The sequence below is a fragment of the Myodes glareolus genome, chromosome 20, assembly GCF_982192425.1.
Source record: "Myodes glareolus chromosome 20, mMyoGla1.1, whole genome shotgun sequence".
NCBI lineage: Eukaryota > Metazoa > Chordata > Mammalia > Rodentia > Cricetidae > Myodes > Myodes glareolus.
Window position 1 is genome coordinate 8,699,783 of NC_142045.1, and position 72,089 is coordinate 8,771,871.

At 41.1% G+C, this 72,089-nt stretch overlaps 2 protein-coding genes and 1 long non-coding RNA gene across 3 annotated transcripts; 2 read left to right on the forward strand and 1 right to left on the reverse strand.

Annotated features, from left to right (window-relative positions):
* Positions 1-283: 283 nt before the first annotated feature.
* On the forward strand, positions 284-16,252 carry Tdo2 (tryptophan 2,3-dioxygenase). Its single transcript, XM_048424508.3, has 12 exons — positions 284-437; positions 643-748; positions 1,477-1,567; positions 4,287-4,357; positions 5,357-5,484; positions 6,819-7,005; positions 8,630-8,737; positions 10,615-10,726; positions 11,879-11,936; positions 13,187-13,266; positions 14,111-14,201; positions 15,699-16,252. Exons 1-12 carry the CDS (start codon positions 403-405, stop codon positions 15,850-15,852), a joined length of 1,221 nt encoding a protein of 406 aa, XP_048280465.1. The 5' UTR covers positions 284-402; the 3' UTR covers positions 15,853-16,252.
* A 2,883-nt stretch (positions 16,253-19,135) lies between these two features.
* Ctso (cathepsin O) lies at positions 19,136-38,357 on the reverse strand. Its single transcript, XM_048424563.3, has 8 exons — positions 38,202-38,357; positions 31,145-31,250; positions 30,452-30,591; positions 28,321-28,488; positions 27,291-27,412; positions 23,153-23,316; positions 22,408-22,500; positions 19,136-20,477 (listed from the first exon to the last, which is right to left on the reverse strand). The coding sequence occupies exons 1-8, from the start codon at positions 38,307-38,309 to the stop codon at positions 20,443-20,445; spliced, it is 936 nt and encodes a 311-aa protein (XP_048280520.3). The 5' UTR covers positions 38,310-38,357; the 3' UTR covers positions 19,136-20,442.
* Positions 38,358-38,373: 16 nt separating this feature from the next.
* On the forward strand, positions 38,374-48,869 carry LOC125393900 (uncharacterized). The gene is made up of 3 exons (XR_007230002.3): positions 38,374-38,907; positions 39,057-39,253; positions 48,736-48,869. It is a non-coding gene; the product is annotated as an uncharacterized LOC125393900 (long non-coding RNA).
* The last annotated feature ends 23,220 nt before the right edge of the window (positions 48,870-72,089 follow it).

Consider the following 72,089-nt stretch of genomic DNA (forward strand, 5'->3'; position numbering starts at 1 on the left):
AAAGTAAACTTGTTTATAATCTCGTTGTCTTTAGGGATCCTTAGCCTAATAGAAAAGCTTTATTGGAATTAAGTAGTTAAATGCAAACGTCTATGAACTTGTCCTCTATTGATTTATTTGATACCTTCTGTGTTGAATATAAAAGCACAACTTGGCAAGTCAAAGGGTTTGATTTGGCTCACTCTTCTAGCAAACAAGCTGTGCCCAACATGGTCCACCCTCAAGTTACAGATGTTCAGCTCTGAGCTAGTTAAAAGGATTGCCTGGCTAAGAGTGGAAGCTGAGTGCTGATTGGCTGGAGCTAGTAATCAGGACACATAAAAGGCAGCACAAAGATATCTGGGAAAGTAGATACTGTCACCGTCCTAGCAAACCTGTGTGCTCCTAAGACACCTCAGTACCATGAGTGGGTGCCCGTTTTTAGGAAACAGTGTGAGGTAAGTGTTTATCTCTGTTCCAGTGGAGAGGGCCTCCCAAAACCGAGTCTATAAGCAGCAAAATTTCTAGACTTAAAGATTTCTTACTTATTATTATCTTCACTTATTAATAAACCAGAAAGAAAATAGTAATAGAATCATAATGGCTTATATTGTGGTCACTGTGTTTTCCAAGCTCCTCTTGTATCATTTGCTCCAACTTCAGGTATTCTTTGAAAAACTTATCTATAGAAAACAGTGAAGAAGACAAAGCTCAAAATGGCGTAAACAGAGCCAGCAGAGGTGGGCTTATCTACGGGAGCTACTTGCAGGTAGGTGGCAAGGACTCACTGGAGTCAGCTGCTATTGTTAGCCACCAACTTCAGCCCTGTGCCTTTCCTTGCCTGTCTTTCCTCAATCCTCAACAGTTTCCTGAACCTTAGGGCTCAACTACTCACGACTTAGCGATGCCTTTTCAAATCTGTTGTAGCAAATTAAGGGGTGAAGTGCACCTCCCTAGAAAAGGCATGGCCAGAGTTGAAAGTTCTATGTCTAGGCAGAAGGTTGTGACAGACAAACCACAGTGCTAATGGTAGACGGGCATTGTTCAGCATGTATGCAGAGATGTGGTCAGAATCCCAGACGACCATAAAGTCTTGAAATTCCTCATCACAAAGTAGAAACATTGAAGGTACACAGAACTTTCTTGAAATCACCGGTAAATAAAAGAGTGCTTCCAGTGAGGAATTCGGAGGTTATTATGGTTGGCGTTTGGTTTAAAAATTTCAGAAGAAAAATGGTTAGAGTCCTGGGTGCCTCTTTTGATGGCTTTGTAAGGACGATCACTAAGGAACACAATGCCTTCCAGGAGCCTTTTGGAGGGAGGAGAGGAGAGTGTTGCAGACTTGCAGCTGGCACACAACAGGTCCACCCACCGCACTCACTTCAGGACCGTGGCGTTTGACAACCAGCGTGGCAATCTGCTCCTTATTAATGTGTCTTTCTAAAGCTCCAGATCTGAAATCTCATAATCAATCTTCTCATCTTTTCTTCTTTAAAGTTGGAAAAAATTTTGGATGCACAAGAACTTCAAAGTGAAATTAAAGGAAATAAAATCCACGATGAACACCTTTTTATCATTACTCACCAAGGTAAGCAGCAAAGGTTGGGGAAGAGAGCTAGTGTTGTGATGACGTCACAATTAGGGGACACACTTCATCTGCAAGGTATTAGAAGACATTAGACACCTGAGAAATCTCCTTTTCATTTAAAATCTCAAAGGGGCCTCTCTGAGCATCTGGCAGTCCTCTCCATGGTCCTTCCCCGCCAGTTAGATTGCATGGGACTCCTGTTTTAGTCTGAATTTGGGAGAGACATTTTGGCTCTTGAAATTTCACAAAGGATTTACAAGCTAAGAGGCTATTATATTTTGCTTTTATGGAGCATTAAAAACCTTACTTTCCAGAAATAAGTCCTTTTAATTTACTACAAATTTAATTTGATTTAATTATATATTTTTGCATTGATATTTTTAAAATTTTTTTATTAAGTTCATTCATTTATTTTACTTCCCAACTGAAGTTTTCTTCCTCCTCTCCTCCCATTCCTTCACCCCACCTTCTCTTTGCCCACCACACCTTCTCTGCTTCTACAAACACTAGTAATTTTATAAAAATGCAGCATTAAACAAAACCACATAGTTTTTATATTTAGTAATAATTTCCGGAACTCTTATTTCTGGATATAGTAGTATTCAGGCTATCTCTGTATCTTCAGAAGGACCTTGCACACTGAGATTACACATACATTTCCACAACTGTGTATATTAATAGGCCCATGACCCTCAAAGATTAAGAATACTTGCTGTGTGGTGGTCAGTCCTGTGTTCCGTTGTGTGTCTGTCCAGGAACTTTGCTCTGCTGTGTGGTGGTCAGTCCTGTGTTCCGTTGTGTGTCTGTCCAGGAGCTTTGCTCTGCTGTGTGGTGGTCAGTCCTGTGTTCCGTTGTGTGTCTGTCCAAGAGCTTTTCTCTGCTCTACACACTCAGACTTTGCCTTTTCAATGAGTTCTTATCCTTTGTTCAAATGGTTTCTTACTTCCCTGGGTAGCTAATATCAGAAAACCCTTTTAATGAAGAAATTAATGACAGAAAGAGTTGGCTCATTGTATTATGTCTGTTTTGTATTTAATTTTTTACTTACATTTTTGTTGGTGGCCCATACTAAGGTAAAATCAGTAAGTAAGGAATCCGGGCTAGTCAGCATGAGTGAAATTTAATGATAATTTTGAATCCCATCTCTACTGTTGTGAAAGACACAGTCTTAGAGGACCTAGATTTCATACCTCCAACATCGAATGAAGACAATTATTTTGTGTTCCTACTTGTCTCCATGATGAGGAGATGAAATAATGCACAGCAAAGTTAAGAGTATAACACAAAGTAAGCTTGTAAGAGAAGGTGGGCATTGTAATTTGTTATCTTCCACACTTTAGTTCCAGCATGCTGGCAGTGACTCATAGGACTATCCACACAAGGTTAAACCTGGGAAGAACCTGGGAAGAGATATAGAAGAAGATCAGCAAACATTTGATTTCCTCATTATCTAAATATAAACATTTGACTTTGCCAAATCTTAAGCATTATTTAAAAATTATATATCACAACAAAGCCTTTATCTGTAGAATGGTACCACAGGTGATATAGCAGGGACACCAGATTATTAACCTTCTGTGCTCATCGAATTATTACACTGTTGACTTAATTCACTTATTCATTAAGTAAACACCCAATGACAAGCATTGTGCTGGTTACTGAAAGAAAGCATAGAATGACCATGATGAAAATCCTGCTGCTGTGAGGTTGATACACTATGTGAAGGACAGCTAATGGGAAAGAATTACTTTGCTTGCCCAAAATAATCTGGAAACACAAGACACACTGTCTTCCATACCTGTCACGTTCTTACTATAAATATTGGGAGTCTGAAGCACAAGCTCCCATTTAAAGGAAGATAACTGTTTGATCACCGTACAAATGTATTGACAGGCTGAAGTTGAGGAAAGGTCTCCATGCCAAATGATGTTTTTATGAACCAAATGTTTTAGGTTCTAATTACGCATCTTCTACTCAGCTAGGCAGTAGTAACTTTGATTACTAGTTGTATTATTTGGTTACTTTCATGGAAAGAAAAGGCAAGCTCTCACAGACAAATCCTTAATGGAAATGTTCTGGCAGAGTTCAGGCTTAAGGAAGTGATCTAGAATGGAAGTGGAAACTAGAGGATGTGCTGCCTGAGGCTAATTCCCTTAGAAGTCAAGGGGCCTCTCAGTTTGCAGTGTGATGAGCCTGGGACCTCCCTGTTGCTGTTTGACCAGTCAGCTGTCTGCTGCCTCATCTGTCTTGAGCCCATAAATCCCTAGAATTGTGCAAATAATAAACAGCCAAAGCCCAAGAACCCCCAAGCAAGCAACAATAAAACCTAGATTCACAAATATAAGACCGTAGAGTCCTTCATCTAAGCTTGTGGTTGCTAATTTCTCAATGGAGGGACAGAATAGAGGACCAGGCGTCTTTGCAGGCAGTGAGAATGGGTTGTGTGTACTATCATTAAAGACCTAGACAAATAGCCTGTTGGGAGGAGCCTCTGCAACAATAATGAAAATACAGAATAAAGGAAAGTATCCAGTGTATTAGAAAAGTAAGAAATAGAGATGATTAAAATTAACTGCTTCTTTCTAGCAAAGAAATGGATCCATGACCACATTTTATTAATTTTGAAGTTGCATTCTTCAACCTCTAATAGGTATTTGTCATCTAATGATAGTCAAAAAGGCACCTGTACCTTTCTAACTGACTTTTTTAAAAATTACAGCTTATGAACTCTGGTTTAAGCAAATCCTCTGGGAACTAGATTCTGTTCGCGAGATTTTTCAAAATGGCCATGTAAGTTTCAGTGTCATTAAACTGCATCTGTGTATCCTTTACAAGCATGCAGAAAGTGTGAAGTGGGCATTTTATCTCATATTTAGCGAAATACTGAATGACTAGCGATTATTTGGAGATTCCTTCTGGGAAGCTGTTTCCTAATATTCCAAGCCCGAAAGTGTTTTCAAATGACTCGCCGCTCTCTTAAGATGTTTTTATAAATGGAGTAGATTGTCAGGCTAACTCATAATGATCCTATACGAGGTAACAGAATTCTACTTCTACTTAGCTTTACCTATGGCAAGATAGGATAGATGAGGGAAATGAAAAAGAAAGAGTGGGAAGAGGAAGAGATGGAAAGGGTCGTAAGACAAAAGGTGAGAGAAGACAGAACAGCACCCAGCAGCTGAGAGAAGAGCAGCTGCACCCACCCATCTCCTATTTCCTTCCATCCCTGAGGCTCGGATACTATCCTTTGCTCCATGACTCCATGAGCTCCAGTTAATTCTATGTCTCTCCCTCTCCCTCTCCCCGTCTCTCTCTGTCTCTCTCTGTGTGTCTCTCCCTCCCTCCCTCCCCCCCCCCCTCCTTCCACCCTTTCATGTGACTACATCATCATGACTTGTCAGTAGCTACTTGGACATTCAATGAAGAATAGATTAATAGAGCTAGCCATTTACTGAATCCTTTCCAAGAAGTTCCTCCGATATGTTGAACTTTCGTCTCTGCAATAAAACGCAAGCAGAAACATGCTTCGAAATTATAAAGAGTCATTCTCCTGGATAGCTTCTAGCTTGCCTCTGCGGTAAGAATAAGGAAAAAAATATTCCGACTTGTAGAAATCTCTTGCATGCCCCCCAGAATTGCATTATGTTCACAAATACTTAGGGTAAACCTTAGTTCCAGCTGTCTGTTAATATTTGCAGAAATCTGCTAGCAATGCATTGGCATTCACAATGTATCCTGTAGCTTCTCACAATCCCACTGCTGACTGGGGGTTCCTTCCTTCCACACCAGGTCAGGGATGAGAGGAACATGCTCAAGGTGATGACTCGGATGCACCGCGTGGTGGTCATCTTCAAGCTCCTGGTGCAGCAGTTCTCTGTGCTGGAAACCATGACGGCCTTGGACTTCAACGACTTCAGGTGTGCACTTCCCAGTTGAGAAAGCAATGGGCTGCACTCTCATTCCAGTTCTGTAGAAGGAGGGCATGTGGAATAAAGGAGAGGCCTGTTTCATTAGCACTTGAAGGACACTGATGATTCTGATCACAAAATATTTGGGAAGAGGTTAAAAACATTCTATGTCTCATTTCGGTATAAAAGTAGACAATCAACTAGTTTCCGCGTATCATCATGTGCCTTGTTTCTCTCCATAAAGGATAGTAGACATGGAAGTGGCTTAAATAGCTCACAATATGAAAATACAAGAAATAGTAGTGATGTATAAATAGATATGCCAACCAAAATGTCAGTATTCATTATAGGCTCTCAGTTTTAGCTCTGACCTTCCGAACACACACAGCCATCTGTACACGTGTGTGCATTCATATCTGCATCTGAATGTGAACTTAAGTCTCACATTCATTAAAAAGCACACATGCAAGATTTTTTTTCTAAAATTAGAGGAGAAATTTTCTCAAGAAATTTACGAGTCCATCATATGGTGTAATAGGCGATGTTCCAAACAAGTTTCAGAGAGAGAGAGAGAGAGAGAGAGAGAGAGAGAAGAAGAAGAAGAAGGAGGAGGAGGAGGAGGAGGAGGAGGAGGAGGAGGAGGAGGACGAGGACGAGGACGAGGACGAGGACGAGGACGAGGACGAGGAAGAAAAAGAAATATTTGTTTTAGCATTTAAGAAACAAAACTCTCAGCAGTTACTTAGGGGAGTGGGAAGATGGAAGGGTTGATGGTTTAATCACATCTTAGATCACCTTTGTCTGTGTTAGGCAGGATCTCATTGTTTGTACTTGCTTTCTCTAACTGATGCTCCTCCAGAGAGGAAGATGGATGACCCTATCCATGATTAGCACTGATAGGAGGGAGGGATTAAATAATACTTGTATACAATCTTTTGCCACTGTAGAAAACACAGCTTCCTAATGTCCACCTGTCATTTTTCTTAGAAAAGTACGACAAACATGTACACTATTATTTATGTGTATATTTATTCAATATATTCTTATGGAAAATGTATATAATTTACAATGTTTATAAATTATACTAAAATATGCATTACACGTTTTTAAGTATATGACATTTCATAACTATGGAAACCAACTTCAAAGTAGTCCAAAGTGATAATAATGCTTAAGTACCTCGCGTGTTATTCAAGTAAGAGGCTTTTTAGGTAGAATTCCAGGCAGCTCTCTGCTCCTGATAGCTATTCTGACAAGCCCTCTCTTTAGAAGGAACCTTACAGGGGTATATAGTCTCATCTCTCCCTTGCTCCCCGCCCCTCGCTTCTCCTGTTTATTCTCAGAGAGTACCTATCTCCGGCATCTGGATTCCAGAGTTTACAGTTCCGCCTGCTAGAGAATAAGATCGGTGTTCTTCAGAGTTTGAGAGTCCCTTACAACAGGAGACACTATCGCGATAACTTCGAAGGCGAAGCCAATGAGCTGCTGTTGAAATCGGAGCAGGAGCAGACGCTGCTGCAGCTGGTGGAGGTAGGAGCTCCTGCGTGACCTCCCGTACAACTTCAACTTCGTGTTAACTTCCGTTCTGCGGCATCAGAATTCAAACACTCTTATCAAAATAAGGTTACATTCATGATAAACAAAGACAGAGAAAAACCCTACTAAACTTGTAATTAAGCTTTCAAAAATATTAGAATATTTAAAATATTAAGAATCTTATTGAGAATTTCAACAAAATTTATGTAATTGTATGTCAATATCCAAGAGTTTCATCATCTCATTAAATCATCCCATCAAATATTCCTACTGAGCAATATGCAATTAGTTGATTTTTTTGCCTGGATTTATTTATTTAATCAACTTTGTTTCTCTGAAATATAGCATAATTAAAAATTATGCTGAGAATTTTTACTAATTAAATTACTAAGACTGTTCTCATCATGAAAATTCTCTTCTTATTTAGATTCCATGGGAATTTATAAATAGTGGTCTGGGATGATTAATTGAATTTTTATGATACAAGGTTTGACTTGGTTTTTGTCATTAAGCTTTTCTCATTGCAAATTAATATTTTTATTTAGTGAATTGCATTCTGTCCTTAATCTCCGGGGTGTTGAAAGTGCAGACAATTAAGTTACTAATGCCTACACTCTGTTGGAAAACTTAAGACCCGGTGAAGCGAATAAAAAGCTCATCTCAAAACTAAGTGCAGGACCAGTAGGAAAACATAGGTGTTTATACAGCCAGATTGATTTCTAGACCATGAGGTCATCCACAGCCTTTAAATGATTATAGGAGGGGCTGCAGAGCTGGCTCAGAGGTCAAGTACAGTTACTGCTCTTCCAAAGAACGGCAGTTTGGTTCCATGGTCCCTGATCAATCTAAACACTTGGAACACCAGTGGCACTGTTCACTTCCTTCTGGGCAGCCTCTTTTGCTTGGTGGGCTTGTAGTACAGCTACAACTTCATCAACCTTTGAGCGGAGAGACTCTAGAGCCTCAAGCATGTGAATTAATTCTGAGTTATCAATCTCCAACAGCATGCCAGTGATTGCTTCACCAAAGAAAAAATATCCAAACATCGAAAAGTTTAAATATTTTGAAAAAAATTGCAAAATATAAAATAAATACAAAAGAAGGAAAGGAAATTTTGAACCTTATGTCCTGAGCAAATGCCCGGTCTAGCAAACAGTGCTAGTCCTAGATTACTTGATCTAAAACAACAAAATATACCAAAAAAATAGTAAAATATAAAAACAAATTAATGTTTTATAGACCCTGGGAAAAGAATTTTCAGCCAAGTATGAAAATTTAAAGCACTCCTGTCTTTAATTTTGTAATTCTTTACTGTGGAATAGCTTGGGACGTCAGTTCTCTTTTAAGTAAAACTGATAACTAAGCAAGGAAACGTAATTTGGATTATAAAACTCTTGCTTTAATAAAAATTCCTTAAACAGTGGGGAAAAAAGAACAGCAGCTTGTTCTCCAGCACCCACATAGAGTAGCTCGCAACCCTGTGGACAGCCCCAGCGGATTTAGTGCGTTCTTCTGTTCTCAGTTGCTACTGCACCAAGTTTTATAACTTTCTGAAAATTATGAAGCTATTAAATGTTTATGCCTGCCAGGTACTCATCTAAACAATTATTTGCTTAAGGCATGGCTGGAGAGAACACCTGGATTAGAGCCACATGGATTTAATTTCTGGGGAAAGCTTGAAGAAAACATCCTGAAAGGCCTGGAAGAAGAATTCCTAAGGATACAGGTGATTGTGAAAAGAATTATCTGTTCTTTTCAATCTATCTGAATAAATTGTCTGTTATGTTCATAATTTTTTATAATCTGTCTTTTATAAATGTATCTTTTTGAGTTATATATTAGATGGTTGACTTAACTTTGCTCAGAGTAATAAACATGATGCCAAATCAAGATCTACATTATAAAGAACGATTTTTACCTGTACTGAACAGTTAGTATTGATACAATGTTTATCCTTCTTGAAAACTGTATATTGTGATCAATTCAAGGCACAACTGGCATAGGAGAGAGAAACTAGACAAATATATTTAACCGTGTAACTTTTGCTAATGTTTCTGGTAGATCCTTTCCATTGGCCACAGGCAATACCAATTTGTTCTTTTTTCTTTTAAACGAGATTGTTTCCAAGTTTTCTTCCGAGTAGAGGTCTTTCACCATCTTCATGACTCAGCATCTCTAGTCTTTCAACTCTACCACTGTGAGCAGGGATTTTGCAAGCATGGACTTTGAAGTCGTGTGATAGAGGCTCCACTTTCATCCTCACCATGGACCTCTGGGACAGTAAATCAATTACCTAACTTCTTGCATAACTTTCCTGCAGGCAAAATAGAAAGTAAGGGTATCTATCTCAAAGGGTTATCATGATACATTCATGTTTTAAAGCATTTCAAAAGCAGTCGAACCTTGGATCGTTTAAAAGGCCAAGTGCTTTTAACCACTGAGCGTCTCTCTGGTCCCCTCAGCACTGTTTTGGAGGGATCTCTGAACACTGCCAACTTTTTATCTTCCAGTAGCTTGCTCATCTTTTTCTCCTACCGCCATGACTTGGGTGCAGATTTCCACTAAAGTGGAGGTCTCTTCAATGTCCCATGCCTTCCCCGTTGAAAACCTTTTAGTTCCTCCTCCACGCTACCGTCTTAGTTGTCCTTCTAAAATGAAAACCTGATGACCTCCCCCTCCTGCCTAAAACCCCTCATGTATAGTTTCTGTTTTCAAAAAAAAGATAAACATCTATGACAGGGAGCCTAAGGCTTTTCATATATCAATTGGTCAAACTGAGTGGGGAGGACCCACTAGCTGAGCTCAGTGCTCTGAATCCTCTTGGCTTACAGTGTTTGCCACCAGGCAGACCGTTTCATCCTGCCCAATCTTCTGACTGCCGTCATTGCCTATGGTGATGCTTCTGTTCCCGGACAGTGTTATCCCTGGTCACAATGCCATGCTTGGGTGACTAATTGCATCACATCCTATTCCTACAAGATAATGTGTTTGAGGTGAGGTGACGCAATTTTATGCCAGTCACTTTCCTGTGAATTTAGTAAATGAATAACCATGGCAATAATGTTACATGCAGGCCCCCTCCCACACGGTGCTTGCTCTGACAGATCGAGGATGGGTCATCGGGCTGAGTGCTCTACTACAGCCAAATCAACCAATTGCAAGTGGAACTGTAGGATGTGCAGATAAAGCAGACCTGCTTTAGCCAATCAAAAGATAATAGCTAAATAAAAACAGAATGTAAGCCATATTTAAGAAACTGGACTTATAGACTACAAGAGGCAATATAGAATTTAAATGGAATTTATAGCTTTTCTGATTAAGAAGTAACATTTTCTAAGACTTTGAATGAAGAGTATTGGATATAATTAAATTATTTAAACATAAGTACAACGAGAGAACAGCAAGTATATGGCTGGATGTTTCCTTCTTGATGACGTCCTCTTCCACATTGTAATGTTTTTAGTACAGATAAATACTCGCTGTAAAGATAAATAGTCAAGGTACACCCTCTCTACAAACTGAGAATCTGCTTCTCCTAAGCAAGCATTCTTAAAGAGTAGTCTGTTCTCTGCTTGGGAAGATTAAAGCAGTATTTCCCCTTAGGCTTTGGAAGATTCAGAAGAGAAAGAGGAACAGATGGCTGAGTTCCGCAAACAGAAAGAGGGTCTCCTGTGCTTGTTTGACGAGAAGCGCCATGAGCACCTGCTAAGCAAAGGTAGCTGCGTTGTTCTCAGAGTCTTACACCGCAGGGGCGTATGAGCAAGAATGAAAAATGCACTTCTAGGCTGTCTATTGAGCCTAACTTGGGGGAAATCTGATGGAAATTGTTTTCCTACTTGGAGAAGTAAGAAGTGGTAAATACTGTGCCTGACAGCTTCATTAACAAGTTTGCTAATTAGATATACTTATAAGATACTAGGAGACATTTCCATACTACAGACTACATGTAAGGGTGTCAAGGGAAGGTTTTATTGTAAAGTACTCAAAAAGTTTTTAGAAATAAGCAAGACAGACATAATAATTATTTCTTTTCTATAAAAACAGTCTGTAGCACTGACATGAGGTCAGCCTCGAACAGGTGCAAGGCTCCACTGTCTATAAACCCTCAGTGAGACACAGCTAACATTTGGCTCTTGCAATGAGGGATGAAGCATTCTTTTTTTTTCTTTTTCTTTTGTTTTTACATTACATGCCACACTCTTGTATAATCATAGCACCCACTGAAACCAAGGAGACTAATTTTATGTGGATTAGAAAATAGTAGATTTTTGTTTGGTTTCAGGTAGGATATTATTATGAAGCCCAAGTTGGCGTAAAGTTCCTGATCCTAACTCAGCTCTTGAGTACAAGGAGTACAGATAGGAACGACCACATCCAACATAAACAAACAAGCAAGCAGCAAAACAATTTCTAGAATGGAATAAAGTGAATCTGTTTAGCTTTTGATTAGTGAATCACTGCATTGCTTCAACTGGAAAATACTATATCATGAGAGTTACCTATTAATTATATAATGCTGTCCTAGGATATCACTGAACATATTCGAGAGTTTAACACACACACATATATATAATATTAAATATATAGATAATATATTAATCTGGTTTAGAACAATAGATCACTAAATTCAATCTAAGGAACAAAAACTTAAACGAAACATTATTTTTTCTTTGAAAACACACAAAACATTTAAGTATTTAAGATGGTAATTCAAGTGAATATGACTGTCTTAAATCACCTGTTGAGCTGAGACTTGATGTGAATGCTAGCTCAGTGGTAACGTCTAGGGCATGCTAGGCCGTTTGCTCATCCCATAGCACCAAAATGAGAGATTTTGAATGCTGAGACCTTGCTGCTTATCTTACAGGTGAGAGACGACTGTCATACCGGGCACTCCAGGGAGCACTGATGATCTATTTTTACAGGTAAAAAGAAAATTTAAAAATAGAATCTGGTATGAAACTGCAGAGTTGTTTGAGAGGCTATGCTAAAGATAAAGGCTAAAGAGTGCAGTCCAAATTCAATACAGTAATTCAGCTTTAGAAGCAAATACAGAAAGCAACTCTGGTGAATGGCAAGTCTGACTGGACTCATGCAGTTGGCTGTTGATGCCCCATGTCCACACAACCAAATATATGTTGTCTGTTAATTATAGGAAACATTGTGTGTCAGTCGTTAAGTAACCCCAAGGGCCAAAGCTGATCTTTTCTTGGAAGTTCAATGATGAAATAATTGTTTCATTAAAAAAATAGTTTCAGAAATTTGTCTGTTTTATCAAATGAAAATTTGAGGGCAGTGAGCTGAGCAAGTGGGTAAAGGCACTTGCCACCGAGCTGGAAAGAGACAGCTGACTACCTCCAACTGTCTCCTGGTCTCTAAGGATGCTCCAGTCAAGGTGTGCACACCCTGGCCCACCCCTACATAAAGAAAATGCAATTAAGATTAAAATGAAAAGAGAAGTGGGCAATTGAGAGTGTCTCATAACTGGTTGTCTGCTTGGTCAATGGTTTCATATAAAATTTCCTTCATAGTCTAAAAGGTTTTCAGGGTCCCCTGGGTGTTCTTCTCCATGGGGACCATGAACGTGTGTTCAGCCAGTGAGGATTACATATTCTAACAAGCCTCAAGGGACTGTTTAAAGAATTTTTTTTAGTTGCAAATTTTAATTTGACAAATTCTCTCAGATCTGTTCCTTCAGAATCAGAAGAAACAAAATCTTTAACTTTGCTTTCTCGTCTTGCAATAAACAGATGTCCTAAGTCAAATATGTGTCAAGAATGTTGATGACTTAGATAAAAGAAATTCAAGCATAATAAGGGATATAAAAATTATCTGTTTTCATGTCTTAGTATCTGCTTAGAAGCTTTTGATTGTTGTTAGGATTCTATTTAAGATAAACACATCTCCCTTCCAGTAAGATAGTAGTAGGCAGGACTCTTCTAACTGGTTACTTCATACATATTACGTGGACCTTTCTAGACTTCACACTAATACTGGGCACTGACTGGTGTTTTTCCCATGTTTTGAGGTAAGGAAACAAAGACAGAGAGGGCAGTCCGAAGGTAGTATATCTCCGAAATACTAAGTTGCCTGGGACCACGCACAGTTGCTCTGGCTTGTCTTGGTGGCCCTGCATCTTCTCAATCATACGACTTCCGACTGTTGTTTCCTGTAGGGAGGAGCCACGGTTCCAGGTCCCTTTCCAGTTGCTGACCTCGCTGATGGATATAGACACGCTCATGACCAAGTGGAGATGTAAGTACTCTCCCGCCAGGTCCCCTCACTTCCCCTTGTGCCTCTACCGCATTGCAGGGGTCGAGGAAGTGTTTTATTTCCTTTTAGAATGAAAAGGAAAAGTGAAGTTTATGTCATGACTAGTATATAACATCTCCATCCCTATGCCAATGTGCTAAAAATAAAATAAAGTTATTTGCTTTACTTTATTTCATAAGTTTTTTGTTAATTTTGACATTGGTGTTTGAAATAACGGGTTTCATTATATTTACTTTACTCACACATCATTGGCCCCTGTATTTAACCTGCCACCAACCTCCCCTCTCCCTTCCCTTCCTATCTGGTACCTTCTTCCCTGTGCATGGCCACCTTTCCATGTTCATGAATGTGCTACTAAGATTACACCCAAATGAGAGAAAGCCTGCAGTATTTTCTTTTTCATTCTTACCTCTCCCCCTTAGGACTCCCCCATCCTCCAGTTTTCCCATTCCTCCATATAACTTTACACAATAACCTCTGGTCCATAATTTCAATTGCTTAAATTTTTTTTCCTGGAGGTAGGATCCCACAGAGAAAGAAACGGGAAGGACTTATCAAAGCCATTACATGGCCCCGCCTCCCCGTTTCTGTAATCTAAGGCTAAAAGCAATGAAAAATGAAGTGAAACTGTATGTCGCCTAAGTCACAGGGTTGCTAGGCAACCTGATGGTCTCCTCAGGTGCCCGTATTTGACGTTTCCATCTGGCTAAGTGATAAGGTGTCAGCCTTTACTGAAGCAATAATCATTACCAACCCTTTGGCTTTAGAACACTGCGGAGCTAATGGCAGAACAATATTCATGCGGTAAATTTGTGTGTTTGCCTAGATAACCATGTGTGCATGGTGCACAGGATGCTGGGCACCAAGGGTGGCACTGGAGGATCCTCAGGCTATCAGTACTTACGCTCAACAGTGAGGTAAGTTGGGGCTTCTCACCACAGTGGAAGTCAGCAGATCTTGGCATTTACAGGTCTGTGGATGTCATGTACACTTACCTCTTAACTGAAAGCAGCACATTTAGTTAAATACCAATATTCCTATGGAAACTCAAGGTAATTGTATAAAATTCTCAGTTACAGAACTTCATCATTTCATCTTCTAAAAAAAAAAAGGTGTTCTAGTACCAATGGCTGCCAAACTGGCACCAGCAGAGAGTAGTTGTTCTCACTCTGTGGGTCCTAACCCCTCAGAGGTTCAATGACCCTTTCACAGGGGTCACCTAAGACATAGGAAGCCACAGGTGTTTCCGTTGACATATTTACATGGGCACACGTTACCTGGAGAATGTGTGTAGTGCATCATCTCATTTAATACGCACAACGTCCTGGCCAGAGGAAGTATTGTAGATTTTATTCCAGAGTTAGATTCTTCAGTTTCGTATTCACGGCCCCTTGTGTGACACGTGACAGAAGTGGGATTGCAAACCAGATTTAGTTGATTTAGCAAGTTTTCTTCCTCTCATAAAACTCTGCCAGATTTTGCTATTTTAATTCTATCATTTAAAATGGCTGGTTATCACACAGAAAAGCAATTTTTATACAAAACCACTCTGTAAATGTGTGTAACAAAGCCAAGATGATATTTAAATTTATCAATCCTTCATAGAAGTCACATGACAGATACTTTGCAGTTAGGAAATATTTTTCAATGAGCAACAACAAAATCCATATTTTAAGTATATTACTTTACAGACCAACCCTTTAAAATGAAAAAGTAAGGGGACTAAAACAGTATCTCAGTCATTAGAAATATCTGCTGTTCATCAAGAATTTGATCCCGACACCCATGTAAATCAGCTTACAACTGCCTGTAATTTCAGGTCCAGGAAGGGATGCCTCTGACCTCACCAGTACCCACACTCACATGCACTTAACCCCCCCCCACATACACATATACATAAATACACATACACACACACACACACACACACACACTTCCCACACATACAAACGCACACATACAAGCACACACCCCACACACATACAAACACACATACACACACTACACACACAAACACAAACACCCCCCACATACACCCCACATACACACACATACACACAAATATTATTTAAAAATTAATAAAAACAAATCTTCCAACGAAAAAGGAATAATGTTACAACATTAACTACGGGAAAAAATATCACCACAATGACTCTAGGTTTAATTTGGATCACTCTGGTCTGAATCTAACACATTACTGTCGATAAACATTAATTTGGGATGTGATGAAAAGTTACATAATTTTCGTACCAATACTACCTACAAAGCAACCTATCTATGCTATCTAGGACACGTAAGATGTAAGGCTCACCACTTAATTGTTGATGGGAAATGTTTTAGAAAAACTATAAAGCAGAATGTTGTCAATTTTTCATATTAACAATCTAACATGTAGATTGCATGTATACGTCCAGCGACAGGTACAAGGTGTTTGTGGATTTGTTTAACCTCTCAACATACCTGGTTCCTCGACACTGGATACCAAAGATGAATCCGATCATTCACAAATTCCTCTACACAGCCGAATACTGCGACAGCTCTTACTTCAGCAGTGATGACTCGGATTAAAGGCTTCTGAATGTCTGGGGAAGCTGCAGTCTCCTTAGTCCATCTTTTATAAGTTTTTATGAGTACATGTTTGGAGTAATGTATTTATATATGTAGCTCAGTAACATGGTATTCTGGCCCAATCTTGGAAATAATCTTATAATCTTGTGTATTGTGGTGATGTAAGATTAAGCACTAAGATGAGAAATAATTTAGCAAAGCATTAGCGTCATCATACAAATGATGTATTCCTGCTAAAATTCAATGTACCCCAAGACTTACTCAGTGGAACCACTTTAAATAATTGTTAACCTCATTGTGTTATGCCTTGTAAAGCACATTGAACACTTACTTTATATTAGATATGCGATAAATACTGTCTTTCCATACAAAATTTATTCAAATAAATCTTTAAATAATATATCTAGGTTTTGGTTGTGCATTGCTTATAAAACATGGCTTTGTTGGGGATCTTGAATAGTGCCAATATTTTTTTGAAGCTTGGCCTAAGGGTTGTTATAGGATTATTATTTCAGCAGCTCCAGAACTCAAAGGCACTTAAAAAAAATACACCACAGGAACCCGGTTTAGCTTCTGGAATAGGCTCCTCCTGAAATGTTTTGAAGATGCTTTCCTCTCTTCTGTGTCAACATCAGCTGTCATAGACCGCTTTCTCCCTTACACTGTAGCCCCTGAGGACGATGAAGCTGAACTTCCCTGCTCTAATGCCTGCACTGGGCCATGGTCAGTGCTAGCACAAAGAATTTTTGTAGAACTAAGTTCTCCAGGGATCTTTCCTACCCACTAAATAGGCCAACTGGCTAAACAGTAACCATGCATTTCTAACAAAGACAGGCTGCTCGGGGTTTGTATCAGACCTGAGTCTTAATCTTCTCTTTCCTAGCCTGGTTTGGGTGTTAGCAGCATTTAGGGGCTACAAAATATTGTGTTAAGTTTTCTAAAGATTCAAGGTTAGAATTAACAAGTTATTTCCAAGAAGAGGGAAGTTCTTGGAAGAAACGAACTAGAAATCGGTTTCAATCAAACGCTGCAAGGATCATGCTTAGCTGCTCTGTAATATGCATGCAAAGTAGGACCACCTGTGTCCTGGGTTCTGCTGTAGGGATCTGTCTGCTTTCCAATTTGTAAAGTGTCAAAGAAGAAACATGGTACGCATGCAGACTTTCTGTCATTACATAATAACAGCCTGCATTTTGTTCATTGTATTATAGCTTACCTAGAAAAAACTTTACAGTGTATATAGAGCAAGGTTTGTCTAAATTATCACAAAACACAAGGCATTTTGCATATAAGAACTGAGCACCCATGGAAATTGGTACCTGTGAGGTTCCTGGAATTAGTATTTCAAGGATGTAGAAAGGAAGATGACGGTGGCTTTTCAGCTACATGCCTTGTGTGTATGTACTGTGTGCACGTGTGCGCACTCATGCGTGTGTTTACATTATACACAATGGTAGTTAAAGGGATAAAAATTCAGAGGCAAATACCGTGGGAACTAAAGGCAACTCTCAGAAATCAATAAGCTAAAGAGCAAATGCTGAATTTGTCCTGTGCTAACTATGTGCTGATGCACACTCAGATGGAAACACCAGGTTCTGTCTAAATGGGGACAAGGTTTTCTGCAAACTTCATTCCCCTTCACCAAAAAGCACATAAATAATAGCTGGTCTATGACTCAAATGCCGGGGATTCCTGGAGTAAGTTCTACCTATCAAAGTTTATGTTTCTCTAGTAAACTCAATGATTGGGTTCTTTATATTTTTATTTCTTGGTGACTAAGCTATATATCACTGCAAGAACTTTCTTTTTTCAAAAGCTTCAGTAATTCTTAATGCAATTATCACAGTAATTTGTACTGGCAGTTTCTCCACTGGGCCCTATTAGCCATTTCTCTGGGTGCTGGGGAGCTACTTTAATGGCAATTCTCAGTGGAATTTCAGTTACTGCCAAGCTTTGATTTCGTTTGCCGTAGGGACCTCGTGAAATCACTTCTAGGACCTGTGGATGACTTACTTCCAGCATGACTCCAAAGTGTTAAGTAACGCACTAACTGGCTCAGCCTTGGGTTCTCTGGGGTTGGAGCACCCATGAGCTGGGGTAGATAGGTCATCCCTCACCTACAGAGGATGGAAAGGTAGAGACGGGCCTCTCTGTTCGTTTGAAACAATTTGCAAGCTATCTGACAGGCATTAGGAGATTCCCAGTGGTTTAAAACTCGAGAGTAAAATGATAACATCATTTTGGAGGTACAAATTTTGGAATGTAGTAAGTGCATTACTGTAGCATTTTTCAAAGCCGTCTGGATTCTGCTCTGGGGATGATAGTGTGGGAGCCACTGAGCTAAAGGTCATTGAGTTTAGTTACTAATAAATGTTGTGAGAATCAATGGAGTTGCTTATAGCAGGCTCTAAAAAGAAAGTAAAAGTAAAAATCCGTAAAGTCAAGAAAAGGGATATATATATATGTATATATATATATATATAAAATATCATATACTATATTATATATATAATCTGTGAAGTCACGGAAAGGAGATATTATATATACATATATATGTACATATATGTCTATATTTGGCAAGAACTACACAAAGATTGTTTGAACTGCGTTTCACCAAAGTCATCATAACTTCATACAAAGACAAAAAGAAAAATGAAAGCTTTTGTGAATACGTTGCCTGTGACTATCTGCTCAAGCTTGATGTGGATCTCTGTACCCGAGGGCAGTTATTCCAGAGAAGAACAGCTTCTTCATGTTAGCAGTAAAACTCCCTTGTCTGCCTTTACTTCGTGGGCATGCTCAGTACATCCCAGCAGCGTGTGTTGTGGAACAATAACCTCATTATCTATGTGCCTTCCGTCTCAGTTGTTATCTGAAGCTGGCGAGGGATAAGTGAATTGTGGAGATGAGAGACAATACAACAGATACCTCCCAGAAAGGATCAGTGGAATGGGGGAGGAAGGAGGTAGACGGAGGAATGGGTTCTAAGGTGGAGTTGACCTGACTGGGTACCTAGAATTCTCTTGACTTTATTGAACAGTTACACATTAGCAGTGCTGCTGACAGAACGACATGGGAAAGGGGAAAGGACCACTGGGTGCTGAACAGCTTTGGGAGGATGGCAAAGGGAGACTTGGACAGAGTGGAGATAAAAGTGTCTTAGGAAAAAAAACCACACTGCATATATGGATTTGGATCCAAAAAAATGTGAATGTAAAGTTTATCAATACTAATAAATATCTATTAGCACTCACAAATAATGATAACTAAAAAAACCCAGACATTTAAGAATAAGTTCTTTTTAATTCAAAGTCAAATATAGGTAGTTTTATTATAAATGTTATCAAAATTCATAATACGTGAGCAGTAACAATCATTTTGAAAATCTACATTTGAAACTGGGTATCACAAAACCACCGAAAACGTTGAAAGTCAGTAATAAGAACTACAGCTGAACTCAATCCCTTTCTGGAGTCCCTGAATAATTAGGCAACTCTGTTCAAAAACATTAAGAACTGTCTGTCTTCTGCTATTTTTCCACAGTCCAGTCTCTGCACATTTTTTTGAGATTGCTTCTCACCGAAACAGGAAAGAGAATAAGGACTTTTGTTCTTGATCCTGGGAGTCTAGTGAAGGACACGAACAAAGAGCAAAGTGAGTGGGACCAGCAAGTGTCGGAAAATGTTTTAAGTAAAAGATTGTGTAGTAAAAATGGAATGCCAAAAATAGGACAGAATTCTGCTGGACTGGAAGGTGAACCATCAGCAACACATGGGAAGCATACGGTAAAGGACAAGAGAGATTGAAAAATGTGGAAAATCCTTTGTTTTCTACTACAAAGAGAAGACGGCAAGAAGAGAAATGTATCGGATCCTTCACAGTGAAGCGCTCTAGAAATTCCGACGAATAGGAAGTAGCATGGGATACTTCCTGTCACCTGATTGCCATGTGTTTCATTCAGCTGGGATGTCTGTCTGAAGGAGGGACTGGCTTAATTCTCCTTTGTGCATAGTTATTCTACTATCTAAGGTAAAGGGTCATTTGCTGAGGTGCCACAATCAAATGTCAACTCCATACGCATGGCCCTCCCTCGAGGAAGGCACTGTGATTGTGACACACACCCTGTGGGGCTGACAGTTCCAGTAGATGAGGTCACTTACAGCTGGTGATTACAGGCCACAAAGGAGAACCAATTCTGATGTTTCTTTGTTCCAACCTGACCAAAGTATTCCATTACACTACACAGCCAGAATGACAAAAAGTCAGCGAAAATCCCAACTACTTCCAGATGGAGGACCTGATGTGACTTGGGATCCCACCAGGCTCTCTGAGTTCCACACTGTTCCAGATTTCTTTGGAGGTCGATGTGCTGTGGGGAGGTGTGATTCCAGAGAGATGGTTGTCCGTCTCTCTGAAAGACTGGGATGATCTACCATTGCGTTAACTGTGCTAGCTGGCCCTTAGAACCTCCTGCAGCCAGTGGCTGAAACTCGACAGTGAATAATGCTGAGAATTAAGCATTACATTCAGTTATACTACAAAGAGCGTCATATTTTAGTTGTCTCAGGATGACTCCAGAACATAACAGGATCACACAAAGACAACAGAGACGGAGTCTGCAATGCCTAAGGCAAAAAGTAAAAAAGAAAAAGGATATTAATAGTAATCAATTTTCTCACGATTTGCTTTGCAAAATTTAATTTTCCCTTAAGTTGAAAATGTCTTAATGTATGATGGTTAGTATCCACTAACCAAATAATTTAATGGGATACTTTGCTGTATAATAGAAAGGCAACATTAAAGGCAAAAAAAAATCAAGCCCCAAAGCACTTGGATAAATACATACAAGATACATAAAGTGCATACAAGATCTGTACTGCCCTGACATGCATTGTATTCCCAAGGAGAAAAAAAATAACTTATAGAATTTATTTTAAATTATTTGAAAACTTGAACTCTTAGATTTGAAGTTTACCACATTTGAACAAAACCTAAGTGTGTTTGGCTTTCTTACTGCTTCAGAATATATAACTTGACACCATAGTAAAAGCATTAACAGCCCATTTGAAAACTAGAGGTCATTTTAATGATACATAATCTGGAAATGTCCTTGGATCATGGAATAGTCTCTGCTTTTTGCCATTGTTTATTGGAATAATGTGGACAGCACTGGGCATACAATGTTCAGGAAATACAGTCAGGGAGGATCTGGAGCCCAGGATAGCCAGGGACCAGGAAGGCCTCTGGAGACTCAGACTGTGAAAGCAGATATAGGGGAGAAAACATCCGGGAGGCTGGAGAAGGCCAAGGAGACTAGCAGAGCCACCGTCAAGGCAATCACGAATCAGTACCTGCTCTCTGTCCATTGGGCTCCCCAGCCCTACATTCATGGCGAGAGCTTTGAACACAGTTAGTTTTGATCAGAAACTAGTCACATCTCACTGCCACGTTCAGGCACTGTGAGTCAGCAGCAGAGGGTCATAAATAGCAGCCTCTGATCTGTGAGTATCAGTGATGCAAATGTAGCCATGTATCTACCGACAGCAGGGGCCTGGGTGGCTGGCTGTGCTCTGCGAGGCCGGTCTTTCCAATATGGAAACCATGTCACCATCTAATGGCATGGGTTAGCTACCGACTTTCATAGACTCTAGACAGCGATCAATAGAAGCAAAACACCAACCCTCAAGTTGGGTTGTAACTCTTTCTCACAAGCTGAAGGGTCTGCGAATTGTGAAGATCTGTGTGTCCCATTGTTGGAACTCACTGGCCATGAGAAAGGAGTGTCTCTATATGCCGTTTAGTGTAATACCAAGCAGACTTAGAACATATGATGGCTTTCTAGACTGAATCTCACACTGCAATTCTGAACATAGCTTTCAGCATCAGCTTAGAACCCTGAGCCAGCCCTTTCTGTTTGTTTTTGTTTGGCTTGCTATACATAAAGGCGTCTGTGCATGTGGTAAGCCATGCAGTTTCTGTAGGTATTTTGTGAGCATTTTGCAGGTGGCAAATTAAGAAAAAACGAGTGTGATGTTGACTCAGATTTTCATCCATTGACACAGAAAAACTGATTCCTAATTGTTCTTCCTTTCACGTGTTCCTTGCCTTTGCAATGTCAGAGATCAAACCCAGGGCCTGGAACATGCTGTATCCACGTTCTCCCACTGACCACATACTCAGACCTCCTGACAGTCTCTAGCAGCAGAGGAATTCACACATTATAAGAAATGAATTTGAAGCAGCAATGTGACTATGGAGAAGTCCAGTCTCCTAAATAGGAAATGTATAATCTGTTTTCTGAAGTAGTTGCCTGTGCGAAATTATTATTTTAGTTCATGTATTAACACACATACATCATGATATTTTGATCTTAAAATGAATCCATGTTTAAAAGTGCATTAGGAAAACTTTATTTTTTAGTTAAAGGAGAAGCAAAAAGATTAATACCACAAAAGGCCACTAAGCCCATTGAAAGCATTCAGGTTTGTTGAGATGATATAATCCAAAAGCCCTTGATATTTAGCCTAGAAGTTTCAGCACAAACTCTTGACTTACCACAGACATTTCCTCCCATTTTCACATGGGCATAGCCTTCTATTCCCCAGGAGTTGCCCCACGAATTTCGCACCATCCAGTATGGAGTGTTTCCTATAAAGGTGAGATGCTAAGACACCCTGATAAAACTTCCATCGATTAGGAACACACACATTTCTGAATTTAAATTTGAGTATGCTATAAATCTAATTGCTGCAAGAAAAATTATCATAGATGTAAAAAAATAATTTACATTTACTTTCTTGACGTTATTTTGTCTGGATGGCTTAGTAAATTTCAGTTGGGCTTACTGACTCGTTCTACACAGTAGAATCTGACTGAGTTCATTTTCTTTGATTCACAGTTAGATAAGACAAGACAAACTCTTTGCCAGGGAATGAGAAGATGAGATATTAGGCACGTATGATAAACTATCATGTATTTCTCTCCTGTCAACAGTTACCCTAAACATTGCAGATGAAGCATTCATTTCACATGAATTTAAAGTTATCATTCATAGATTGGAATGTGGCTCAGTGTCCTAGTGTTGGTCTTGTATATGCAACCCAAAGGATTGAATGCCCAGAAAAACACCGCCCACACACATGGGGTGGTCTAAAGGAAGGAGAGAGATAATCAAAACCTGATGAATCTGTCAAGACAACAGTCAAGAGGCTTCTGAGGCACAGCCGGGCATCTCGGCATCCTCTGGGTAGCTTTAGCTCAGAGCTCCATCTTGGGAGGGATTCGGTGCACTGGGACTTACCCGTTCTATCAAATCCTGTGATGAGAACTGCATGGTTTGCCTCACCACTAGAGCAGTGATGTTGGATAATGCCCCCCAGGTAATCCTGCCAGCTCACTGCATCAACTATCACCACCAAAGGGCCGAAGCTCAGGAGTGCTTTTGCCATTTCATCTTCCTGGTCACTGTGGAAGGAGGATATGCATGGGTAAAGAATTGAACTTTTAAGGTAAAAGTAAAAAAATGATCTTTTAAATGATGCTAAGTTGGGATATGTATGGTAGCAATCACACAGACATACAAAGAGATCTATGGGGCTTGAGGATGTTAGAATCTCAGCCTCTTTCCTTATCTTTTGCTAAGCAAGGTTCCCACTTCCACAGTCCTCTCATGGTCCAGGTTTCTGGTTCCTGATTCTCCAGCCATGTAACACATATTCCAACCAGCACAAAACACAACAGAGAAGCTATGTGTCTCTGTTGAGATTTCCAGGAAATAACACTTTCGTGTGCATGGATCTCATTGGCCGGAACTCAGCCATGTCTCCGACTTTGGCTTATAAACAGATAAAAAGTTTTGTATGTGGTAGGCCAGGCATCCTGATAGAGTGCAGGGTTCCTTTTAATAACTAAGTATAAAGTTTGGATGTTTGTGAATACATTGTCACCTTCAAGAGATGACTATCTGTCAAATAACCACGCCCACTTCTGTGCCGGTGAAAGTTAAACACAGGAATTACAAAGAAGGCTCACTCAAAAAAACACTGGAAGAGATGTGAAAAAATAATCAGAGGAAATATCAAGATGCCCGGAGAACTGGGTGCTGGGTTACCAAGATCACAAAGCAGACCGTTGCTACTTTTTCATTTGTTTACTGCAAAATCTCATGTTACACAACATTTGGCCTCCATCTCTTCTATATGTGTGTGATCAAACATCGTTTACATTGTTCAAAGGCCAACTTGTGGGTGAAAGATACCGAAACCATGGTACTGATGGATCAGGCCGTAAAGATAGTGTGTGGTCGTTTATTGCTACTGCGAGCTACAAAGGATTAAAAGCACCCTGTAGTCTAACGGTGGAATTGATTGCACCCTCATTTTATGCAAGGGGTCATCCAAAATATCAACCTGAGACTTGGGTTGTACGCTTTGAATTTCTGCTCTAATGATTGGTGTACAACAGTTATTAGATACTGGGGGCAGGTATAAAATTTTTTAAAAAGCACCATGGCCAAATATAGGATTTGGAAATCTTCAATTCTGGGTTTAAATCCCAGATGTATATTGTATCATACCATCTAGCATACTCTATAAGACCATACTCTGTACAAAGAGCCATGAAATTACAGAATTTAATAGACTTTTTGTTTTATAGCATGTCTAACAAGAGTTATATAATATGACATATATATTAAATCTAAAATAAATATTATACAGTTGACTCAAACCTTATAATCTTCCTCTGCTTTCTAAGTTACCCAAGAACTAGCTTAGCTCTGCCTGGGTTGTAGTATAGGACACACCCCCTTCATCCTGAAATTCTTTGAATATTTTGTAACTCAAATACACTCTTCATATGTGCACTGATACCATAGTCTCCATTTATTTAAGACAGAAAAATATGCATCCTAAGTCTCTCTCATCAATAATCTAGTTTCAAGGACACCAGGAGGGAAGGTCAGGATTGAGGCAGAGAAGTCTCTGAATGTAAACATTCTACAGTACCAACTATGGAGTCACTGCCATAATTTAGTAACAATCTGCGCCTGAGCAGGATGAGGGAAAGATAGAGAAGGTGCTAGCAAATTAAACACAGGCTAGCTCACAGTTGTGGCCAGCGGATTACTGCTCCATTCGATCTCAGATATCTGATCAACTGACATTGTCACTGTTTCTTTGGAGGAGGAGTGGCTTTCTCCAAGTTAAACACTGTGGCCAGCAGCACCTGTGTCCCCCAATCCCAACCCCAACTGTCCCAAATGAACTACATTGCTGAGAGCTGTTAAGTTTTCAGACCCGGATTCCAGGAGCTTAGGTTTTATTCTACAAATCAACAATTTATAAAATCTACAGCTGCCAAAGAATTCTAAATGTTATTGTCATCAGGGCTTGTTGTTTAAATATTTTCCCTGACGTCAGGTGATATTGTGACTATTATCTTCTCTTCCTGAGAGCTCAATGTGACAGTACATCACGTCCTTTCTCTGCATCCACTGCAGGCCATAATCACTTCCTTCCCTTTTGTTATTTGGTGAGCTATTCGCACATGCCCGTCTGAGTCCTACGAGGCCTGGCTCTGAGGACCAAGAGTCCACAGAAGATGCCTAGTGTGATGGTGTTTTGCTTTGAGCCTAGGTGATATTTGCATTTGACTCCCCTGCCCCTTTGTGATCCTTTTCAGTGTCTGTAAAATGTCTCATGGAGGTTTGAGTGGATCAGTGGGCCTTCCATGACAGGTTTTGAGAACACTGAAGACTAAAGCTCATGATCTCAGAACAGGGGAGGGAGATGAATGGGTTCAGAGTTGGACAGGTACAATCCTTATCCCAGCCTTATGGTCTGTAACCTATTACCTCCAGTCCTAGATGAGCATCTGACGCAAGGAGTGAAACAGACACACCAGCCATCTGGCTCCTAACAGTTGAGACAGATACATAGGAAGACCCTCCAACCCAGCACTGCAGTGCACATTGCCGCTTCCCAGAGTGAGACTCCAGATTCTGTAATGAACTCGGGAAGCAGGGCAGCATGGCCGCCTTTATCTCACCGGCACCCTCGGCTAAAGGGTCTTGTAAGGTGACGGATATCAGTTCTGATGAGGCTCAGAAGTGTGTATCTCACCTCTGACCCACAGCTCCTCAGTCATTGGCCTTGAGTCATAGATTCTGGCTGAACACAAAAGCGCTTTGCCCTGCTGTCTCCTTCTTCTCCTATAGCCTCCGCTTGGAGAAATATTCACGATGCTGTCCTCCTCCCCAGCATGTTATCTCAGCAGTCATTCTTCGGTGAGGCTCCTTCTGGCAGCTCCCTTTAGGACCACATATTTCCCTTTTCCCTAGAGCAGCGGTTCTCAACCTTCCCAATGCTAAGACCCTTTGATACAGCTCCTCAGGTTATGATGACCGCCAACCAGGGCACTTTTTCTGGTCTGTATTTTCAGACACGTTCATTTGCATGCTCTTCTCTGGCCACTGGATGTCATCATGCAAGTTTTCATAATGCATGAATATTTATTGTTATTAAAATTCAATCCAGTGCAAATTAAAATTACAGTCTGTCCCTTCTGCCAGTGCTTAAAAATTATTACAGTGATGAATCATCATATAAATATATGATATGCAAATTTATGATATGTAGCTTTTGTGAATGGGTCATATGACCCCAAAAGGGTCATGACCCACAGGTTGAGAACCATTGCCCCAAAGGCTTCCTCTTCCTACTCTTTTATTTAAAAGTTCTTATACCACACATCACATGTTTCTATTTATGTGTCTGTCTCAATCATCAAAGAAGAGTCAACAAGGATGGCATTTGTCTATGTTGTTCATTGCCCAGTACTCAACCATAAACCCTGGCCATTAGTTATCCAAATGAATGAATAAATCAATTCAGGATCTTTTTGAGGTTCGATTCTGGCAGTTTAAGTTTACTGTGAAATGTTTTTCTTTTAAATGCATGCTACATAATTTATCTTCAACACAGTCTTAGTTCTGAGTTCTAATGTCAAAAGCTCAGGTTTTTCCAATAGCTGCTTACTTGAGAACTGCATGGAATACTGTGTTCAAAAAGGCTTCTTGTTATGTATCTTATGAGCCATGCCATGTGAGGTTAGACAGACCCAATTATTATGGCAGAATAAGCTCACACATCTTAGCATCACAAACTTCTGAGTAGTGGCAGTCATGTTATATCTTTAGACTGAAGTGAAAGATTCATTCAGATTTCTTATTTTCAGTGTGATGATGCATAAAAGAATCTTCAGATTCTTTTAAAGTGATGTCTGGGACACCCCATGGTGATTATCAATTGGACTTCTTAGCAGGAAGTTAGTTCTGAGCCAACAGTGTGCAAGGGTGAATGTGCCTTCAACCAAGTCATCAATTCTGAAAGCAGCACAGATGGTGAAGAACATGAAGACACACAAAGCAAGGCATTTACCTGAAGTCATATGCAGAAAAACCTTTGATTGAGACTCCAGCTTGTGATTGGGGAAAATAGCGACACAGGCCATTTTCTGCCTTGAAAGGGTATTCTGAATCTTCCACCAGCTTCACCTGTGTCTGGAGAAAACAGTCACCAAATGTTCACTTCCAGTTCTTTTAAAGGTTAAGCAGAGCTTACTTCCATGGCCAGACAGTGGCCAAATGTTCTTGCTACGGCATGTCGTGATGTGCTGCATGCCTTACGGATGCCCGTACAGACAAATGTGCTAGGTTTATTCAAAGAGAGGAGACACAAGCACTGTTATCTATAATGTGTCTAGAGCAGTCGCGGGTGTGTGGTGGTTGCCTGTAACGTGAATGTCTAACGGGAGGGCACTTGGATTTGGACAACACTGATTTGGTGACTTTTACAGTGATCACTCATTTCTTACTTCATGTCACTGATACATGTGTAAGCATGTCAGGGGGAAATTATAGAAACCCTGAAGTGGGAGGTCAAGGGCCTAGCATCCAGTTTTGTCCAGCGACATGATTACCACTTACAGTACTCATTTCTTCATCTATGAAGAGTTATTAATCCAGCTGACCCATGGTGTCTCACCTAACACTGCCATTCAGGACGCCTATGAGAACCAGTGACTCTGTGCTCTGATCCTTCTGATACATCATGTGACAGGTCTTCACATGAAAATTGGCTACTAAGAAAATTATGGAATCTTTATAATATCCTTTTGAAAATGTGTTTAAGATGTCTTTTACCTTGATATATTGATGGCTAATATGTCTGGAAGCCATGACTGCTACTATCCTCAGGATCTGTAATGTAACTCACTGGAGCTCTGGTCTAACATACGACTGACCCTGGTTTGAGTCCCTGCAATGCATCTTTTCCTTGATTAAGTCAGTCAACCTTTGTCTGCTTAGATTTCTGATCACTGAACCTTGCTTAATGGAGGAGAGTGATTGGATTCTGTGTACAGAGAGCATAAGAGGAAATCAGAGATTCAGAGAGCTGAGATGGTTACCACATTCAGCCAGCTCAGGGCACTGAGCGGGGAGCCACCGCCGCAGCCATAGTTGTTAAAGGAACAGTCGATGACCTGCTGTACACTGAGGTCGTCCTGAGGTTTCCCCTGGATCGCACGAGCCGACTCTATTGCACCCACCACGCTGAAGGCCCAGCAGCCTCCACACTGCCCAAAAGACAGGGGTAGCAAATATTAACACAGTGTCCACATCAAACTTTTCAGTGTCTCTAGATGCAGCAAGATAAAAAATAACAAGCGAAGTTTCCAGAAAGCAGAAACCTATATAATAAGCATTCAGTCGAAATGAGACTAAAATTCTCTTTTGAGCACTGACATCTACTTATTGATGAAAACTAAATCAGTAATGTCACTATTACCAAGTAAGGCAGCAGGCTAATGAATTAGGAGAGGCCAAGGAAACACGTAGAGGCACTACAGTCAGTCAGTAACTTAGGCTTAGGAACTACTGTGTCTCAGAAAAGAATAAATGAGCTGTCTCTAATGAAAGGAGGAAACCCAAAGGATGGAATAAGCATCACATAAAAGTTTGCACAATCCATAGAAAAGGCAGGAAAGGGAGGAAGGGGGGAGGAGGAATTGAAAACCTGGCTTCATCATAAGACCATGTACTGCAGAAGCAGGGCCGTGAAGTCTTTAATGTCCTTGGGGGTGATGCTCTAAGCAACGTCGTGGTTTTAAGTGGTCTTATTTAGCCCTCTAACCTCGGCGCCCATGGCCTAGGAAAATGGTCCTCAGTTGAAGATGGACTGATCTCCAAACGTGAGTATGACTGGGGACATCACACCCACAGCCTGCACGAGTCACGCCACTGAGGCAGCTCCTACAAAAACCCACCACTGCCGAGTACGTAAATTCTTTCTGGGAAGGACAGGATTCATGCGACACCCACTTCTTACTACCACAAGTGCAATGACTAACTAAATGGCATGGTAGTAGACTTTAATAAACAATCATAAACACTGAACCTGAGAACTAGGAAAAAGCATCCTAACTAAAATGGAGACTACCACACGGGGCTGTGCAGAACACTTCACCTCCTCTCCATGGGGAGAGGGAAGGATATATTGGTGTTTCTAGTGCAGACACCCTGTAAGTGCCTTCCTGTGGCTGTAGAGTTTCAACTCTTTCTCTTTCTGGCTACATTGCCTGTGCTGATGATGGGATGCACAGTAGTAGGAGAAATGGAAAAAAAAATTTAAAAAAGGAAGCACACACTGTAAACTTCTGCAGACTAGGTGACCTGCAATGCATTCCAAGTCACACCCATCCCACAGAATGCTACTGCTTTCCTTTGCCTGGAGACACTCTCCACCCACGACTTCACAGTACTCCACAAACTTGCCTCTCAGCACCCATCTCTGGAGGCATACTGTGGATCTTCTTCATGCTCAACTGCTGGATCTATTGCTGTACTTACTTATTGATTGATTCTTCAACAATAAAAAAAAAAAAAGTGTCACCTTGTTTGTGAATTTTCTATGTGTTTGTAAAAGCTTCACAAAGCTTCCCCACACTATGACCTAAGCTTTGTCTCCGTACCCATTCTCCCTTTCTTGTCAATCAGACTTTGGGCGGAGCGGATCTGTAACAAGTGTGTGTAGCCTTGAAGCTACACTGACCGGACTCCTACGGTCACCAGTTGGGTGGTATGTGGCCTTAGAGAGAGTGAGCACACACACCTGGTTATCTGAGGGAGCTCACACGATGAAGTGAAGGTTAAAGATCCAGACACCGTGTGGGCGGCCTCATTTCACTTTACTATGTACTTTACCTTTGAATCACTTAACACAGCCAGTAATTGTGTTGACTTTCCACCTGTGAGTCCACAGGATTCCTGGTTTGCGCAGTATGGTTACTGGGGTGTATTCCTGAGGGAGTGTGCTGAGGGGCAATGGTCACAGATGAGTGAGTACACCCAAGCAGGTTGAAAAGTCAGGGCTGGATAACTACCCCTCGTCCTTCAAGGAGCTTTCTCTCCCATGGTGGATAACTGGGGTATGAATTTACCTAGAAAACCTCCTGGGTTTCTTGGCAAGTTTGACTAAGCTTGACCTTGAGGAGCTTTCTAATGCTCAGACAGCAAAGAGCAAACGGACATAAAGCTTACCATCTTCTGGTTTCTCACTTGGTTTACAACATGCTTGTCCCTCCAGTCAAATCTCAGTGGCAAAGACACATTGGGGACGGGCGTCTGCCCTGCTGCTGGGTATCTGGGAGACCAGGTAGCTTTGCTGCCTAAATACAGAGCTGGTGACAAAGAAGAAGAGACAATGGAGAAGAAAGACATTACACGAAGGGCTTTCCTGGAGCTACCTAGCCAAGCTGTCGCTTGGAAGTCTTCCTCTGTGCTTTCCTGTAACATGAAATGCATCCTACTGAAAGTCGTAAATGTAAATCCCTACAGTGGGACTGGAGGAGATGCGGGATGCTCGCTTGGTAGAATTAGGGCAGCGATGGAAAATATGCACATAACTGGCATTACTTCTTTTATCACTACCCACAAAACCATGAATATTCTGAACGAATATTGGTGTGAGAAAACTACCAATGTGAGGAGACAATTGTTGCTTGCAGCTGCGTGGATGTGCTGCATGCAAGCATATTTAGTTCTTAAACCATGGTTAGTAGAGAAGAGTCTTTGTTCACTTCCCTTATGCTTAGTATATGGTACCCACTTGGAAGTTGGCATTTAAAAATTGTTAACTATCACACAATTTACAAGGCTTTCAATGATATCATTCCTTCATTAGACAAAGAAGTTAGAATCGGGAAATTAACCAGTAGTACTTTCAGACCTTACCTTTGAACTCTTCAGGAAATAAATAAGAAAACTGATTTATTCCATAGAAGGCAGTGGAGTTTTCATGAGAGAAAGAGTTCAAGTATCGATGTCTATTTAGACTTTCCTGAAAGCATAAAAACAAACATTTTATGTCTACTGCTTCAGCTCTCCAAAGCCATAAATGTGTAACTAACTTGGAGGTATTGTGGGTACAAAAGTCAAACTTGATTTTCATGCTAGGGAAAGTATGCCTTATGTGTCTGTAACTCTTGCCCCCACATATTCTGGGGGAATCACACACATGTTTTTTAAAGTATTGACAAGCACTAGACACTGGTGACACACTGTAATTAAATAATTATGAATATGAAATGTGTCTTCCACATATTTGTTCTCTGTGCAGTGTAAGAAAGCTTGGAAAAGGACCAAGCTGATGGGGGGGGGGGGGCGAGTCCATATCTCTTAAGGCTGCATTCAGGGTCATTTCATCTGGAACAAAATGGCTTTAGAAAAGATGTGGTTCTGGGGTCTCCCCGGAAGATGATCAGGCTTTCCTATGTAGATGGAAGAGAAGGAAAACTATAACTCTGCATTTCATCATCATCAATCTTACGTTTGCCTTTTCTATGAAGACGCTTATGTACCCCAACACCCGTTACTCTTGCAGGTTACATGGAAATTCAGAGGACCACTGTTCCCCATGTTAGTGTGTGCACATGCTGACTTAAGGACTTGAGTGTTTCTGTGTAGACTATCAATAAGCAAACCAGGGCACATTTATCAGTCTGATGTATTACACTATGTCACCCACACTGAAGACACGCTTGGAACACAATAGCTCTGCACCAACCATCTGCCCTTTAATAATGACACATGTGAAATTCCCATATGACCTCCTCCTAATACCCTTCATCAATTTGTTTTAGCAAGGCCGTGGCTGAGACGCATCACGGTCTGGCTTCATTCTTTCTTACTGAACAAGACTAGAAGAACTGCTACCCAAAGAATTTGAAAAGTTTGAGTTTCAGGTACTTAACTGCTGGCGAAGTGAGGCTTTGAACGCAATACGCTCATGCATTGAAAGATGAACAAAATGTATAAGGTAGTATTCGCATGACACAAATGACAACATGAACCACTGAACAGCAACTGCACAGGAATCTACAGGAACCGGTCATAAGATGATCATTTTGTGAAGCCGGAGAAGACAGGATAGGAATGGAGAATGTGGGCTGCGTGTTGCATGTGGCAGTCATGGGAACATGCATGACAGGAAGTTTATCTGCTGGTGACTGCACAGTCAGGAACCCACAGCAGGGAGCTGCAGTTGCCATGGTGACCAACAGCCGACTCCTGAGTTCCAAGGTTGGCTATAAGGGCAAGATAGGAAGAACTCCCTGACAGATAATTCTTAAATAATAGCCACCTGGTGATTTTAAAAGCCTTCAGACATCCCTTGATTTGAACAGAAATAACCAAAACAAACCAGGACTTATCTCACAAGCTCCTAGCTCACTGAGGTCGAACAGCTGATCCCGGCACTATCCCCTTTCTCTCACAGCTATGGCCTATGGTGAGGGTAGAAGGTGAAAATAAGACATAAATTACCAATACCAGGAATGAAAAGATGCTAACTACAAGGCTCTTGGCATTTTAATTATTTTTTGACAACTTTATGTTAATAAGTTTGATAATTTGCGTGAATTGGACAAGAGCCACTTGAGACACAGATTACTGAACATGGAAGAAAAAGAAAGCTTCAATCGTCTATCAATTCACGGCTTTAAGATTGTAATTGAAAATTGACCCAGGAGGAAAACCGTGGTTCGACATGGCTTCAGTAGTGAGTTTCCTACACCTAAGAAAGAAATAACAAGAATTTTATAAAAAAAAAAAAAAAAAAAAAAAACAAGGAGGAAGAATACATCTCAACTTAAATAAGAACCTGTTGCAAAGAATCTAAACCAGACAAGACCATCTGAAGGAAACAGGACTATGTGTGAGTCACTACCCGGGAAATGAATGTAAAATCACCAGTGAAATATTATCACATCAGCCACCGCAGTGTTTCAGACAAACGGTACATCGTGATCGAGGGGAACAGATACAGAAATGGTGCACTGATTAGCGCAGGACAGCATATCAACATGATAAATCATTTTAATGGAACAAGGGAGGGAAAGGAGACAAAATGACACCATGTTCTTCCCTAAGAAGATATGTGCTGTCTCAATTCAATAGCATGCTTGTGGTTTGGAGAGCTAAGTCTATCTGGCTGCCAAGTAGTTATAGTAACAGTAACGAAAGAGAACAATATAAGACCGATCCATTTCATGGATCTAATTGTAAATGTAGAGAAGGGAGCCTACAGATCTCCTCTAAGATATGGATCTCCTGCTGCAGGGCTCCTATGAACTTTCACTTTGCCCAGACGGACACGCGTTGCAGATTTCCACATCAGTCTTGTTGTCAGTTCGGCAGTTACTCCTGCCCTTCACAGCTCTCCACAGCCATGCCGGGGACAGTCTACTTATCACTGCTGATGTCCTGCCAAGAACACAATGTTCCATGTTGCTTCCTCCCTACCACTAATCTCAACACCATCCTTAAATTCTAGAACATTGAAAATACCTCCCTACCAACTTCTGGAGAATCATAGTCCTCTAACATCCCTGTGTACATAAACATATACACCCTTGATTTTCAAATGCACTGGAATAAACATCGTAGCACTGAAACGCAATCTAAAGGTAGATATTCAACCTCTCTGTTCCCAACTTTCTTCACTGACAAATTTGGTCACACTACCAGAATATAAGGACTAATTAAATATGAATTGTGGGTACTATGTATATTTTGACCACTGGCAGAATGAGTGTTCAGCTAAACATACCCTTAGAAGCAGAATATTTTGATTACAGAAAACATCATTCAAAGATCATGCTTTCCCCTTACTCGAGTTAAAATGCAGCAAGTATTTCTCATGGTACTACAAATAAAGACTAGTTATTGCAAACAATCTGATGTTGTATTCAAACTAAAACAATGCCAATGTTCTATCTCAGAGCACTTAATCCTCTAGAACTCAATCCTAGCTTACCTAACAGGAGGCCCACATTGTTAAAAAAAATCTATCTCATTTCTAGAAGTATCTGTTATTTACAGTCATTCTCCTGATGGCCTTGAATTGTGACTGTTGAAGCAAATTTTCTCTAGCTCAGCAGCTGAGTCCGCATAGGTCTTGTCTCATCACATCTGAAGCCTGCGTCTTCAGACAGACAGCAGGTGAAAGGCCAGTTACACAAATTCTAACATAAAGCAACATAAGATATAATGGTGCACAGGTACACAGTAACCACCTCTAAACCTACACACAATGCTAAAATAAAAGATCTAAGCCAGGCTTCTCGACCTGTGGGTTGCAACCCCTTTGCAAGTCAGATGACTCTTTCACAGGGGTCACATTTCAGATATCCTACATATCAGATATTTACATTATGATTCATAACATTAGCAAAATGATAGTTATGAGGTAGCAATGAAATAATTTTATAGTTGGGTGTCACCACAGCATGAGAAACTGTATTAAAGAGAGGAAGCATTTGGACAGTTGAGAACCACTATTTTAAGTTTTTTTTTTACAACATATTGGCATTTTCATAGATTCTGGGGTCTTACACATATGCAGCACACAGTCTACCACTGAGCTGCACCCTAACTCTTAGATTTGAATCACAACTGGATTTCAGAGGGAGGCCAGGAAGAGGAAATCAGACAGACCTTATAAAAGAAAAATTAGAGTTGATAAATAAGTAGAGCCTTCGAACAGCTAAAATAAAATAAGTAGTTACCAACTTTATGTTTTCCTTTGAACTGTGTTTAATGGATTGATGCACAGTGAGATATCAGATTACTTAATGGAAGAGAATTTAAGGCTAAATAAGGGATACTTCTAGTTATTTTAAAAATAGGAGAAAACTTGCCCGTTGGATACCGGCAGGTACCACACATCTTCAAACCTCTCTAATTAACACCACATCTTAAGATGCAGTCTCTGGAAAACCCTATCTTTTGACCCTTTTAGTGCTTTCTGACAGCCAAGCTTCTACACCTTTTACTTGCTTAACCTTGTTTCTGTGTGCAGGCATGCATAAACATTTAGACTTGTATATGTATATAGGCATGCTTACACCTGTATATACATGCCAACATTCATGTGTGCATTCATATGTGTTTTAGGATACATGCATAGGTATGCAACATTCATATATGCTTCTAGGGACTCACTAAAACAAAAATGTAATTGTGTGATATTCCTATGCAATCCCTTCCATATTATAATTTGCAACTTTACTGGTCCAGCTAAGTTGATGGACATGCTTCCAAGCCCATATCAGAAGGGAAAGACAATGTTTACTGCACATCAGAAGCAGAGAGGGTTGAACCTGGTCGTGATAAAAGATAAGTCTGCAGGTGAGAGCTCTGAACTGTGTCATCTGCAGAATTAGGCTGATGTTCTAAAGTTCTCCAGAAACCAGCATTTTTCTGAGGAACCAGAAAGCCTCTCATTCCATATAAGGCATCTTGACTATCCAAGCCTTTCCAACTGTGGGAAACAACGTGGCAGAAGCTCATTTCGTTTATAGGTACAGTGCCTTTCAAAAATATCTAAGACTAGCATCCCATGGGGTATTGTGAAGGTCCTCAATAAGCCCCGAAGAGGAGAATGGTCAGGGAAATTTTTCTTGCTTGTTAGTAATAAGAACAAATAAAATACACAAATTTTTCCTTTTCATGTGCTCAGTAGTATCTAGAGAAGGAAGAAAATACCGAGGGCCAATTTGTTGGGCTTCCTGTTCTCTGAGAAGAATGTTCACAGCTACCAAGCACACTAAACACAGCAGAGAGAAGGAAGGGTTAGTTAACTGAAGCACCGGTCTGCGCTCTGCCTATGAACTACTAGTTCTGCATGGAGTACTTGCTTACTTCATCGTCTCTTCTCAGATTAATTAACAGAGGCATAAATGGGTATACTATTATCCTAAGGTCACACACCCAGCACATGATGTATGGCTAGATGCACATAGACTTTGTGGGGCTTTCTGTTAATTTTATCAGCAGAGAAGTCCGTGGAACCTGGATGTCTTTCCCCCGTTGCTATCTAGGCTTTCTTTCATTCGTTCTGCTTTTATTTCCCTACCGATACAAGCAAAGATATTCCCTTGGGGTGATGCTCATGCTTACAGCAATGCCCCTCATCTTTGTTTATTTCAGATTCAGAGATGGGTTTTCATTACATACCACAAGGCTGGTCTTGAACTCCATGGCTCCAGTGACCCTCCTGCCTCAGCCTGTCAAGTAACCCGGGCTATGTGAGCTCATCCCATGGCCCACTTTGCAAGGGCATTTTATTCTAGTACTTTCTGAGCTAATTATTTATTGATCAGTCCTCACTGCAAGATCCTAAAGCACGGTGTGCAACAAGTTGCTTCCACACATGGGTGTAAAATGCTCTCCCTGGAAATGCCTAAGGTTTTAGCAGGTCCAGAAATCTAAGCAGGAACAAATATACATAGACTAGACTCAGCATGGGATCATTGCTGGGAATTTCTCTCAAGACATGGGAATTGCAAGCCTTAGACCCAGGATTCCCGGCTGAGAATTAAGTTATCGCTTATTACCATGGGGACTGTTTGCATGGCTTTTATTAATTGAGAGAATCTATTTTCTAATGGATAGGACTTCCTGTACTGTTTTTAGAAGTGAATTACAGTGCCCCCACATGTAATATGCTTTTGATTTTCTGATAGAGTACATTGCATGAACTTGTCTCAAACATCCTAATTACTGTAACTGCTGGCGTCCACTGTCATGCCCAGCTTACATATTATTGTGAAATATGTCATTGTAATATAGCTCCTTAGCATCCTTCACATATATTATTTTCCACAGTTCATAACACAGAACAAACGACCCATAAACTGTTGAACAAGTAGACGGTCAGAGGGACAAAGGAGCAAACATATTTTTATCTTAGTTTTTTAGATTTTGCTACGTTTCCATTTAGACACTGTGTGCTTCAAGCTAAAAACCATCAGAAAATATCTGGGGAATCGTATCACATAGCCTCAAGTCACCTCTTTTTAGCTTTCAAAAAGTCAAGGATGAGGTATATTTGGAGGAGATAATTCAGGTGGACCTGTGGGTCACCCATCAGGAGGAAAGAGTGCACCGTTTGGATTGAGTAAAACACAAGAAATAACTGCCGCCAAAGAAGGCCTGACTGTCTACTGCTAGAGTTTTCTAAGCAAAGAGGACAGCAGAGGAGGGCGGAGCTATGGGGTCCCACAGAAATCTCAGAGAACAAGAAGCTAGCTGGAGGAGAAACACTAGATACGCCTTCAGGGAGCGACTTTACAGAACTCACACAGATTCTTGATTTAGAACAAGGGAGTTTTCTTTTCTAATAAAACCGTGATGGCATCTTTTCCGATTTAAAAAGCTGTCAGTTAGCATCAGCTAAAGGAATGTAGGGCAACTGTGAGTTTGAATTTCAGTCAGGGTCCCTCGTGATCGAGGAAAATATATCTATGGTCAGCTGATCGGTCCATCTCCGAATTTTAAGCCCGGATGAAAGGCACTGAAATGTTTCCTTCTGTTCTACGTCAGTCTCCACCAAGTCAGAAAAGGACTTTTTAGTAACATGGTACAGAGTCCACCGGACAGGGAAATCTTTAACCCTGGAGATCAATGAGCCTGGGACTGGTTTTTTGAACTTCCAGTAACTGGAGGAGGGAGCTCGCGCCCCCTGCAGGCGACTTTGTAAGCGATAAGCTCGTTGTGGGAAAGGAGAAATGGAAAGGCTTTGAGATTCAAAAGCAGAGGGTGCATCTTCCCATTAGCTTTGCTTCGGACACATATTTTGGTGCTTTGGGGAGCATCAAATATATCCCTGTCCTGGGAAATCAAGGCTTTAGGCAGCAGCGAGTGCTGCTGGGGAAAGGTGCGCCTGGAGCGTGGGTCCCTCCCGAGGAGCCCTGGGGCAGGGGACAGGTAGAGGAGGGGAGCTTGGTACCCGCAATGCGGCCGCCTCCCGCTGGTGGCTCCGCGGCCAGGTCCGGGCGACCCCGTGGCCCAGACAGCAGCAGCACAGCAGCAAGAGGCTCGCCCACCGTGGCTTCATCCCGGTTCCCGCGGTCCTACGAGCACAGCCCGCTTTCTCTTTCGGTTCCTCGGCTCCGCCCACCGCCCGCGTGGGGCGCAGGCCCAGAAGTAGGAAGCTGCTGGGTCCCCGTTGTTCTGGTTCTTGGGTGCTTGTTGGCATCGTCAAGGACCTTCTGTTGCTAGTGAGCTTCAGGGGTTAGCTTCTTATCTAGGTGGAAAGAGACCAAGGCATGATTTATATACAGCAGCGTGAAGATACGAACTGCTATGTTTCCTGACATGTGGGATTAAGCCCATTATTTTTCTTCCAGTCATTTCAAATTGAGCATGCGTTCGTAGAATGTGTGTAAATTGAATTCAGCAGGTTCTATGTAGACGCGTAACCGTGTGCGAATTTAGACTGTGCTTTCATGCTATGGATGCTTGCCAATACATGACAAGCTTTTAGGGCCGCACAAAAGTTTCTTTGTCTCTAATATTGTGACCGTTTCTGCCCTTGAAGAAGATTGCACTGGCTTCTGAAGTTCTTGATGAAATTTAACTAAAGCAGTCCTTCTAAACACATCTTTACATGCAGGGCACGTTCTGTGCGCTCCTCTAATTATTGCCCTGTGAAGGTAGTTTTAATTTTCTTTCTGTTTTATTAGGTCGTTTTCTTCTTGCTTAGCTTCTTTCATAACCTATTCCCTCCGCTTTCTTCCACCTGCTTTAATTAATTGTTGCCATTTCAAAAAAAAAAAAAAAACTTGTTTTCTTTTCACCGCAGCACTGGAGAACAGAATGCAAAAGGAACGAAGGGAGTCTGTTCCAATCAGTCACTATGGCACACACATCTCAGCTGAAGGGGTTTCTGGTGGAGTGGACCAGGGCTCTCCTTTAAGGCGAACCGGGTGACTTAAAGATCTGGTCATATATCACATATGCTGGTGACCCTGGAGAAGAAGACAGCTGCTTCTCAGAACGGTATGTGCATAGACACAGGAAATGCAAACTCTGAGTTTGAAGTGAATCCTTACTGTGCTTCTCTATTTTCTCCTCTCTCGGTTTACATGCCCCTCATTTGCTCTTTTGTGCTCTTTTTTCTCTTGGCCAAAAGCAGATCCTTTGTGGATGACTATATCCAGGTTCCCAGAAGTGGGAAGGACCAGCATCATTTCTGCCTTAGCGTCTGCCCCTTTGCGTATCTGAAATACTATGTGGCTCATTTTCTCCCCCCTCTTGTCTTCGATCAAATGTCCCCTCATCCCCAGGCTTTTCCTGATTGTCCTTGTTAAAACAGAACGCCCTCCCCAGCCTCCACCCTACTTCTCTGATGCTGTTCCATTGCCTTTCAGCATCTGCATCGTTTGGTCCATAGATGGCGCTGTACCGAAATGTTCATGATGGCCAAGATTTCACTTCTTTAGTCTCTTAGGCACGAATGACATGTAGTGGATATTCGATCAGTAAATACTTGGTGTTAGGAACTTAACTTTAGTTAAAATCAATTTTCCTTAGATCACAGCGATTATCCTTAGGTTGACCACCTGAACATAAAAGTCCCAACTCTAAGGGTTGTCAAAAAGCAAGGATTGCCATCAGAAAATTAGTTTTAGTTTAATAATAGCAAAAGAGAATGCGTTGAGACGAGTCAACTAGTAGGCGGGTTCCTTGTGAAGGGATCGTTGAGGTCAGCATAGGCAGGAACCTGTGGGCTTGTCTCCCTGACGTCAGCACCACCAAACTTCCCAAGAGGAGCATTGTTCTCCACGGACCGCGTGAAAACCCGCCCGTAGCTCCTCTTCATGCCCAGACCATACTTTTCATCACCAGTTTCGTATCGGAGGACATAGTTACTCCCTGTATCTAATAAAAACCAAAGACATAAATCAGCTGTGGGTTCTGCAGACGTAAGAGGCTGTGACACCCACTGTGAAGGGCTGAAACCTTATTTAAAATAGATGGTACTGGGCCCCAGGGGACCAGCAGATTCATGGACCGTGGCAGCACTAAGGTGGGTGCAGGAAGTGACCGACACTCGAGTTAAAGTTCATAAAATGTTATAAGCAAAGAGGCCTCCATTTTCTCCTTGCTATTACACCTTCTGCAGCCATCCCTGTGACTCAGAGACAACAGTATTCTTCTCTGCCAACTGCTCCCTAACCAAGGCTGTAAGCAGAAGTGAAATGCTCAGAAAAGCAGACAGAATCTTCTCTGAGATTGATAACCTGGCTATATCAGCCAGTTTCCTATTACTGCAACGAAATGCATGACATAACCAATATATAAAGAAAAATGACTTCTTTTGGGCTCTTATTTATGAAGGTTTCAGTCTAAGATCAGTGAGTCAGCTTCATTTCTTTGGACATTTGTCATCCATGAAAGATGAAGGCAGATGGGGTAACAAGCATGAGCCTGGGGGCAGAGAACAGTGTCAAGGGCATGCGCGTGATGACCTAAAGAACCTTCACTAGGGTGTGGCTGTCTCCCAGCAGCAGCACCTGGAGCCCAAGCCTTTAACAAGGGGCCCCCCAGGCGACCTCTGCATCCAGACTACAGGAGCAGCTCTGGTTCCATCTTGAATAGAGAGACTGAAAAAGCGATGCTGAAGACCCCTCCTTGCTATTCATAGTATGGCCTGCATGACCATCTGATGTGGGATTTCCCTCTGTATGCTGTGATTACCATTGATAAATAAAGAAACAGCTTTGGGCCTATAGCAAAGTAGAACTTAGGTAGGCAGGAAAACGAAGCTGAATTCTGGAAGAAAGGAGGCAGAGGCGGAGAAGCCCTGTAGCCCTGCCAGAGACAGACACTGGAACTTTAGCCAGTAAGCCACAGCCACGTGGCAATACACAAATTAATAGAAATGGGATAAATTGATATGTAAAAGTTAGCCAATAAAAAGCTAGAGCTAATGGGCCAAGCAGTGATTTAATTAATACAGTTTCTGTGTGGTTATTTTGGGGCTAAGCTGCTGAGAACGAACAAGCAGCTCCTTGCAACAACCATCATTCCAGTATCAGTTCATGCAAGAGCCTGTAGGTAGAAATGCATTCAGTGTGTTCCACAGACCTAACGGAAATAAACGCAGGGATGTGGGGTTTATAAAAGAAAGCAAAAGAGTGAGTGACGTTAAGATAAGTGGGCAAGCAGAGATCATGTAAGAATGCAATTATAATTATTTGTTATATGGGAAATACACAGTTATTTCAAGTGCTTTGAGAAGGGTTTCATCTGGGAGAAGGGGTGCCAAGTATCTACTGATTTTTTAGTATAAGCATACACAAAGACGGCAGTGGCATGAAGAACTAATATTTGATGGTCTGTGTGGGGGATCAGACACTGGTAGATGACCCAGGATGCAGGAGATATTCCCATACCCGTGAGTTCATGGACTGTGCAAATTGACCTCCTTGGGTTTCTAGTTTTAGAATCAACCAAAAAAGAGAGGACATGAAGCTAGGATAGGATGGCAGCAGTCTTCAAGGAGTAGGAGGTGGATATGACAAAAATACATTACATATATGACATTATTGAAATTAATAATAATATTGAATATATAAAATAAATAGCATTACATAGGTGGAGGTAATTCTGTCAAATTTGCAATATGGCACTTGGAAGTTCCTTCAAACTTGTATTAGGTATCTATACTACACATAAAAATAATCTCCAAACACAGAAACTCATAATGCTCTATCTTGTGCACTCTTCTGTGGATTGAGCACCAGTCAGAGACAGGGCTGTGATGGCTGAGGGTCGCTGCTGGGGATTCAGGCACTGATGGAATATTGTCGCAGTCATCTGAAAGTCATGTGGTTTGGTTCCAATCTGTAGACAAGTCTTCTCAGTTTTCCTAAGGTCTGGGCAGCGTCCTCAAAACTCTAACATGCCGACTTCTCCCCTCCCAAGGCTGTGTGGGCACGGCAGCTGTTTTCCTCAGGAGTAACTGAGTGCAGGTGCAGAGGATGGGCGGGGAGTGAGACTGTGACGTCAGCAGGGGCGTTGGTAACGCCCTTCTCTGGTCCATCACAGACACAGAGCCTGAAACAATAATGCCGCAGGGAGAGCACAGAGGCATGATGAAGAGCGCCACCGTCTGCTACCATCTTGCAAGCCAATTACCTTGAGCGATTCTCTGGGCTGTGCGTGCATGCGTGTGTGTGTGTGTGTGTGTGTGTGTGTGTGTGTGTGTGTGTGTATGCGCATGCGCGTGTGTGTGCATGCATGCGTGTGTGTGTGTGTGTGTGTGTGTGTGTGTGTGTGTGTGTGTGTGTGTGTTTTAATGCTTCTAGGACATTAATCATTTTCTTTTTTTTTTTTTTTTTTTTTTCTTTTTTTTTTTTTTTTTTTTTTTTTTTTTAGTAAATTTTATTAAATTATAAAAGTTTCCATTTCCACCCCCCCTCCCAACACCCTCCCACTCCCCCTACTCCCCCTCCTCCTCCCTCTTCGTCCCCCAGGGCGGTCAGGGTTTCCTGGCCTGTGGGAAGTTCCAGTTCCTTCCCCCTCCCTCCAGGTCCAGGAAGGTGAGTGTCCAAACAGACTGGATCCCCAAAATCCATTATATGTAGAGGAAACAGGTCCCAGTGTCATAGTCAATGGCTTTTCAGAAAGACTTCGGGTCAGCCACAGTCAGAGAATCCGGCCAAATTCGGAGAGTCTGGTTAGATCACGTCCTCTTTCAGTCCCAGTCCAACTGGCCTTGGTAAACTCTCATCAGATCCGTTCCCTTGTATCAGTGGGTGATGGCATCCCTCGCAGTACTGACTTCGTTTTTCATGATCTTCCTCCTTCTGCTCCTCATTTGGACCTCGGGGGGCTCAGTCCCGTGCTGCAATGTGGGTTTCCGACTGTATCGCCATCCTTCGTCAGATGCAGGATCTATGGTGATAAGCAAAATATACATCAGTATGGACATGGGCCACGGCGGATTCAGGCACCCACTCCTCTGTCCAGAGAGCAATCTGGGGGATCTCTCCTTGGACCTGGGATCCCATATATACTCAAGTCTCCTGTAAACCCTAAAATGGGTCCCTTAGTTGAAATATAATCTTCCCTGATCCCTTGTTCATCCTTCCTCCCTCCCCCCCCATCCCAGGCCACCAAGCTTTCCCCTTTCTTCCCCTACTCCCTTCTCTCTAACCTTCTCCCCTTCCATCGACCCTCCCTCCCCCCCATGCACCCGAGGTTACCTGGGACTCTTGTCTATTTCCTACCTCCTGGTGGATAGCTAAATAATCTTCATCAGGTTCATCTTCTTATTTAGCTTCTCTAGGATCACGAATAATAGGCTCAAAGACCTTTAATTATGGTTAGAATCCACTTATGAGTGAATACATACCGTGTTCCTCTTTTTGGGACTGGCTTACCTCACTCAGTAAAGCGTTTTCTATTTCCATCCATTTGCATGCAAAATTCAAGATGTCATTGTTTTTTACCGCTGAGTAAAACTCTAATGTGTATATGTTCCACACCTTTTTTAACCATTCTTCTATTGAGGGGCACCTAGGCTGTTTCCAGGTTCTGGCTATTACAAATAGTGCTGCTATGAACATAGTAGAACAAATGCTTTTGTAGTATGATCGGGAATCTTTAGGGTATATTCCCAAGAGTGGAATTGCTGGGTCCTGAGGGAGGTTGACTCCCAGTTTCCTGAGAAACCGCCACACTGATTTCCACAGTGGCTGCACGAGTTTGCATTCCCACCAACAATGGATGAGTGTTCCCCTCACCCCACATCCTCTCCAGCATAGGATATCATTGGTGTTTTTGACTTTAGCTATTCTGACAGGTGTAAGATGGTATCTCAAAGTGGTTTTGATTTGCATTTCCCTGATCGCTAAGGAGGTTGAGCATGACCTTAAGTGTCTTCTGGCCATTCGAAGTTCATCTGTTGTGAATTCTCTGTTAAGTTCAGTACCCCATTTTTTAATTGGGTTAATTAGAGTTTTAGTGCCTAGTTTCTTGAGTTCTTTGTATATTTTGGAGATCAGACCTTTGTCTGATGAGGGGTTGGTGAAGATCTTCTCCCAGTCAGAAGGCAGCCTTTTTGTCCTACTGACAGTGTCCTTTGCTTTACAGAAGCTTCCCAGTTTCAGTAGATCCCATTTATTCATTGTTTCTCTTATTGTCTGTGCTGCTGGGGTCCTGCTTAGGAAGAGGCCTCCTGTGCCTAAATCTTGTAGACTACTTCCCACTTTCTCTTCTATCAGGTTCAAAGTGGACGGATTAATGTTGATGTCTTTAATCCATTTGGACTTGATTTTTGTGCATGGTGATAGATATGGATCTACTTTCATTTTTTTACAGGTTGACATCCAGTTATGCCAGCAAAATTTGTTAAAGATGCTGTCCTTCTTCCATTGTATACCTTTAGCTCCCTTGTCGAAAATTAGGTGTTCATAAGTTTGTGGGTTAATATCTGGGTCTTCTATTCGATTCCATAGGTTGACTTCTCTGTTCTTATGCCAATACCAAGCTGTTTTCAATACTGTAGCTCTATAATAGAGTTTGAAGTCAGGGATGGTAATGCCTCCAGAAGTTCTTTTATTATATAAGATTGTTTTGGCTATCCTGGGTTTTTTGTTTTGCCATATAAACTTGATTATTGTTCTCTCAAGGTCTGTGAAGAAGTTTGATGGGATTTTGATGGGGATTGCATTGAATCTATAGATTGCTTTTGGTAGAATTGCCATTTTTACTATGTTGATTCTCCCAATCCAAGAGCAGGGGAGGTCTTTCCATTTTCTGGTATCCTCCTCAATTTCTTTCTTCAAAGACTTAAAGTTTTTGTCAAATAGGTCTTTCACTTCCTTGGTTAGAGTAACCCCAAGATATTTTATGCTATTTGTGGCTATCATGAAAGGTGATGCTTCTCTGATTTCCCTCTCTGCTTCTTTATCCTTTGTGTATAGGAGGGCCACTGATTTTTTGGAGTTGATCTTGTATCCTGCCACGTTACTAAAGGTGTTTATCAGCTGTAGGAGTTCTTTGGTAGAGTTTTTGGGGTCACTTATGTAAACTATCATATCGTCAGCAAATAACGAAAGTTTAACTTCATCCTTTCCAATTCGAATCCCCTTGATCTCCTTATGTTGTCTTATTGCTATTGCTAGAACTTCAAGCACTATATTGAAGAGGTATGGAGAGAGTGGACAGCCTTGTCGCGTTCCTGATTTTAGTGGAAAGGCTTTGAGTTTCTCTCCATTCAGTTTGATGTTAGCTGTCGGCTTGCTGTATATTGCTTTTATTATATTTAGGTATGATCCTTGTATCCCCAGTCTCTCCAACACCTTTATCATAAATGGGTGTTGAATTTTGTCAAATGCTTTTTCAGCATCTAGTGAGATGATCATATGGTTTTTTTCTTTCAGTTTCTTTCAGTTTCTTTCTTAAGGCTTCCCCAACCTTAATTATGCTGGAATCCTTATTCACTGTGCTTTACTCTCTGGAATCTTCTGCATTTTCTTCAGTTATTAATCATTCTACTTCAATCTCAAGTGGCTCTTTTGTGAAGTTGTCTGTTTTTGCTGTGACTTAATAAACACCTGTATGCCAATGATTCACCCGTCTCTGGGCCTTATAAACATCTCACAGTTTCTCACTTTTCTCACGGTGATAAGTGAGCATTTCCATTTGAAGATGAGGACAGAGAGGCCCCAGAAGCTAGGCAAGCTGCTTGCGGTTTTGTGTGTTCCGTCACACGTGCGCGGGGGAGGCATCTGTGGACTTGACATAATCTTTGTCACCCATCAGTTCCTCATTGTCACTTTACCTGTCTCGTAAATCCCCACACCTCCTTAAGGGACACATTAATGTTTTGTAATTAATGACCACTGAAATTGCATGACATATTATGGGCACCAAAGCAAAGCAAACCTAAAAACGGAGAACTAGTTTGAATCCGAGTCTGATGCAGGCTGGAAATGAAGGCATTGTTGGGAGTACTATGACTATTCATGTAAAAAGACTTTGCTTCTTTGTTTGATGTTCCCATGACCTCAGGAACTTTGGGTTCCTTCACAGCCTTGGCACCACAGACTCTAACATAAGAGACTGCTGGTAAGACGGTAATTTGTCCATCCTCAGATCCTTACACCAGCCTGGTAATGATTGGCCTCACTTCTCACAGGAGAAACCTGCCCTTGAGATGTTCAGGTCCTGATCACCTTGTGAACTCTTCCTGAGCTGTTGTCCTCAGAGCCCACAGCCTTTCGGCTGCACCAGGGTGCTTTGGGGATGCTCGGGCTTCTGACATGACTTTTATTCTGTGTCACGCATTCTCTATCAATCACACGTCTGTAAAGCAGCACCATGAACTTTCTATACTTGCACATAGCACAGAGAAAAGCCTGACATTTGGGAGTGCATGTGAGTAATTGTCATCCATGTACTGAGTTGTTTGTTTCCTGTTTAATTTGTCACCCTATGTTATGGGGAGGGCATCATTCCACGAGGGAATTAATTACCTAGGACCTGTGTGACTGATTTCATTTTTTCGGGTTTTTTTCCTGATAATTTTTTGCTTTCCCAGACCCTCTTTTATGTTGTAGCCTAATGCTGCCCTAAAATTTGCTATATAGTCCAAATTGGTTTTGAAATCATGTTCTTCTGTGTTTGTAGTTTTTCTTTTTTTTCTCTCTCTCTCTTTGGGGCCTACTACCCAGTTCACAGATAAACACATGGAGACTTATTCTTACTTAGGAATGTTCCAGCTTAGCTTGACTTGTTTCTAGTCAGCTTTTCTAACTTAAATTATCCCATTTTCTCTTTAGCTATGCTTTGCCTCTGGGCTTTTTACCTTTCTTCATTCTATATATCTTTCTTTCCTTCTTACTCTGTGGTTGGCTGCATGGCTGTGTAGCGGGCCCCTGGAAGCCTCCTCTTCTTCTTCTCTTCTTGCTCCTTGCTTTCTTCCCTAGATTTCTCCTCCGATTTATCCTCTCTGCCTGCCAGCCCCTCCTATCCTCTCTCCTGCCTTACTATTGACTGTTAAGCTTTCTATTAGACCAATCAGGTGTTTTATACAGGCAAAGTAACACAGCTTTACAGGGTTAAACAAATGCAACATAAGAAAATGCAACACATCTTTACATCATTAAATAAATATTCCACAACGTGAATGAATGTAACACATCTCAAACTAATATTCCACAACAGTTATTCATTTTCTAGAGTGCTGGGATTACGTGCTGGCCCAACCCACAGGTGACTACTAATGCTGAGTATCTTAATTACTTTTCCAGTGGCTTTGAGAGAATACAGAGACAATCATAACTTAAAGGAAAAAAAAAGGTTTATAATTGCTCACAGTTCAAGGGTTCAGTCTATCGTGGAGGGGAAGACAAGAGGCAGGAGCCTGAAGTAGCAGTCACATCACCTCCAGTCCGGAACAGAGAGCAGTGATTTAGATCGCTGCTTAGCTCCTTTCCTCCATTCTTATGGTCTAGTATCTCAGTCAGGAAAAACGCCACCTACAGAGGGCGGGTCTTCCCATCTCAGTTACCTCAATCAAGATAATCCTCCACAGGCATGCCCATGAGCATACCTGGGTGATTCTAGATTCTGTCAAGTGGACAGTCAATGCTAAACATCACACTCTGACACACCACTGTGATTATTTTTGCTGTTATTGGTGTGAATTGGGTCCCCACAGTCATAACAATTGCCTTTATATTATCTTATATCAGTAACATTCCAGATGGACGATATCAAGTCTGAACATACGAATTTCTAGGGAAGTGACATTTAAATCTCCCCACGGATAAGAAAGAAAGAAAGAAAGAAAGAAAGAAAGAAAGAAAATGCTGTGTGGTGGGCGCCAGGCGTGGGCGGGAGCTGCCACTCTTCAAAAGTGACTCTGTGCAGTTTATCGGGCACAATGAAAGACAGCATGACAGGTTCCCAGAAATGCAACCCAGGAGAATGTAGAATTCCTACAGTCAACCTCTAACAAAGAGGGGGATAATAGCACTAATGAAAAGCCATAATGGATAGGATAAGTTCTTCTCCAAATAGCTAATGGAAAAAAAAAAGCCCCGAGAAACACCTGAAACCATGAGCGGTTTCCATGGCAACCCCTGCCTGTTTTTATTCTGAAGGCATTTGAGTAAACGTGAAGAGATGAAAGCTTTAGGCCTGCTGTGTGTATGCCAGATGGGGATGGCATTCGAAAGGCCTGATTCTAGCTTCACCGACTTCTACAACAGTGTCAGCTCTCTCTCTCTCTCTCTTCTCTCTCTCTCTCTCTCTGTCTCTCTCTCTCTCTGTCTCTCTCTCTCTCTTTCTCTCTCTCTCTCTCTCTCTCTCTCTCCTTTCCCTTTTTTCTCCACTCTCATACTTTAAAGTAGCAAACAAGTGGCATTTTAATTGTCTGAGAAAATAAGTCTGGTATCTTTAATTTTGCATGTGTCATTTAATTGATGTTCCATTATGGTTTAGTAGATATCTGTTTCCCACAGGTGAAATAGATCCTGCAAGTATCACATGCTTTTGACCTCCGTTAACTGTGCAAATATCATCTTATCCAGTGGGTGGATGTGAGAAAAGGTAGGCTCACACAAAGAAGAGGCAGAAGAGGAAGGAGGAGGAGGAGGAGGAGGAGGAGGAGGAGGAGGAGGAGGAAGAGGAGAAGAAGAAGAAGAAGAAGAAGAAGAAGAAGAAGAAGAAGAAGAAGAAGAAGAAGAAGAAGAAGAAGAAGAAGTCTAATTCATAGTGATATAATACTAAGAGCTGTCTATCATTAATATAAAGGGAAAATGATTTTTGATATTATTATCTCTTATAAGTATAATCATTATTCTCTAATCTATTTCTCTTGAATATTTGCATTCACCCAACAAATACCAAGAGCTTTTGTTCATTATTGACTTTTATAGTCACAATAAGATTTGGGCATTTAGAATTAAAAAATGAGGTATTAGGAATTACAGTTCTGGAACTGGGATTTCTGCGCTGAAATTTATGGAGCGATTATGCTCTATGAAACTGTCCTGCAGGTTCTTTGGTTATACGTGGTTCCTTAGAAGATCTGATGGCATGTAAAGACACACTAAGTTATACTTGGAAAGAGAGAGTCCTCATTCTGGGTCTTATAGAGAAACTGAGACAATCAAAGGAAGTTTAGTATGGTCATGAAGCACACATCCTCTGACAAGGGAGTTCCTGAATCCGGCCTGTCAGGGAGTGGCTGCGATGAAACTCAACAGAGTAGGGTAGGAGAGGAGTGTGGCTCTGAACGCAAGACTTCCAGGATCACTAGGCAATGGGAGGCAGGGGCCTGCAGAGTGTCTGTAAGCCCCTAGATGTTTTCTCTGTTTTTCAGAGCACAGAGTTTCCCGGAAGATAAAGAGCTTCTCAGGCGATCGTCAGTGCTTGGGCCGGCGCAGGCTCTCCTGGTATCTGATTCTAAGTTTCATCCAGTTCTTAGTTTCTCTAAGACATTATGCTTTTAAAGCCACCATCATTTCTGCAATAACTAAAATCTCAGCTGCTGCTCACCATGTGTAGCTTCCTATTTCTTGTTGACTATAAAATGTCAAACTGAGGGCCTAGAAACACTGCTCTCTTACGCTGGGTCCCAATGACACCCCTCCACACACACCACACCCACACACACCACACAGAGACTTCAAATAGATCAGTTTACCCTACTGTCATAATAAATTGATAAGGAAACTGTCATTTATTGGTGGCATAAGACCTTTGGCCTCCATTAATCATGAATATTGCTCACAATTGGATGAATAAATGCGAACTTAACACTTTGCACTTCAATTTTCGTAAAAGGTATTCTGTTAATAGAGTTAACCCAGATATTTAAGCATTTATGACTGTTTCCATGGAAATGCCTCCTATAAATAAAGGAATATGAGAGAATAAGATGTTTAAGGTGTTGGGGGACAATGCAATGTTGAAATTTGTTGAGTTATGTAATTCGTAAACCCAAGCTCAATGCTGGACTCATCTCTCATTTTCCATCATGACCTTTCAGAACATTTCACAAGTCTTTTAGTCCCATCACCTGAATAGTACATATTTGAAAAAATGAGATATATATTTATATAACCTAATGAATTAATTTTAAATAACATCTGTGAATTCATATCATTTATCTTATTTTATGTGAAAATTTATATCTTTATTGTTCACTGAAATATTAGAAATTTGTAGATATATATGTTCAAATTAATTTTGCTATAGATGGTTGTAATGTAGGATTCCCCTTTGTATGCTGTGAATACCATTGATTAATAAAGAAACTGTCTTGGGCCTGTGCAGGGAATAGAGGTAGGTGGGGAAAACTAAACTGAATGCTGGGCGAAAGGAGGATGAATTAGTGAGAAGCCATGAAGCTGTTGCCAGAGATAGACGTGCTAAAACTTTGCTGGTAGGCCATGACCTCGTGGTGATGCAGAAATTAGTAGAGGTGGGTTAAATTAAGATGTAAGAGTTAGACAATAAGAAGCTAGAGCTAATGGGCCCAGCAATGATTTAAATAATATAGTTTCTGTGTGATTACTTCAGGGCTGAGCAGCTGGGAACCAACGAACAACTTCTTACAACATGATTGAGTCATAAACTGGAGACTAAAGTGGCTGAAGAGATTTACTGTATGTGTGCTACTTTGCGGTTGACCACATGAGGGCAGCATAGTATCTCTTAAGACAGCACTTGAAGGTGGGGATACAATCTGGTGTGAAGCCCATGTAAAAATCATGAATATAAAATTAAAGCTAGAAGACTCAATAATGGGCTTTTTATCCAAACTTTCACTTTCCAACAGAATGAACTGAGGTCCAAGGAGACCAATTAGCAAATCCCCTCACGCAATTGATGTCTTTGAAAGTAAGGTGAAGAACCACTAGGCATTAAGAGCCACAATAACAATTACATTAACCAAGCACCTAGATATTTTAAGAGACTTCGTATTAGACACTGATATTATGTGTGAAAACATTTTGGCTGAAATCTAACATTTCCAATAAGGAATTAGCCCCAGAAATGTTCCTTTCTGGAAAACCAGTCAAACGCAGAGGTGGAATAACATTTCCGAAAGACATCAGAAGAAACTCGAAGACGGAACAGCGAAGCGTGGACCACTCGGCGTATTTCCGTCACAACCATGCGTTTGTGAGTCCTCCCAAAGGACAGCATTGTCTCTGAGAAACAGCAGAGCCCTCGGGAACAGGGCAGAGCAGTTCTGCCTAGACGTTTCTCATTTTTATTTCTTCACACCCACACCTTGGTTATATAACAGGAAAATACATGCGCATGCGCACACCGTCAGAGCTGTGAACAGCCTGTTTGCCACCAGTAACATCCTGGCTGGAATACCAGGGGGAGGGAGCGCTTAGGTCTTTCTCAGAAAGTCCCCATTTCCACACTTCTCAGGCAAATTAGAGACTGATGGAAAACTTAGCTAAACAGAAAACCCTCCCTGTCCAGCTGGACCTCTCCCTCCCCTCTGTCTCCAGCAGGTCTTTCCCTGTCTTCTCAGTTCTTTCCTTCCCTGCTGTCTCTATTACTAACCACAACATCACTCCAGCAGCCTTGCAAAATGGACCCCGTGGTAGGTAGTTGCTGCATCATCCTGAACAGGACCAGGGAGGGCACAGTTATCTGATCATACATGATTCTAGATTGTTTTTGTCAGGCTGATCCTGGAGATGTTTGCCGTGATAGAGTGAATAAAGATACTTTCTCTCCATAATTTGGGTGATTGCCATCACTCAACGGTCAGTCCGAATAACAATAGCTTGATCCCTTGGACGTCGGACATGGGAGAGCTGTCCATGGCTGCCTTTAATGCTGGTCGCTGGCTTTTCCTGCCCTCAGACACAAATGGATACTTTAGTTTTCCCCAGATGCAGGCTTTAAGGTCTTTGGACCAGAATTCACATCAGCTTTCCTGGTTCTCAGACCTTTGGAACTGGGCCTAATCTTAATCTCAAACTTCCTGCTTGCTGACTGACCCTGTAGACCCTGGGACTCGCCATAGTTCCTAACTCTATGATAATATGTCTCTCTCTCTCTCTCTCTTTCTCTCTCTTTTTCTCTCTCTCTCTTTGTGTGTACATTGTGGGCTGTCTTTCTCTGAAGTGCTCTAGTAATGGAAACTCATATGGTCTTTAATACATTTTCAGTTAAAAGCTGAGATCAATTTTTACAGCAGTTTATAAGTTGATACCATTATTAATTCAATGAATAATGTATTATTGCATCAGAAATGACCTAAGCTGACACTGGCTCCAGTCCTCAGGGTTCTCGTGGTGTCTGGCCCTTAGTAGGCATTTAACGGGTATGTGCTGAACACAGGGACACACAGATCCTGTCCGTTTTTACCACTTCTCTCACAGCACCAATGCTGTTCCTGCCTTCATGTATGAGAATATTAAGGTTATTAGCTTACTGCAAAGGAAGTGCTTAGCATTTTGTTGCTAGGATACTACTTGGTTCAGCGATAAAGCTATGCATTTATAATGTTCTACAAAAGGACAACGTGAGCCGAGGAAACCTTAAAATAATGTGTAAAGAGCAAAGGAAGTCTTGAGTGAATGGTTCGCCGTGGGCTCGGCAATGTCAAAGACCAGTATCGTAGACTCACGCGAAGCTGATAAATCCTTCCCGATAAGGGTGAGGCTCAGGAATGGCAAAGCTTAGTCTAGTCTGAGTATAAAGATTGCAAGGTGCAAAAGATGAGCGGCTTCAGCTTCCTTCTCCTGGATGGTTTCAGTCTGAGACCGCTCAGAGAGACACCTCCTACCGAGGCCAGAGAACTCTAACTCACTGCACTGTCTGTAATAACTGAGCCAAGGGTCTGAGTTTCTCCATGACTGGTGCGACCCGTGGAGCATACACATCTGACCTCAGATTTCCTTTGTCCATCCGTCATCTTTTCTGCATCTCTCCTGTCTTCATTCCCTTCCTCATAGCCCCTACCAAACCACACAGGAGCCAGGACATAGCGGATTCCACGTGTGATTAACCTACGGATGGGGAACCTCCTTCAGCCAATGGCCTTTGAGAGGCTGGATCAGGTTGGGAGTGGCTTTAGGTACCAAAAAGCCATAACCCAGACTGAGAATGACAATTATTACATGTACTCCATCATAAGCAGTTTTTAAACATAAGCAAAGAAAACTATCACACAAATTACAATCCCAGAGAACCTAGACAACAATGAGGACTCTAAGAGACACATACATAGGTCTAATCTACACAGGAAGTAGAAAAAGACAAGATCTCCTGAGTAAATTGGGAGCTTGGGGACCTTGGAAGAGGGTTGAAGGGGAGGGGAGAGGCAGGGAGGGGAGCAGAGAAAAATGGATATTGTTTTCGAAGTATCTTCTATTAAAAACACTCTTTAAATTTGTATAGAATTTCTAAATTTTAAAATGTGCAAAATCGTGTGTGATTAATTTCCATATTAATGTTTGTATGTCTTAAATTAAAATGAAAAATTCTAGGAAATTTTTGATAGTGTTTAGTACCAACTGACCACGATTCTACAAAACTTGAAAGGTCAAAGCTCATTCTTGCTGTTGCTCGAATGAGGTTACCAGGAGATCAAAAGCAGGGCATGTATTATGTGTCCAGGACCTATAAATCTTAATGACAGAGGCCAGGATGAAAGCATGAGCTAGCTGTCTTACCCTATTGTACTTCATGAGTTTGTTACTGCTTAGTGGATTTTTTTTGATTGTTTAAAATAAAAAATGCAGTATATAAAAAGTAATTACGTTTTAAGCCCATTAAATAGTCTAAATTCATTACATAGTTACATTGATTTGTAATTTTTATATCTGAGGAATAATTACAATTCTCCTTAAGAAGATGAATCATTTACGGATAGAGAACCCAGACTCAGAGTTTTCAAGCCTGCCAGGCTGCAGTGATGAACTGGGTGTCTGACCAATGGTGGTTGACTAAATGTTTTTGAAGTACCTAGCTCTGGCAGAATACATGGCAATAAAGATTTGATGAGATTGAACATATGGGGCAGGGGCCAGCGCTAAATAAGAAAATAAAATGCTGTTTGGCAAATCATTACCAAAGCACTAAGGAAAATGAAAGTGAAGATGGTGTGCGGTGTATCCAACCTGGCGAGTTGTCGGCCACAACACTGGAGGATTGACAGGCCAGAGATGCAGCTCTTCCAGGTCTGAGCACGTGTTTGGGCCAGTCAGTTGATGCATTCTGATGCTGATGAAACAGGAAGTAGGGTCCGTGTCCCAAGCTGAAGCCTCCTCAAATGGCATATCGAATGAATTCGGGTTATATTCATGGGGCCTGCACCCTTTGCCATGAGAAAAGCGTGTCTTAAGCAGCGTCCTTCAGCCCAGACACTGAGATGAAGACCTGAAGCATGAAGTGGAGTGTAAAAATGCCTGGCAAGTGCGGAGGCCATCAGCGCATGCGCAGAACACTCACCAACTTAAGCATGTACGAATGATTGCTTCTGTTCCATTACAGTTTAGCAGGAGTGTTTGTTAGCTAGCGTTACTGCAGGCCGAAGCCCAATTAGCTCACATAGTGATAAAGCACTGTCAAACACGTAGCGAATTTATTAAGGAGAAAAAATTAACAGAAAAATACTTACCATAATTGAAGATAATATCAAATATATTGAACCAAAATAATATTACCAGCCTGGAGTACAGTTTTAAAGCCTTTATCTAGCATATTCAGAGCCCCGAGTTTGATTTCCATCAGGAAAAGGAGCAGATTTGCCCATGTCAATATCTTGGACCAATTAGTTGGGCAGCGGTCACTCTGGCCCTTGTGGTGCTGTGTCATTTCCTGATGCCAGAAAGCACTTCCGGTGCAAGACTCTGAAGAGACCGAAGTGCCTGCCCAGTGGCTCTTCCCTGTGAGCTTATGGGTGACCTTCAGCAAGCTGTGCGTCATTTTTACAGTTACATGTGCAATTGCTGGTTCTTCTAATGTGGGAGGCCTATCATGATTCCCCTACATTTGTAATAGAATCATCTTGTATGACTTTGCATTCAGTTCTTTTGTTATACAGAGTCCATTCTAAACAAGGGACCGATTGTGGCAGCATCCTCATCTCTCAAGCATGTGCGTTGCAGATCAAAGCTCTGTCAGCCAATTTGCCTGTTTTTCAAATGCTACCAATGCATTTAAGCACATGAATGCTTTTCTTTGGGTTTTCCTCCTCAGCTTTTAGCACTATGAAGGGAATGTTGCTCTCTTTAAAGTTACTGGCTGGCACATTCTCCCAACATTTGGGAAGGGTGAGTATTCGGTAATTGTTGCTAATTGCTTCTGCTCTCCACTTCACATTGCTACTACAGACCTGGCAAAAGACTCTTTGTTCTTATGAATCCCATCTTTGTTTCCAGACACTAATCATTCTTTTGGAAGGAATGAACGCTGATGTCTAAAGCAAGAAGCAAATACGCATTATACATAGAAGGAAAGTTCTAGTTGGTCTATGCATCACCAAACACACACACACACACACACACACACACACACACACACACACACACACACAGAGAGAGAGAGAGAGAGAGAGAGAGAGAGAGAGAGAGAGAGAGATTTCTGAATTAAAGGCCCAATTATTTTTTCTTTCAAATACTCAGAAAATCCAATTTCTGAGACAGTTTCATGAGATTAGCCTAAAACAGGCATGGTCATTACCACATTAGTTCTTATTTTTATCACATCGTTTAGCACAAAGAAAGAGTTCAGTAATTTTAAAAATAAGCAAGTTAAAGAAACACAAGCATATTTCAAAGATAATTTGGAATTTAAGTACCTTTAAAGTTAAACCTTTGATTACTGATTTTCAGACTATGAGTTAAATCATGTTATATTCAGTATTACCAAGCTTGTAGATCAATAGCGGTGGATGCTCGAAGAATAACTTATATGGTGGATGAGCTATAACCACTCAGTAGCATCACCTTCATTTCCACTGTGACATTTTCTACATGTTAAAGATACCAAGTTGGAGACCCCATGATTACAAGACCTAAGTGAAGTTAGCATCATTTCCTACCAGGAACAAACAGTGTAAACCCAGAGGATATTTGTTTTCACAGTACCCGAGCTATTGGTAACTGACATTTATAATTTTTGTTCATCAAAAATCCCATAGCATGTACCAATAAAAAAAATTGGCAGATTTATAGATTGGCATTTTTCTACTTTCTGTCTTTAATGGGGAAGGTACAATCATACTATAACAGAATTTTGTTTCTATTAAGTTGAGACAATAAGTAATGCTAATATAACAAATTATCTATCAAAGATTTCCTTATAAATAGCAATGTCTCCTTTCTTCTGTTGGTGATATTTTAGGTGATAAACTCTGGAAGCTCATGGAACAGGGCAGTGGTTCTGATTCTTAGTTCTCTGATGACTGAACATTGGAAAGGAACAGACAGGTACGGAGGAAGCATATTAAAATCTTTCACAGAGACAAGGAGGTCTTATCTTCAAAAGGGCAAAAGGAGAGACTGGATAATAAGCTTCTCCATATTTTTGCATCTACACACAATTCCCGTGCTTTCCAGATTCGGCTGGAGGGTCTATGTGTCTGTTGTGGAGCTTTTGAAAATGGAGGAGGGGCAAGTGGCCTCAAAGTCTACTGAGGTTAGCAAAGCTGATGGGGACTAGCTGTCTACATGCCAGGGAAGGACTTAGTCATCAGGGAGAGCTAGCTGATCTCAGTCAGCCTAAGCATTGATGGGTGTGCACCAGCCAACGGCAGATTCAGCCTAGAGACAGAACTAGGAATTATATGACCCAAGAATTATCAGGCTGGTCTGTGCACAGCTAAGATGAACTGGACCTCAGACTGTCTGAATGAACTTGAGACACTTTAGGTGATCCTCCCTCAGGTTTCCACAAGTGACCTTGAATTCACACAGTGGGCACTGTTCGGGGACAACCAGCAAGACCAGCTGACCAAAGAGTACATCCCACTCTCCTTAATCCCTCTATGTGTGCTACTGGAGAAAGCAAGTTTTATGTCTAAGGTTCAGTAGGATGGGGCGTACACCGTGGAATGTAAAACAACATTCGGACAAACGTCTGTGCTTCTGACATGTATGCGACTCCATTGATGCGTAGGCTTTGTGTTCTCTTCTTCATACGGCAATGTTGTCATCAAACATGGGTGAGGGTTTTCCCTTTTCCTCTGTGGGTAGTGGGTGTCTGTATCCATGTGTGAGAACTAACAATAACTTCTCATGCCACATGCTAAAAAGGACCATGAATCACCATGGCCAGACGTCCTCAGAACCAGACCCATGAAAATAATAGCCCAGTGCCTGGGGACTGTCTGGGGAAGGGTGGGAGGGGAGGAGTAAGGAATTCTCAGCCTCCAGGGAAGGCGGTGTGAGTGTGCACTGAGTCATCGGCCCTCACAGAGACTGAAGCACTAAGGCCTTCCTTCCCTTCATTGACAGCAGTCTGGATAAATATAGACAGTATAAAGATAGTGAGGTTGTCTACAGAAGCTGAGTAGCAAGGGAAGCCTGGCATTCACAGCCACACTTGAGTTCCCATTCCCCAACACTGCTGCCTGTCTGCCTCCTGTTTTCTATACAAGGCAGAGGCAGGCCAGAAAAGACAAGGAGCTGGCAACCCTCCTGACTGCGTGGACATAAGGAGAATGAGTACCTTTCCCTAGCACAGTGGAAACCTCCAAAGGGACCTTTACCCTAGCAGAGGACCCCAGGGAAAGGTCTCAGGTGGGTGAGCATTGGCCAGAGTGGTGGGAGACTAGCTGGGTCAGATGGAGCCACACATCAGTACCATTGCAGAGAACCGAGAGGCCAGTATCAGTACCAATGTCACTTCTCAGCAAGCCTGCCTCAGATGGAGGAGCAGTGTCTCCCATGGGAGGAGTTCAACAGTTGAGTTCCTGTTGCACAAGGGCCTCTGTCCCCATTCCCTGCCTGTCTGTTGGTCCCTGTCAGGTAAGGGCATAAGGTTTAGGAGTGTGGAGGGGGCATGGCTGAGGGGCCTGTGCCTCTCATTAGATCATTTCAGGAGCATATTAAGCACTGGCAAGAGGGACAGACCGAATCAGATATGAGACTGCAATTTTAACTTGCAAACTGGATTGAATTTTAATAGCAATACATATTCATAGATCATGAAAGCTTTCAGGACTACATCTCGTGGTTGGAAAAGAGCAGACAAATGAATGTGTCTGAAAATACTGACCAGAAAACAATATAAAGTCATTTTATTTTTGCAGCAGCAATAAATGACTTACAATGACCAGTAAGAAACCTGATGAAGGAAATACAGACGTATTTGTAAGAAAAACCCAAAGAAAGCTTGCATTTACTAATAGGTATATCTTGATATGTAATTCATCTGGGCTTTAGAAAGCGTCACACTTAACTCTCTTAATAAATAGGGCATTCTTCTCCCTGTTTACACAGCACGCTGAAGCCAGAGGATGGTAATAACTTTGCCAGAGATGAGCAAATGATGGATGTGGGAAAAATCTAAGTAAGTACCACGTCCAAGCCAGTTCCTGTCCTACTGGGACTCCATTGCCACCAACTGAGGTGGCCCCCTCAGCCACGCTTCCCACCGAGCGCCTGCTTTGTTTACTGCTGCAAAGCTGATATAAAAGCATCCATTCAGTATGGAACTTCTTAAATAGATGTGCCAAATGTCTATGATGACTCTCTGTCAGTTCGAGGACTGATTCCTCAGTTTAAAGATCAGAAAATGGTGCAGTCTTGGCTTCCCTGTGGTTTTTCTTTGCTTGGGTGCCATGGAGACCATCTGCAGACAGATGTTAGCATGCTGTTACAAACATTGCCTGTTCTTGTGATGCCCAGGATGAAGAGCTGTGTTAGCATTGTGTGGCACCCGGGCATCTGGATCTACCGAGGTCTTTAGTGACACACATTCGCCAGGTGACTCACTCCTCTTTGTGGCCTTCTCTTCAGATTTCCTAGAGGCTCTGTCCACTACCATTCGGGAGAATAAGAGACAGGAGAAGGAAAATGTAGCATTCAGGATCAAACAGAGAAAGTGACCTTCATTTTTTTTTTCAGTCTTGTAGATACTGGCAGAACTCTGAAGCCAAGCATTAACTGGGGCCTTTATTAAGATTTTCTTATCATTAGTATTCCAGGACCCAATAGCACAGATTACATTTTCTGATACTTACATATATTCCCATAGACTTTTAAACTGTGAGATTTTGTGAGTTTGGGGAATTCATATTTGATTGGTGCTCAGTATTTGGTTAAATCTTCCCCATCTATTCATGATTGTCTTGGGACTGCCTTAATCTATTTATTTTATCATTCAGCTATGGCACACTTATGCTTGATATATTCTGTATATTCTATACCTTAATATTTGCCAGTAAGGCACACGTTTTTTTCTCATTGATGTTGCAGCTATTCCATAGATTAATATCTGAGGACTTTTTTGAGTCTTCATACATATTTATTTTATTTATATACCTTCATACTTGTTTAGAGCTGTCTCTTATTTCCTGTATATAAAATGATTCATGCATACAATTTTAGCTTAAAGGAGGCTGAGGCAGGAGGATTGCCAATGCCATAGGTATGTGGATAACGTGGGGTACAAAGTGGGTTTCAGGCTAGCTTAGGATACAGGCCAAGACCTTTTGAAAAGACCACAAGCAAACAAACAGAAAATGTAAACTAACTTGGGCTTGATTCCCCATACTAAACAGTTGGTTTGAGAGCACAGGTCAAGCGTGAGTCTGTTATTCCCACATCGGAAGGTATCTCTTAGTTGAGGAGGGAAAGGTGATGGAACAGAGAGAAGGGTCTATAGTCACTAATAATGTCAGAGAAGCTGAGTGGTTTGGTTCAAGCACTTTTTTTTTATGAGACCCACGAGAAAGGGAGAATGTAAAGAGAATATCTAACTCCACCTAAAAATTTAAAGCACAGCTTTTCAAAGTGCACTTTTAGCATTCCATGGGTGTCTGAGGTGAACTCTTGTTTGACTAACCGGAGACCAGGTTCATGGGTGGCTTACTGAGTAGAAAGGATACCTGGATAACTCAATGTATCCAATTCTGTTGGTGGTTGGAGGTGACGCTCTTGCTGCAAACATCCATTCTTTTATTATTTTCCATATTGTCTTCCCAAAAGCTAAAACAACCAAATAACAACATAGACCTTGCTTTATTGGCAAAGGCGGTGATGTCCTGATGAATTTATTAGGGTCCATCCAAAGAGGTAGCTCCAAATATTTAGCTGTCAGGCACCATATCAATGGCCAAATCTAACAAAGGAAAGGTAAGTCATTGCTGCCAATGAATATTATATATGGTGATAACATGTGTAAAAAGTTGATTTGAAGAAACTTTTCAAGGTCTATATTTACATTTCAGCATGGGTGGCCAACACTCTGGTGTGTATTCAAATAAAAAGTAAGAAGATGATCCCACTATCTTGACTGGTACTGCCGTTGGGATTAGGGGGCATTTCCTGAAGAAGAGGGATGGCCAGAGGCCTAGAGACAATGGCTGTCGTTGGTTTGTTCCTCTGAGATCATGGGTTGGTCACGGCAAAGATCTGGCTGTATGAAAACACGCATTCCACCTTCACATCACCAGTTAAGTGGTCTGGTGAGCACCCCTCGAAAACCATATGTTTGCTGTATAGAGGCCGAAGGAGAGATGCAGTTCCTTGGATTCACTTTTTAAAATGACAATATCTATCAGTGTCTTTAGTATTCCTCTGAGCTTTCCCATACCCATCACACTGAATGGTTGTTTTAAAAAACGCAGTGGGTGAAACCTCTTTGAACTGTACTTCTCTCTTTGGCTGAACGAGGACATCTGCAACTCCATCTCCCATTTTCCTTCATTGACACTAACTCAGTTTGACAGCCTATACCCGGGAGAGCTATATATCACCGTGTGGACTAGTGTTGGCCAGCCATTTAAATGCTCTCCCAGCCCTGAATGTATCAGACACTTTCTGGCTTCTATTTTGTTTGCAGCCCGCTACGCTGGGTAAACTCACAGATAGATTGACTGCCTTTGTCCTATGTGAAATCCACATTTGGTTATTGGATAAACAATTTATTTTTTTCTGAAATTTGTTACATTGAAAAGTACTTCAAGAGCCCCCTTAATAATTAAATCTTCTTTTTACTCTAATACCCATTCATTTGTAAATTCATAGCATGCCAGATGTCCACTATGATCACCAAAATCAGGTATTTATGCACAAACATAAATTATGCACATAAACATAGGCACAATCTCAGTTGTGTAATAAAATGTGCACTTAAGACTTGCCTTACGTCAGTCTCGGTGGATGATATGATTTTTTTCTATGATTTTTGATTTTCTTAATAAAACTTCCAAAATTAAATCCATCATTATAAAATTATAAAATACTACTTATACATTATAACTTTAATTACGTTTGGGTTGCATCATTTGAAGTCCTGAAGGAAGTGTCATTGGACATTTGCTATCTGGCACCTTCCTTCCCAGTTCAAATGAAGCTCTGTACCTTCTCTAAAGTCATCTTTGATCTCTCCATGCCTTAGTTCCTGGCATTTGGGAGAAGATTGCGTGGTCTGATTTACTAAAGCAGTGATTTTTTTTTTAAAGAAGCTATGGTTTGATTATTCCCAAGAAAAGGCATTAAATTTATTTTAAAAATATGTCCTTGTGGCCTAATATATAAGGGGCTTTGAAGGTGGGTTGTTCCCAGTATTGATGGACTTTGCTCCTTGCCTCGCAAATCCAGGTGCACAATCCAATAAGTGTTGTTCTCTGAATATGTAAGAGCCGGTGTGGGAGAGCTCAGGAAAGACGTCTCTCACAGGACTCTTCCAGTCTAAGAGAATGTGACACATCTCAAGATAGTTAAGAATCTGATATCACAAATGTGGTGGAGGTAGGAAGTGGGCAGGATGCCACCAGCATTCCAATGGCTTGGCTTTTCTCTCAGAATCAAATTCAAACTTGTTCTTTAACCACATCAGTGATTTTCCTGTTTGGCCAAATGTCAGAATCTAATGCCTGCCTTTCAAAACCCGATATGCAAGCTTCACCCCCAGGGGCTCTTTGGCTTATTCATCCAAAGGTGGATCCCCATGCAGCTACAGAGTGTCATGGTGAGCTCCATCTCATTCTCCTGTGTTCATTTAACGTCTCCCATTATGCCCAGCTCTTGCTCCAGTGACTTTGGTCTTCCCAAAGAGATATAACTAGGTAGAATCCATTCTTGGGCACATTCTTCAGATAAATCCAGTGGTTAGTATTGAGAGAGTATTTTCAGAGTCGCAGACATTGGATAACCTATGTCTTGTGACCAATGATAACTTAACTAATGCTCTCTGAAGGCTTGTGGGTGGCCCTCATTTTGTAGAAGGAACCCAGGGCATAAAACAGCAATGAAGTAGACATGCATATGGCAGATTTGAGGCGATGCAGTTAGTCCTCAGTGCCATGAAGCCCAGCGTTGCCAGCTGTCTCTTTGTCTTTTCTTTCACGTCACTTATGCCGAACTCCCAAACTTGGGCCTACTACTTTCTTGTTACCTCTGAATTCGCCATGTTCACTCATAAGCTGGAGTAGACGTGAAGATCTCTTTTCCAGTCGAAACATGTCTGCTTCATTCTCACCATGTTTCCCATGCTAGAGTATACCAGAAAGTTTCAGCAAACATCCATTAAAGGAAAAAACCAAATTCCTCGTGTGATAGTGTGATTGATATTTAAAGAGATGATGAGAATGTTTAGGGCACTGTTCTTTTCTGATGCAGGCCTGCCGTCAAGACTTCATTGCTTGAAATGTTGAAGGGAGAGCACAGAATTTAAGGAATACTAGATTTTATGCATCTAGTATTTCATAAATGCATGTAAATGCCATGGGTTATTAAGCCGTGTCTGTTAAGTTTGGGGGGGTGGCAGAGTATTGACTGTCCTTGTTTCCCTTTTCTGAGCTTCTTCAGGGCAGTCTGGTGGCATATGGAGCATCACACCAGTCCTGTGTCATTGACCTAAGCATCGATGAGGTCTGAGTGTTAGAGCTTTTTCATAGGAGGCGTGGTTGAAGCCCTTGGGAGCCTATGGCAAAGCTCTGGGCCTCTGAAATAAAACGAGGCAGTGAGCTCCTCAGTTCTTAAACACACAGGAAGACACATTATGTCCCTAGTGGCACAGGAAGAGAACTCTGATAGCTGTAATTCTGTCTGGAGATAGGATCTTGAATGGTCTAAGGCATAAGAATACAGCTTTGGAGTCAGTAGCCTGGTGTTGGTTTTCAGATCTGCACTCGGCACTCGCCAGAACCGTGAACCTGTGATCATTCGCAAATCTCTTGTTTCCATTATTTTCCAACCAGATAATAATAATATGTATTTTGAAAAATACTAGAAATAAGGTGCTTTAATATTTACCTCAAGGTCCCTCATCTGTAAGAATGAAATACCAAGCCATACTCTTAACAGCTGGTTTGAGGTTTACAGAACTAAAACACATCTGAAACACTTAGCTAAGACTGGTTCACTGCTAGCAAGGGTTAGCCAGAAACCAACAATGTACTAGGCAGGCAGACACAAGACAGAATGGAGGCGCCAGAACTTGATTGCACCTGGAGCATCATTGGCTTTGAAAGTGTATTTTGCAATGCTAGCTTCAATGATGCCACTAAATTCACAACTTCCTGTGTTCTCTGGAAAAAGCCTGCATGGCTGGCTTTGTGAGGTGTGGAAAGGATGGAACTGATGTCCACTTTATCCGAGACCTTGGGTCATGGGTCTTTCTGTAATAAATCTCTGATTAGAGCCAGCCTAGCAAGAAGGGCAGAACACTGGGCACTCTGCTGTCATCAGGGGGCATATAACTATTTGACTTAAATCCTTGGCATATACATGTTCTCAAATTTCATGCCCAGTGTAGCCGATAACAAGTACTGGATCTGATTCTGCTGGTGGGCATGCCTCGACTCCCTAGATCTTTCTATGTCTCAAAATATCTTCATCACGGGCTAAGGCAGGGATGAGAGCTTTGTGTTTTATTTTCTTCCAAATCTAGCTCCCATGATTAAAATTCTAAAATCCAGAACACGCAGTGCTTAATTACCCGACAGGCACCGAATCTCATTCGAGCAAAAACCCCGTTTGATCGATGGGTCCAGCTGTGAGTATTGTGCAGCTTGGGTTTTCTGACGGCTTGGAACCGTTGGCTACACAGCTGTCATCTGGAGCTTTATAATGCACTAGCATTAAAATGCCACAGCTATTTTACAGTCCTGTCAGTATCCGTGAGAGAGATGGCATTCTTCAGGAGAACCTCACTATGCAATTTGGTACATATCTGAGGGATGGGCTAATCAGCACTAATGATTTTTGCTTCTCTTAAATTCCCATATTAGTGCAATTGAGCCGTTTGGAATGGGGTTATTCCAGGATAATATTTCCCCCTAAGTGAAGGGCTATTAAAATGTTGAGATCTCATTTCGCTCCTGCCTGCACGATGCTGCTTATGATGACTGAGGCTACGAAATGGGCTTCCTGCTTTGTTCATTTCCATAAAATTTGCAGCTTATTAAGAGACTCAGAAAGGAGAACAGCTTCAGAATCTTTTTTCCACCAAGGCTGTCAGAATGAATGAGGAAGACAGAAGACATTCCACAAGCAGGACCCACTTCCCTTTAAGTCACACAGTACAGAGACACTGAGGTATCACCTGCCGCAGAAAGTACTTGCCGGTTCATCCACAGATGTGGTGAGGCAGAATCAGATAGTAATCTCCATAGCAACAACAGAGGAAAAAGGAACTGGGAATGCAAATAGCCAGGAAATGAAAGACAATGTTTTCATGCACTGTGACTTTGAATGATGTTTATAGCCCTTTCATGGAGCAAGGACATGCCCAATCCCCAAGTCTGCAGAACAAAAGCATTCTAAATGCAAGTAGGGTATCTTGATGCCCCATCTTGAGTAAAGAGATCACTTGTTTGTGTTTGAGGTCATCTGTTCTTTAAAGTATCTTTTTTACCTCCCAAGAAAGTGAACACATTTGGTTCATGCCATTTTTCACAGAATTTATAAACTGTGGACACACACACACACAGGGTGTTTCTCTCTCTCTCTCTCTCTCTCTCTCTCTCTCTCTCTCTCTCTCTTTTATGATATTTCTAGTTAACCTCAAAAGGATTCTCAGTAAATGCCTGTTGTGGTTTTCAGTAAAACTGAGGAAGAGTTAATTGGTGTGTGGAAGGTTTGCTAATGTTTTTATTACATCACGCATTTAAGCTTTGCTAGTAAGCTAGTCTGTATGAAGTCAAAAAATCCCCTGCAGCTGTCCACATTTCTTATCCACATAAAATATCTCACCCTCTGTTTGCTGTCAGCTGAGCTGAAGTTTCCAAGTTGAACCTTCCTTCTGAGAAACTGCTTCCCTCTCTCACATGCAACATCAATCGCTAGTGTTCTCCATCCCTTCACCTCAGAGAACAAACTCACTTTGGATACTATTCAGCCTCGAAGACCAAAGGTTGTTGCTTGGTTCTGTTCCCTAGTGGTCATGACCAGCAGTCAGCCCTGTTGTGGTGCACCTCACGCTGCTTCTCAGAGTTCTCTGAGTGAGAGAGGGGATGACTGCTATGACTGTACGGAAGGACGCCAGCGGTCCTTCGGGGATGTTCACCTGGAACGTCAGCATTTGGGACCACAGTGATAATGGGGAGGGCGAGGACGAGCCCTTTCAAAACTATTACTGTCTTCATTTCTGCTTCATTGTCTTCACACTCACAAAAAAATCAAAATTTATGAATGTCCTCTGTCCATTTTTCAAATAAGCATCCAAGTTATGCTTAACCATTACAGACAGCATATTTCTGGCCAAGTTAAGAATAATCACACACACAATGTACATTTTTATGTTATTTTCTTTTGAGAAAAGATCTCACTATGTGGCCCAGAGTGGCCTCCAACTTCTGATTCTCCTACCTCAGTATTGAGTGCTAGAATTACAGGTGTGTGCCATCACACCTGGATGGATTTTGTTTTTAAATAAAAAGAGAATTTATCTGTTGTATACCAAAAGTGTTTTTATATAATATATTCTCAAACATTGTTAATAATCAATAAAAATGTTTTAATAATATTATTACCAAATCAACTATGGGTTATTTTGTCCTTTTCTTCTACAGACAGTAGTTTGTATATATTTAGTAGTATCTACTTATACCATATTTTAAAGAGTTCTGTATGCTTTTTCAAAATATTTTCTTCTATTATGAGTTAGCAGGCATTGGAAAAATGAAGGAAATTGAACACATAAAAAGTTTGATCTGGAAATGGGACCTCATGCCCGCAATCCCAGCAACATCATACATGGGATTCTGAGGCAGGATGATGGAGTGAGTTTGGGACTGAGATTGTTATCTCCAAAAAATAAGAGAGACAAAGTTGGGGGAACAGAGACAGATAGTGCCAGGGGGATGAATAGAAAGTAAGATAGATAGATGATAAATAAACAGGTGATAGATATAGGATAGATTGATAGGTAGATGATAGAAATTACATAGACATATAGATGTGGAATAAAAAAAATCAAAGGTGAATTTAAGAGATATAATATGTACTAAAATACACATAGAAAACCAGTTAAATTAGAATTAATAATAATCACATTTCAACACTTACAAATAATTTCAGGAGGGATGTCTAAAAGAATATATTGTATGATAATAGTAAATAACAGCTATAAAGAGAAAATCTTAAAAGAAATAGTGATAAATCACAAATTGAAGGCGATTAATCACAATATTATACTTCAACAATGAAGTGCATCAGAAAAGCTTATTGTAGAAAATTTATCTTGAAAATATTGAAAGAAAATGATTATCAACCCAAAGCACTGCTTAATAATAATAACAGTAAAATAAAGATATATAACACAAAGACAATTTTTTACTCTCATATAGTTTTGCTAAATGAGTCACTAATATATGACATGTATTAAGAAAGAAGTTGGGCACACCGGAGGGCTATAATTCAGAGGAAAAGCTGGCATGCTAGAGGGTGATAGAGAGAGAATAAGAGAGAGAGAGAGAGAGAGAGAGAGAGAGAGAGAGATTAGTAATGATAGATACAAATTTGATAAGTCCAATACAATGGGAAAACGATAAAAATATGAAAAAGTTACAAATGAGGATGATTCATTTCTCAGATATCTGTGATATGTAGGGGAGAAGTGGAAATATTAACTATCCATTTTAATAGATCAACTATAAATAATAAAATTATAAGAATGGAAGATGGAGAAATGGCTTAGTGCTTCACAGAGGAACTGGGCTCCGTTCCCAGCACCCACATGGCAGATCACAACCATATACACCTCCAGTTCTATGGGGACCTGAAGTCCTCTTCTCATCTCAGTAGCCACCAGGCACACATATGGTATCCAAAACATACACATAGGCAAAGCAGTCATATATATCAAATAAAATAAATCTTAAAAATCTGAAAATGTAAAGTTAAACAATCGAAGATTGTTTTCGTTTATGCAGAGAGTGAGGGAACCAGCAAGTATAAGCATCTCAAATGACATTGTCCGTAACAGGCACATACAAAACAGAAGAAAAACGGAGGGTAAATGAGTGTGAGGGCCTCCATTGATTTTCGAATTGAAGTGATCTGGAATCAGCTAAGAGACCTCTCTCTATGCGTGTCTGTGTGGCAATTTCTGGTAGAACTAAAGGAGAGGAGACCACCCCTGAGGTGGTGGTAACTTTCAAGGGGTGGCCCAAATGTCGAGAGGTTTGATGAAGAAACTATCCACTTTTACTGCTGCTTTGCTGATATTGCTGCGACCATCATTCCAGGACAGACTCTAGATTCCTATGCCTAGCAGTGCAGACTGAGGACCAGCAGCTCTCTAGGTATCCTCCAGGCCTTTGGAATCAGATTGAAACTGCTAAGGCATCCTGCCACTGGACTGAGAAGCTACTTGTTTTCTAGCCTTTCCAGAAAGCACACAGCCATTGTTAGACTTCACAGCACCCAGCCCCAGCCTATCTATTAACTCTCTATATACAGTGTTTTGGTTATATCCTGTCAGAGAGACTGCGTTAATACTAAGTGGTTCCAGAAAGCCCTTACAAATCATTAATTAATTTTCAAAAGGGATAGAAGAGCAATTAAAAGAAATTATCTAAGGATCTGTGGAGTGTATTCTAGTGATGGTAAAAGATTGTAATGCGCAGACTTAAGAGGTCTTTTAAAAGAGCATGTTGACATTTTGTGACTCTGATCCTATTCTCAAATACCCGTGACTCTTTCCTATGGGAGGAGATATTTTTCTACATAAATGAACCTTGGGCAAATCTCATGGTCAAACTTTTCATAGCAACAGCCCCACTTCTTGTACCAATTCCCTGGATTCGTTGCCTTTCTCATGACTGTGACAAAATATCTGACAAAGACAACACAAGATGAAAGGGCTTGAAGTATTGGCCAGTATTTCCAAGAGACAATCCACTGTGGACAGACACCGTGATGAGGGTAGCTTTTGCTATGGAAGCTGGAGCGTGAGGCAGCTGGTTGTGTTTTCTCTGTGGCCAGGATGAGGAAAGGGATGAAGAACAACTCACAGTCAGATTTCTCTTTTTTGATTATTCTTATTCAGCCATGAGATGATGCTACCCACTTTCAGAGTTATAACATGAGGGCTGGCTTGTTGGGGTATCTGTTCCCACCTGGTACCCCACAACCGGCAACTCCCAAGGAAAATCACACAGAGTCTACATTAGGTTATAAACTGATTGGCCCTTAGCTCTGGCTACTTATTACTTCTTATGACTTGTCCTAACCCATTATTCTGATCTATGTTAGCCACACGGCTCAGTACCTTTCTCCATGTGATAGCTCACATGTTGCCTCTTCGGTGGTCTGGGCAGGACTGGCAAAGGGAGCTTCCTGCTTCCCAGAATATTCCTGTTCTCATCGCCCCGCCTCTACTTCCTGTCTGGTTGACCCACCTATACTTCCTGCCTGGCCAATCAGCGTTTTATTAAAATACATTTTTGACAGAATACAGATAATTCTCTCACACCATTTCCCCTTCTTTTTTTAAACAACAACAAAAGAAAAACAGGAAAGAAAGGCTTTCACTTTAACACAGTAAAATTGCATATAACAAAACAGTTATCAAGTAAGAATTACAGTTACAATATTTATATCTACTTTATATTTTATCATAACTAAGGAATCTATAACTAACCATTCTTCAACTCCATCAAAGACTCCAGAAGGATATAATATTACCTAAGCAAACAAGAAATAAGCAGCTTCCAAACTCTAGAAATGACTGAGACATCTCGCTGCCTGTACAGTCACCCAAAGTTCCTTTGTACCGTTGGGGCATCAATCTTCAGCCTTCAGGCCCATAGTATCCAGCAGACATTTCCATGAAGCAGGAAATTTCAAAGGCAGTTCAGTCACTGTCTGCTGTGTCCTGCAGAATGTCTCACAGTCTCTTTCACGAATCAGGAACCCCAAAAGACCATCTCACCTTTAGGTTAGTTCAGCAGTCCTCTCTCGGTGGGTTCTCTGTGTCCAGCTCATGCAACAGTCCAGACAAGAGCAGTTTCTTGCCCAAATGGCTATCAAACTCCATAAGGAGCCTCTTCAATGCCCATCTTCCTCTTGAAGCAGCTTGGTGCTGTCAAGAGCAGACATGTCTCATTGTCATGAAAAGCCCTAAGTTATTAAAACATTAAATGCCATATTCTGTAGTCTTTGAAAGATATGAAGAATGCCTATCTAACTGAAATATATCTCTATATATCTAGAAAATCTAACATGACTACAAGCTTGACTATTATTGATGATTATATATTAGCAACTTATACTTCCTAATTGTATAGTACATTTTTAAATGAAATACACAATCACAATACCTTAATCAATATCAGAAATACATAAACATATAATAAAATTGACCTTAACTTTATACCAATGCAAATTATCCATATCTATATCATATCCCCCTTTAAGTGTAAAAGAACACTTATTATTATATTTGGGAACATGGTCACAGTTTTTTCTCTCCAAACTGCTTCCTGCTGTATGGAGGGCATTGTTAATCAGGTCTTTCATGGTAAAACCTGTGTGCTAGGTTCATCTCAGTTGACAGTTGAATGAAGTAATTTTTTGAGGGTGTTCACAGCAACCTTTCAGGAGGACGTGGTCTATCATACCATATTGGGATAGAAGCAATCCACAGGGTCTCATTCTTTGTGAAAACAAAAGAAGAACCTCCTTTCCAAAGTATCATATCCTTAGATCCAAATTCTGAAGTCATAATACCCTTATATACATTCTGGTTTAGCTTGGCAGCCCATATAATCAAATGTCTCTCTGTACTTAGCTCCTTCACAGTCAAAAATTTTAAAGAAAGCACAATGTGCATAATCCAGACTCTCTGTGAATTTTCCATTCTTACATAGTTTATTTTCCTTTATTTCTTTTAATCTATAACTATCTGTACTCTGTGTCTTTAAAGACTTTACCCTTTTTTTTAAGACATTAACTTTATTCTCTAATATTCTTTTTCTTTTCTCTCCCAAGCCTACGTACAGTCATCCAACATTGTGACCAATTTATAGGTCTTGTATGTCTGAATCTGTCCTATTGCGAATCTGCAATTTTTTTAGTATCCAGGAGCACTTCTTAATATGCTAAGCAGTTCTTAAAAACTTAAGTTGCACCATGTAGAGGTAATACGGTACCACCTGTGTCCTGCCCAGTCTAAACCTTAACTGCACTGTTATTATGATAATTACGATAGATCCTGCCTGAGTTCAGCACAGTTCAGCTTGGCAGAGCGGAGCTGGAGCTGCTCCTGCCTCAGCCTTTTGGTGCCCCTGAGCCGCGCACAGTTCCAGGCACACAGCAAGTCCACATTGCCATCAAGCAAGCAAGCATTTTACTCCAAATGCTCCATTCAAAAGCTCTGTCTCCTGCAGGAGCCAGATAGAGATCGCAATGGCGGCACAGCCCAGGAAGCCGCATTTTAAAATGGCGCAGCTTTTTTTTCTGCCGCTAATGCTGAAACAGGAAATCTCTCTACAGCACGCCCTAGCAAACAGCAAAATCTGTGTTAAACTCTCTTTCCCTTATTTTTAAGCCCTCTCAGGTTTTTAAGTGGATTTAGTTACCAGTGTGATAGCTCACATGTTGCCTCTTCGGTGTTCTGGGCAGAAATGACAAAGGGAGCTTCCTGCTTCCCAGAATATTCCTGTTCTCATTGCCCCGCCTCTACTTCCTGTCTGGTTGACCCACCTATATTTCCTGTCTGGCCAATCAGCATTTTATCAAAATACATGATTGACAGAATACAGATAATTCTCCCACACCACAGAGTTACCATCTTTCCTTCTCCAAAGCCTTCTCCAGAGATGATTGTGTCTCCTAGATTATTATAAATAGTGTTGTGTTGACAAGAGACACTAACCATCCAACTTGGCCATTGCTGTGTTGACTGAATTTTCTGTCCTGCCTGGTTCCTGCAGTTGTTAAGTCCCAAAGAAATCACACAGAGGTCTACATTAGTTATCTACTGATTGGTCCATTAGCTCTGGCTGCTTATTATCTCTTATAACTTATATCAGTCCATTATTCTTGTCTATGTTAGCCATGTGGCTCAAAATGCAGGTGGTCAGCTTTTCATCAACAGCATTTAAGTGTTTCATGGCAGGACCTTTTAAAAGAGCTGCAAGGTTTTACAGCTAAAGCTGAGTCAGGAAGCCTTTCTTAAACGAGATGCATTTGTCTCTAGCAAACAGATCCCA

Excerpts from the sequence above, each read along its gene's own strand:
- Ctso (XM_048424563.3), bottom strand. The coding sequence starts at position 38,309 with ATGAAGCCACGGTGGGCGAGCCTCTTGCTGCTGTGCTGCTGCTGTCTG. Across the intron at positions 28,489-30,451 it reads AAGTGAGAAACCAGAAGATG|TGTGGAGGCTGCTGGGCCTT; the intron begins GTAAGCTTTATG and ends TCTTTTGGGCAG. Across the intron at positions 20,478-22,407 it reads AATGGGAGGAAATGTCTGTG|GCATTGCAGACTCCGTCTCT; the intron begins GTAAGTCAAGAG and ends TTTTTGCCTTAG.
- Tdo2 (XM_048424508.3), top strand. The coding sequence starts at position 403 with ATGAGTGGGTGCCCGTTTTTAGGAAACAGTGTGAG. Across the intron at positions 7,006-8,629 it reads CGCTGCTGCAGCTGGTGGAG|GCATGGCTGGAGAGAACACC; the intron begins GTAGGAGCTCCT and ends TATTTGCTTAAG. Across the intron at positions 10,727-11,878 it reads TGAGCACCTGCTAAGCAAAG|GTGAGAGACGACTGTCATAC; the intron begins GTAGCTGCGTTG and ends CTTATCTTACAG.